The sequence below is a fragment of the Sceloporus occidentalis genome, unplaced genomic scaffold, assembly GCF_023333645.1.
Source record: "Sceloporus occidentalis isolate IW3139 unplaced genomic scaffold, rSceOcc1.0.p SCAF_5, whole genome shotgun sequence".
NCBI lineage: Eukaryota > Metazoa > Chordata > Lepidosauria > Squamata > Phrynosomatidae > Sceloporus > Sceloporus occidentalis.
The window spans coordinates 144,055,216-144,127,304 of NW_028316985.1; the positions used below are offsets into that span (position 1 = coordinate 144,055,216).

Below are 72,089 nucleotides of genomic sequence, written 5' to 3' on the forward strand. Positions count from 1 at the left end.
AAGTGGGTTATTTTGATGCCAGAAAATGACAGAAAATATGATGGGGGCAAATGTAGTGTAAACCACAATCCGATGTTGAATAGATCCATCGATTTGGATTGCACACCAATTTATCTGTAAGTGGGAATGGGGCCCAAATTTGGGAGATATGTGGTGTAGATTTCAGATTTTACAATGCAAATGTATTTTACAGGTTGATCACCCAGTATAAAACACAGCAATTCCTTTTAAGAGCCATGGCAAATCATACATAGGTAGGTAGGTAGGTAGGTAGGTAGATAGGTAGATGATACTAATAGCATGGGATTTTTCTTCTGCATACAAACACTTCACAGAAACACTCAAAAACTAGTTTCTATGTAGTACTTTCTCACGTGTACCAAAAATCAGTAATTTAGTTAACTTGGAAACTGTCATATTCACAAAACCCAATAGGAAATAGTAAATCTATGTAATCAACAATTAAAGCCACTTAATATAGCCTTATTGTATTTGTTCTCATAAAGTAGTGGAATTTTTATGTATGTATAAGCTTAATGTTGAAAAGAAGAATTCAAAGGCTTGAGACTTGTTTCACATCTTTAACTGTGTTGTTAGCTCTGCTGTATTGTACTTAGATTGCTTTTATCATGCTACTGTCCTTAAAAAAAAGAATTCAGAATGATCTGGGGATGCATCTGAACTGAGAAATTGTACAGCATTGTCACATAAAATATCTGAGATTCTGCAGGAGAGAGAGGAAGAAAACCCACCAAAACACTTTGCTACCCCATGGGTTGTTGCTGTTGGGACCAGAGGACTAGTCTTGCTAATTCTTAGCTTCAGGGGGTTATTATCTCATGTACAAAGTGTTTGCTCAGAACTTGGAAAGTGCCATTTCACACCCTGAAGGTAAACAAGATTTTATAATTGACATTAATTCCTTTGGATGTTGTGACGAGCAGAAACAAACCAAAGATTCCTTTGTAAAACTGAAAATTAGTTCATTCATTTGGAATGTCTTAAGAACACAGAAACGCTCAGTGACCAACATCTGTCTCGTCCCCTGTGTCAAACACAGCAACCGCTTGCTAGTTCACATTTCCCTGGGTATTGTTTTGAGTGATGCACAAGGGAAAATGCAGTTTTTAGAGGGCCTCCGTTAGCATTTTTAAGATTCCAGCCCTGGTGGCGATGAAGGTAGACTTGACTCTGGAGACTTTTCAGCTTGTAGTTTTACATTTTTAGTCCTTGCGATGACAAAGGTAAATTTGACACTGTATAGCCAACTCCTGGTAAATGTCAGGAACCTGACAACTGGCTGAATAAGATATCCAGTACAAAGTAAGTTTGGCTTCCTCTAGAAACAAAATCAGGTATTCCACACTGTGCACACATGCATTATTTACAATTGTCACAAAATTCAGACTGAACCTAGCAGAGAATAGAATGTCTTGGCTACAGAATTTTAATTTTTAGCTGTGAGAATTTGAAGGGTGGGGGAATGTTTCATGTGCCAGTGTTTCAGCAGTAAGAGTAGTTGTGGCTAAAGACATAACAGTCCTCATCCAGTTCTAGCCACATGGGCTTATATACAAATAGCAGCCTTGGATGGGGATAAATATTGCCATCAGGAGATGCAGCTATCAGATTTAACATGGCCATTGAACATTGCGATGTGGGCACACACTGCACTAGCTTCACACATAAATATGGATTTTCTTTGAGTTGAAATGAATTGATGTGCTGGTTAACCCTGCCTGTAACTTCAGTTGCTTTATTTCTACATGTGATGACTGGCTGTCCTGTTTAAAGCTGGCAAGTGCCCATGTGAGCACATCTATAAACCACAAGCACTGGCAGGGGAAAGCCAGTCCAGTGCAAAGGTTTACATGAGGTGACAAGCAGAGACATGGTCCAGGCAGTCCAAAGTTCAAAGGAGGAAAGCAGTCCAGGGGACAGCCCAAAGCCAAGAAGGGAATTGCCAGAAAGATTAGTCTAGAAGTACTTACTAGCAAGAAGACTAAACAGTCAGACAGTCTGGAAACCAGAGATGTCAGACAGGGTTGCGTGAAGGTTTGGAAGCTGATGTTCTACAGCAACAGACTGGCCTGGGCTGAGCTAATTTATAAGCAGCAGTTAATGGGCTTGGCTGGCCTCATTAGCTCAGTGTCTTCTATCTAAAAGTGGAGCAGGGCAGTGTTTGATCTTTTGTTCCCTGTACTTTAACTTATATAGCTTGAAAGGGTGAAGGGCTTCTATCTCCTCCCTCTGATCTGTAGCTGCTGTGCATGTATTTTTATGATCAGGGCAGATGGTGAAATTCAGTCCTATCACCTGTTTTTATTCATGTGTCCTTACCTCATGCTGAAATGCCACTACCTCACAACTACTCAGTGGTCAGGGACAACAGGATGTGGCCAAGCAGTGACTGGCTTATGCTTCAACAGCCAGATGCAGGAAGATGGCACCATCCTCTTGGTCCTCCAGATGATCCCAGGAAACACAGTGGGATGCTTTTGTCTTCCTGCAGTCATCTGGTGAAGGAGAGCAGGACACTGCTTGACTATTTCCCTTCACTGAATGGCCATGGGGACATCCTAAGAGAGTAAGTAAGGTCACAGAGGTGAGGGATGACTTCACGTTCCACCAGTGCAATCCAGGAATCTTGGGCTATATCTTTGCCACTGGCCACTAGAACTTTTTTCTCCGTGTTGAATTTCGTTTTGTTAGTTTTGGCCCAGCTTTCTAGTCTATTCAGGTTATTTTGAATTTTGATCCTGTCCTCCTGAGTATTAGCTATTCCTCCTAATTTGGTGTCATCTGCAAATTTGATAAGTATGCTCCCAATTCTGTCATCCAGGACATTGATAAAGATGTTGAATAGCACTGGGCCCAGGACAGAGCCCTGTGGGACCCCACTGGTCACTTCCCTCCAGGATGAAAAGGAGCCATTGTTGAGCACCCTTTGAATTCAGCCGGTCAACTAGTTACAAATCCATGTAACAGTTACCTTGTCTAGCACACATTTCACTAGCTTGTTTGCAAGAATGTCGTGGTGGTGTTTTTTTTTAAAAAAATTATGGCCCTGAGGCAATGGCTTTGCCCCATTTGGACTCTTTTCAAAAGAGAGAATCAATACAAGCCCATTATGTCCATAGATGAAGACTATCAATTAAGGAGAGAGTAGCTAGAGGTGATAAGGCAATCGAAGAGGATTTCACGGGTTTTATCAAAGGACTGGCCACACTTTACAATAGATTTTACATAGCTAAAGCCCTAGATGGGAATGTTTAAAAAACAGTATGGACAAATAAGAAAAAAGATAAAGATAACATATCTTTATGCGAACCAGCAGATTAATCTAAGCTGTCTTGGTCATTCTTTTGAACCATCAACAACACAGGGGATGTATTCAGTAACAGTCATGAGCATTATGCACTCTGTAGACAAGGGACATAAATACAGGACTGCTAAATTATTTCAAATCTGATGCATTTCACTCTACTCGGTGATTCAGTGAAGCTTCAGATAGTAGAAAATCAGTTTTGAAAACTATTGTAAGATAGAGGTGAAAACATTTTGTGTGTGTGTGTGAAAGAGAGGGATTCTATGTAGATAAACCAAATTCCAGAGTTCAGCACCTTTAAAAACTTTTCACTGAAAACATTAAACTATATAAAAATGTGCCATATAAGCCACTATAGATACTCTGTCAATACAGAAATCTAATACCGTGAAAATATAAGACATTAGGTGGTGCTGACTGAAGACCCTGCTGCCTTCAATAAAACTTTATGAAACAAACAAACAACGCAGAAAACTGGAAGTATTCCTCCCTTTATGTTTTTAGGAATATACATTTATGGTTACATTTAGTTTTTAATAGAGACATGTATGCATTGAACTATGCTATCTTTTTCTTGAAAGAAGTGCATAAGTAGGATAATAAATTTACCAATGGCACCCTCTAGTGGGAGCGATACAGCCTGCAGCAAAACAAGAGCAAAGGGCTGAGGACTGGAGCACACTGTGAAGCTGGTCTCCCAAGTACAAATCCTGTATTTTAGAGGCAACAGAAGCTTAGCCCTGTTGAAGTTTAACTCCTAGTGGAAATCTTTAATGACAGTTTGTAGCCATGGCAATTGGAATGGAGCCTTATTTCCTTTAGCAGTGGTTGCTAGGTGCCTTTAAATCATTTCCAAATTACAGCAACCCTAAACCAACCTTGCAAACAAGCTTGTAAAATGTGGGCTAGACAAGGCAACTGTTACATGGATTTGTAATTGGTTGGCTGGCCGAACCCAAAGGTTGCTCAGTCCCTAAGTCCCTCTAGAAGTCATCCCTCCAGATGAACACGGCTTGAACTCCCTAAATCATCCCTCCAAATGCACGCCCTGCTTGTGTAACCTTTCCTCTCCAAAGCAGCGACAGATGAAAACCACTTGGATCAAGCTTCCATTGGTACAGCTGAAGGAACATAGTGCCTGCAACACGTGATCATGTATATAGGCCAGTCAGTTATTTTATTTATATCCCACCTTTCCCCCAAGAGTGGGACTCGAGGTGGCTTACAGAATAAAAAGAAATACAAACAAAAGATGAGTCAACAAATCGGGAGAGTTCCAAACGGGTGTCACTAGAATGTGCGAGGACTGGGGATTGTATCAGATGACACCTCAGAGATGAGATGAACAGTTAGTGGGGTGGTCATTCCCATCCATCCCATGACATACACTTCAGTTGCCACTTCTGCCAGTCAGGCACCTCTGCTACTCATTGGCTGAAGCTGCTGGTGGGGGTGAGGTGCTGTTGTCATCCCACAGCCACTTCTGAGACTGGAATAGCTGCTAGATAAACAAGAAAGGGTGTTGACTCCCTTTATCTCTTGCCCAGCAGTTGCACTGGACCAGGAACAGGCTTCTGGTGGTAAAAGCACCGCCCCCCCATCAGCAGTGGCTGCTGCAGGGGCTACAGTGCAGAAGGAGCAACCACACCAGACCTGAATGGAAAGGTCTGCTGGAAAGCAATTGTTCCTCCCCACCGCCATGGCTGGGGAATGTAAACCACTTAGTGAGTGCTTAAGTGCACTGGTAAGCGATACAGAAATGTACTTGCTATTGCTATTGCTATTGGAGGAGTGACAGCATGAGTTACTGCACTGGGGTGACATCAAACCTAGTGATGCCACTGGTACCAAATTTGTTCAGTTAATCTGGACACACATCCATGGCTATCCCCACTCTTCCCCCAGCGTACAAGCTCAGAACTGTGACCCCAGTTAGTGAGTAGGTACAAAGCCAGAAGCCAAAGTGAGATACTAAATCAAGTGTGCACAACTTCCAGGAGTTGGGGGAGTGACATTGGATTCCTTTAAAACTCACCAGCGGCTGCCACACCATCACTGAAATTTATCAGTAACCCCCAATTTGGCTTCAGTTGCAACAACAGTGGCAGCAACTGCTATGGTTCTCTCTGGTGCAGGAAACTATTGGATAGCTTTCCTGCAGGACAAAACATTAACAGTATACAGGACACAGTGTTTCCAGAGGATGAGGGGAGAGGAGGATCTGCAGTGTTTATTAGGTTTATTAGCAATGGCATGGGCAAATGAGGAGGGATGGGCAATGATGACCATAAAAAAAAATCTGAGGAGTGGGGAATATGGACCTGTAGGCCTTGTGCTGCCCACCTGTATACAATAGGCATGGATAAACAAGACTTGGGCCTGGATTCCCACACTGGCACGAAATTCACTGATTAATATGATCTAGCTATTCCTTCTCAGCCTGAACTATCTCAAAGGATTGTTGAGGGAACTGGGGAAGATCATGAACTTACTCTCAGTCAGGAAAAACAGAAAGTTGTTTCTTACTTTTCAAAATGCTAAGCAGTCACTCCAGAGCTCTAGGAAACACCTAGGTACCAGATCTACTGGTAATTTGACATATAGCTTTGTTCTGAGTGATTTGTAATGGCAGCATGAGCTTTCGTAGACTTTACGACTCCCAATTATTTAACATTAGTAGCAAAAAAATGATTCTTCCCCCATATATTACATTGCTAAGATAGCATAATGTTTGCAGTTAACAGGAATTAGTCGTGTGTGGAAGTTCTATCGTCTTAATTCAATTCTAGTAATTAAAACACATTCACATTTAGGGTACAGCATAGAATAATATTTCCACATGCAGAACTATGCTATGAATTTCCTCTCAACATCGCCAGGACATACCATTTACCCACAGTAGCTCCTTCCACAATGGCCATTCCAAAGCTGGTGCAAGCATGGACCAGACACAAAATGATTACTTCAGCCACTGAGATCTACCAGAGATCTTCAAGAGATCTTACTGGGTGGTGTAATTTTTCTGCCTCTCACTGCAAGAACATAGCCAGATGCTTCTCTGATCCCCCTGGTCCCCACCAACCATGGAACTGCCATGCAGGGGGTGCAGTGGCAGAAATATCAGTCTGTGAAGGGGCACTGGCCATTGCAAAGGGCAGAAGACATTACCAATCTCCGTAACTTCCAAAGAATGACATACACAAGTGTAAGGGGGATTTATGCCTGCCTATCTCACTAGCTGGATGCTAGCTGCAGACTCATAAGTCTCCCATTTTAAATGTGAGCCTTTGTGTACTCTTGCATGGCAAGGGAATGGACTGGATGGCCCTTGTTGTCTCTTCCTGCTCTATGCTTCTATGTACCAGGTTTCCTTTGGTGGATCCCAAGTTCATAGTTCAAATATAAAAACAAAGCAAAATAAATCCTGAAAGCTGGAATACTGCCCATTCTTGTTTTGGGATATGGGAGGGTGTATAAGTCTTCACCTTAAAACAATGGAAGGTATACATCTACCCTCCATACAAGGAGATGTGGTAGTTCTGTTTGCAAGCAAGGCATTAACTTACATGGAAATATATGCCATTGAACTCAATTGGGCTTACTTCTGAGAAGACATGTGCAGAGTTACACAGCACTCACATCAGTGGGTTTCATGCCTGCACAATAAATGCCAACATTTACATTTTTCTCTACACTGGCAATTAACTAACCTCAGCACCTATACCCCCAGTACCTAATGTACATCAACACAGACTAATAAACACTGATGCTGATCTTTGACTTGCCTGCAAAACAGCAACTGTTTATAAAGAATCAATTATGTGTTGACATGAACAGGAGCTGAGCTGTAATGGGTATTACAGTTCCCAGAGTCAAAGAGGCCATCTGGGATCTTTGACCTTCACCTAGGGAGTGGAAGTCCTTCCCCTTGCTATCCTATTAGTTGTTAGCAGTGCACCACCTTGAGAGCCCATTTTCCGACTGAAGTTGTTACACTTCCACTGCAAAATAATAATTATCATAATAAAATGTCATTAAAAAGGGCAGATGGAGAGGAGAGGAGAGTACTGACATGGGAGCATATGTGGTGCATTAGTCCTGTGATACTCAGGCCTGATGATGAACTACAACAACTATTCCCAACCTGATGCCCTTGAAATGCATTAGACTACAACCGCCATTATGCTACAGCCAACATAGGAATTTATAGCCCAACACATCTACAGGGCACCAGAATGGGGAAGACTGAATATCATTTAGCTACTAGAGCACAAGAAGGTGCCCAGAGGAGCACAAATAGAAGCTTGATCTAGCTTCAAAATGTTCCTTTTTGGAACTACAAATCAAAGGCTGGTCTACTATGCAAGTTATTTCTCTTTTTCCAGAATCGCACAGCAGTGTCAAAGAAAAGCAGACAAGAATTGAATTTTTTAAAGCACCCTGTTTCTCCAGTGCCTTTACTTCCTTATAGGTGCTGTGCCAAAGCCTTTTTCTTCTTACTTCCATCGTATCCAATGGCCAGTGTGATGCACCAAACAGATTTGAGCCCCAGAATCCCCCAGTCAGCACAACAGAAACTTTTCCAAGATCTTTTCCAAAATAGCTGGGATGCAATGTGAAGATAAATTATTTCTTTAGTTTTCTCCCTACTGGAGGAGAAAACAAATATTTCTGTCAGTTTTTTTCAGGTATCTGTGCATCCCTAATTATTTTTAGAAACGGATGCAGTTTTTTGGTGCAAAATTATTTGTGTGTTTGTCTTAAAAACCCTTTACAGAAATACACAAGGGCTTTTTTGCGCAAAAAAAAATGTGTTGGGGGTTGTAAAAATAAATTTTGAACTGGATGTGTATTTCTGTTTGTTTTTTTCAGCAAAAATTTTGTTTTGCCCCCCAAAAGTTTTGTACACACATCATACTCTCTTCCCAAAACCCCACATGTATTCTTGCATAAAATAATATTTCCAAACACTTTGAGATGTGCCGATACATGTGTAAAATGCTCACGTTGCATCATTTCCCCCAGTTTTTGGCAAGGAAATTAATAAGAGCAAATATTCTTTCCATCCCTATGAAGTGGTGAACTTTTTTGTTTCTGAACTGCAACGTTTTAAATATAAATTTGGATTTTCCAAAAAAATGACATCATCAGGTGAACAAGTGACTATTATGTGACTCCTCCAGCAGTCAGCTGATGTACATAAGTCTTGAGTGATCTAGCGGAAAGGTCAGTGAACTGCTGAAGAGTCAAGTGTTAGGACAGGGGTGAATAGAACTAGAGGTGTGACTGAATAAAGAGTTTAAAAAGAAGACACTGGATAATGCCAGCTCCCTTGGATCATGGACAAGCTACTGGATTTAAGCCAGATTTGGAGATAGGCCCCAGAACAGGGGGGGAAATGGAAAGAAAAGACCCCTTTGAAGCTGTTTAAAGCATAACATTCAAATGTGAGACCCAGACATGCTCTCCTGGGCAATTATCAGCACTAGTAAGGCTGAACGTACATCAAATCCAGTTTCATTCAGTGGGCTGTATGAAAAAAGAGGAACACATCAGAGTGACAAAAAGGTAGTCCTTTTGTTATCGAGTTTGGTTTTATATAAATTTTATATAAACTTTCATTAAAGATAGATATAGATCTTTAGATACTGGGGCTGCAGAAATAATGCAGTTGGACACAACTTTAACTGCCATGGATCAATGCTATGGAATCCTGGGGTTTTTAGTTTGTTGCTCTGACAGAGAAAGATAAATATCTCACAAAATTCCCAGAATTCCATCGCACTGAACCATGGCAGTTAAAGTGGTGTCAAACTGCTTTATTTCTGCAGTGCAGATGCCTCCTGTGTCTCTTCATCTGTAGAGTTCCCTTTAACAATTCTCTTCTTATCAGTCACTTATCAGACTATTTTACACCTGAATATGCTTCCATCTTCATCCTCCTTTTAATGAGCTTTATGTCATCGTATCGAGTTTCTCAGTGATTTTCTTCCTCCAGATTTCCATGTCCACTGTGACCTGGCCAAATACAAACTGTGCCACTTTATCCCTCATCTTTGTACTTGCAATCAGCCTTCCTCTCTCTCCAGTCCTATGTAGTATTTCATTTATATTTCCCTCCTCTGTCCAGCACACTTTAAACATTCCTCTATAACACCACATTTAAAATGTTTTTCTTCCATTTTACTTATCGGTCATGCTTCAAATCCAGGTAAAATTCCTTTCTAAAGGTAAACTAATTCCTTCTGTCTACAGATGTTTTCTCTTAATGGTTTCTCCATATCTGTTCTGCTTTAAATTCTTCTCTAGATTTTCCAACTTTTTTTGTCTTGTTTCTCTAATATATCAATTTCAGGTATTTTATCTATGTTCTCTGTTTCTTTCTCTCAGTCTCTCTGTGTGTGCACAAACAGGCTTATGTACGAGGGGGTATCGTAAAGTAATAATTATCACCCGAACATTATTATGGTATATGGTTGAAATTTTGTCAGTGCCATCACTGATCCCTAAGTGCACAATGTTGAGAAAATCAGCTCATTGTATTCTTTATTTTTGTTAGGGGTTATGCCAAGATAGAGAAGACTGAGGTTCGTAGCATGATAAAGTTCCTGCATTTGAAGGGTAATAGTGCCTGGCAAATTCATGATGAGATTATGGTAGTTTATGGAAACATTTGCCCATTTTATGACCCTATTGTGAGGTGGAAAAGGAATTTCCAAACTCGTCACATGTCCCTCACAGACGAGCCAAGGCCTGGAAGACCATCACTGATGGACAATGTAGCCACAGTGAAGAAAGTGGAGTGTTTAATGCTAGAAGACAGATGAACAACCATCCAAATCATCATGAATGATCAGTTATGGGAGCATGTGGAAAATTATTCATGACGAACTGCATATGTCTAAGTTGTCTGCACACTGGGTTCCACATTTGCTAACCCCTTTCCAAACATAGCATGACCTTTCAAGACAGATGTTGATGCTGTTAGAACAGGATGAAGAGGATTTTTATTTGGTTGTCTGGTAACCATGGATAAATCTTGGATCTATAGGCCAAAACCATGAGCATGAAGTGGAAGCATGCCAATTCCCCTACCCCGCAAAAGGCAAAGGTGCAAAGTCAGCAAGGAAGGTCATGCTCTCAGTTTTTTGGGACTGTTGTGGACTCATTCTCACAGATTACCTTGCAAAGGGACAAACCATCACTGGCACATACTAAAGCAATCTTCTGAACAAGTTGCAAGATGCTCTGAAAAAGAAACGCTGTGGTATGCTCTCCAGAGGCATTCGTCTCCTAGTTGACCATGCACCAGCTCACTCATCTCAAGTTGCAGTTAACAAAGCAAGGGCCTTTGATATTTTGCAGCATCCGCCTTATTTTACCAACCTTGTACCAACTTACTTTTTCTTGTTCCCAGAAATGAAAGTCAGTTGTGGAACTGCTAGTTTTAGAACACAAATGATGTCATTCATGAAGTGGAAGAGTAGTTTAAGGCGCAATCTGCAGACTTCTACAATAACGGTGTTTGGAGGGTCAAAAAATGCTGGGGGAAATGTGTAAATCAGGATGGTGACTACAGAGAGAAAATTTAACAACTACAAATCAAAACAAACTTTCTGACAAATTTTTTAAAAGGTGATAATTAAAACTTTACAAATAAAGGTGAGTCTGGGGTGAAATGTCCCAACTATTCTAATGTATTGCCCTACACCTCACTTTTTCTGAGACCCCTCATACACTTTTTAGATTAGAAGTGGTTTTGATGCAATTAATAGAGATATGATTTCCACTTCTTGCTGTTTATGGGATTCAGTCCAGCCAATTAAGGTTCATATATCTAACATGATGATGTTTTTATGCCACATAGCCAATCAGATGTACAAACATATTGCTATGTTTAGCTTGCAAAACAGGGAACAAGAAGATGCTCAGTTGGTGACTGAGTAGTTCTATTAAAATGGGAAACAATTTTTACTACCTGGGCAAGCACTAATCTTGCCCCATCTTTGCTAAACTCGGTTGTCACCGAATAGTCCTCAGAGGTGTCTAGGTTAGCACAGTACGGCTGTTACATGACAAGCCAGAGAAAACTATAAGAAAATCAGTCTGATCAAGTCTCTCGGTTCTGCAGGTTGCATGCTTTTCCTTCTCTGTTTAAGATGGGAACAAGCAGTGGTAATGGTTTCTTTTTAAAAAAAGAGAAAAATGAATCCCAAGTGATAACAATCTAGTACTATTAAATGTAGACAGACAGAGAAATAGTGTAGGAGGACATAAGAATTTGTAATTTATTCATAAACTGCTATGCCATCATAGCAAACTTTTTAAATGAAATGTGATAGTTGTTTAAATATTTACCAGCTTGTTGACCTATTTTCTCAGTTAATTAGGGATTCCATTAACAATGTATTGAATATAGGCAGCTTTTAAAATTAAGCAACAAAACTATTGTGGGTTCCACAAAGTTTTTATTTTGTTCCATGAAGCTAGAGGAGGAAAGCTCAAGTGAAACCAGGTCTCCTTCCACCCCACTTTCACCCAGCACCATATTAAATATTTGTCTATCTACCTACCTACCTCTCTATTTGGATTCATCACTTTTTAAACGAATCAATAGTCAGATCCAAATCATCTCACTAAACTTGCATAATAAGAACATTTATTCATCAGCCCTTTCTATTTTTGTCAGATTTTTACTGACTTCTACTACACAATACTACCAGCAGTTCATTAGCAGCTTGAATTGTTTTCTAATGAAAGGTTTTGAAATACTCAGTAGTCGGCTTCTAATGAAAAAGCATGTGTAATTTATGATGCATTTTCAAATTTGTCTGGTTCACTTCTAAAATGAATCCCTTATTGGGACCTAAATCTATATTTCTGCTACTAAAATAATTTAGGCATGATGCAGTTTCACAGACTGTACAACCAACCTTGTCAGGCATTTGTGTTATGTAGTTCCTGAAGTACTCTATACTTTCTCCTCATTGTTATCCTGTTGATTTGTGTATAAATTCTTCATACAGTTTTACTTCATTTAGTTTTAAAAAGTAGCTCTACTGAATGACTCACACTGAGAGTCCTCCACATTTGCTGAGGTTAGGGGCACAGAACCGCTGTGAAAATGAAAAATCCATATATAACTCTAGGCTCCCCAAACCATATTTAACACACACAAACAGTATGACTTGCAGATCCAACCCATTGCAGATGCCTTCGTGGTGGTGGTGCTTCTTTGCAAGGCACTTGCTGCCACCTCCACTATGCCATTTTTAATAAGGACTTACAAACCTTGTTTGCAGTCTCAGTCTCGCGAGTCTTGCAGTCCCTATTAAAAATAGCACAGAGCAGTAGCAGAGTCGGCAGCAAATAATCTGTGAATAATCAAATCAGCAAATGTGGAGGGCCGACTGTAAATGTTTTTAATAAATTGAACCTGTGGGAAAACCAGTGTGAGTGGTGCACTCTGTACTGTAACACATCCATAGTCCTCTCTCAATTGAACTCTGCTTTGCATTAGGTAAACAAAAGATATTGGCCAGTATTTTATTATATTTATTAGTTTTTAATACAAAGTTTACTAAAACACATTGATCTACTCATCTTTTTTGTGGTATAGAGACCTATACCTTCCTTCTCTTCCCCCTCCCCACATTGAACATATTCAGGGAGAGCCATGTTTGCTATACAGTTAAGTACAATAACATCCAAAATCCACAAAACCTTTATTGGGCCAACCAAAATGCACAAAATACATGATGCAAGCTTTTAAAGCTCCACTAGCTTCTTCATCAGGCAAAAGTGTTAAAAATCAAACAGGAGAAAGAAAGAAAAAAAAAATGATGATGTTGGAGTCACAGGCCTACATTTTGTCAAGATGTTGTTATAGTTCTACAATAATAGCTATAGTTATAACAATAGTTGTTATAGTTGGGTTCCATGTTATTCTGCTTCTGGTTCCAAATTTTCTGTTAAAGAAGTAATGCTCAGGAACATATGTACTCCATTAACTGAGGTGTACCTGTTCTTAACTAAACAGCTGACAGAGCATTCTAGCCAATATATGATATTCTATCAAATGGTGTTCCTTTTCAGGCTTCCAACCAACCAACCAGCTGTTCCTTCTTCCAGGATACTCCATTTCATTCTACTTCCCCTTGGTATCTCCATCCAAGAAGTAGCCATCCTACATTCCACAGCCACTGTTAATGCACATTCCTCTACTTTCAGGTGTATGCTTTAAGAGTTTATATCCCCAACTGATGTTATACTAGAATGGGGTAATCCAAAAGCCTGTCTTTGCCACACTGGACTTGCCTGACTGAAGTCAACTGTAGCTGCCTTGGCTACAGTTGATATGAATGGAGCTATCATGACAAAGTTGAACATAATCGGTCTGGAAACCACCTTTCATTTGATTAGTGAGGGGTCAATAAAAGTGATTAGCAGTTAGAAGTTTTAAAGTAACATGGCTGGTAAGAGGTTTGGGGTAGAAGATTTTCAGGAGAGGTGGGAGTCCGTTAGAAATGTTTCAAGGACAGCTGCTGAGAACTAATAGTGGTTGGCCAAGGAAGGGATACTCAGAGCTGGAAGGAGAAAGCACTGCCTCAGAGAAACTAAGCTCTGAAGACTGAGGCCAGTTGCTAAGGCAGGGTGGGGAGTTGAGGAGAAAGTCATGCTTTGAAATTGTGTTCAAGCAGACTGCCAAATTCAGAAGGTTTCAAGCACTAATCTGACCAAAGAGGGCTTCAATAAGAAGTCCTAATCTGGGAACAGAACTTTCATAGAAGCCAGAGACAACAGGAAGAAATGGATGGAGCATCCAGATGGAGATTCAGATTGTGTATTCCCTTCTATGATTCTATGAAAAGATGATCTAAGTTGAAAGCTACTGAAGGCTTATGTGACAGGGAAGTCTTTCTGACTTGTTAGAAATGGTAACCAGAAAGATTTAATCTAAATAAATGTAATCAGTCTCAAAATGTTCAAAAGTAACATTTTATTCCCTTGTGCAAGTAATTACTTTAATTGACCTCTTAGTTTTGTACATCTTGGCTGTAGTGATAGTGTCGGTCCTATGCTATAGAAACCAGGCTCCTGTATTTCTAAAAGGTGCAGAGAGTTGATTTCTGGTGACAATAGTTAAAGGTTTTATAATTGGAAAAAAAAATTGTGGCAAGACGTTCCAGAGACCCAAGTCTTAAATGTTTTTAAAAGGGAACACAAATGAGATAAGCCATAATGATGGTCTAACACAGGCTGTTTCCCCCCCACCTCACCTTAGGGTTCTCTTATTCCCTTAAATCCCCCAAATCTGTGGTCACTTCCCTATTTGAGTGTTGACAGGGCTATTTTGGCAACATCAGGACCATGACACAGATAAGCATGTTTGCTGATAGTGTATATGGTGTTTATTCAATGCAGAAAGGTAAATAACCTGCCATGACCAAACCTGGATGAAGCCATTGAACTGGCTTCCTTTAACATGGCATCAACTTGTGCCAGAAGAAGAAAGTTTCTTTGTGACATTGCAGAGTGCTAAAATGCTTCAAAGTTGTGACAGGGCCATTGCTGGCCTTTCCTGAACTGACAGTAGGTCTTTCTGCTTTTCAATAAACATTTTTTTCTTCCAATAGCTTTATCGAAGTAACCCAAAGTAGAAAACAAAGCAAATACCAGCTGTGAGTCTTAAACAAGCCAACTTACCAAGGTGCAAATGGCTAGAGAAGCTTTCTCTCCATTTACACCTGATGAGGAACCATGTTCCTCTTCCAAAAGGTGGCATTTGCTGTGTCTTTGTTACCTTCCTCCAAATGAAATCACAATACAGTCAGCCAGTGTCTGAATCCTATGGATCAATTTTTCTTAACTTGCCAGTGTTGTTCTATTCTGTTTTTCAAACAGGAAAGTTAGCTCAAGTGGCAAACATTTGACCGATATGAGAAATATCACACACCAAACCTAAGGCTTTGTGACCTAAGTGAGAAGTTGGGTGGAGGATTTTTTTCAGCTGAAAAGAAGAACAAGAGAAGCAGAAACTTTGTTTTGCTGAGACTAAATAGGAGATGACACACAATTGCAGAAGAAGAAATTCTGTTTCTGATGGTACCTTAAGGCAACAAAGGAAGTGTAATGGCTACAACAACCCCATTTAATGAGCAGGTATGCAATATTAATTGCACTAAGTGTAACACATTGAACAAAATGTCTATTCATATTTTCATGATATCTGAAACTAAGAACATCTACATTTCAAAACATCTGTAGAGTAGTTAAGATGCATCTGTACTGCAACCAAAACATGTATACATTGAGTATATTTGTTCAGATGGTTATATGCAACTATTCTGTCTCCTGTGTTCTTATTAATTTCTACCACAGATGAAGCAATCTGACCTATAAGAGGCAGGGAGGGGAAAGCTGACAAATACTTTAGAATCTAAATAACAGCTTTTTTCCCACTGCCTGACGGGCTGATCCAGTTGTACTCAGCCTGTACCAAGACAAAGCTGTTTTCTCGTATCTTTCTGAAATGCATCATCTCCCCACTCTCTTGGAGTGCAATGACATTGCTGTCTGGTTCACTAAATGAGACTTCAGTTCGCTTGTGACAATACTGGGAATGGAGGCAGCGTAAAGTGATAGCCACTACCATACCAAGGACAGCTGAACATCCAAGGAGAACACCAAGCTGAGCTGCAACAAGCTGTGACTTTTTGTCTGGTCCTCCTCCTCCTCTTCCTCTTCCTTCTCCTGAAACAGCGGCTTCAGGAGTTTTTGTTACCTTCAGGAGCCTGTTCCCAGAAATACCCTTTTTGCCCCTTTTCTCCTGCCCAGATGTTGTAACTTCTGCCTGAGGTAGGAATTTTGCTGATGCTTTCAGAGTCGTTGGCTGCTTCTCTGCCACCTGCATCAAAGCAGCTGACAAGGTTTGGTAGACATCTGCATCCTCTTCACTAGATAAATCCTTTGGTATTTTCTCCATGTCTGACAGCAATGCAGAATCCCAAAGCTGGATCAACACTGAAGCTGTAATGGGTGGAGTAGACTTGCTTATACTTTCCTTAGATCTTCCAGGAGGCACCTTCTAAACAAAAAGAAAAATGCATATTGAGAACAGAAGCCATATCTTGCATGAGATTTACAGGTGTCTTTTAGTTGGACATCACTAGGCCAAAGCTATTCTCAGTAGTGGGTATGGAACACTTCATCATCCATGGAAGATAATCACTAGCCAGCTGGAATTTATTATTTCCATGAAGCAATTATTTTTCATCACAACTGCATACCACTCCTTGAGAGCTACTAAAAGTGAACTCACAGAACAATACTGAATGCTATGGAGGAAAAAGCATAGGAGAACTAATTTTCTTGTGACACCAGCCAAGTAACCAGAGATCAGCACCTGGAATTGTCATTAACTCACAGGGATAATGGAAAGGTAATGCTACATCCCCATATCTGTTGCCTTCCTAGCCAAGTATTACAGTCCACGGGAAGGGATGTCACAGAAGAATTCAGTTTATCTTGACTTCTTCAAATTCATGCAATAAAAACCTACACACACATCTTATACCATCACACCCAAAATGTAAACACCACGTCCACAATTACTTCACAATCTCTCCCCCCCCCCCCCCATTTGTTGTTGTTATGTGCCTTCAAGTAGTTTCTGACTTACATGTCCCTATGACTTGTTCAGAAGGGGGTTGCTTTTGTCTGCCTCTGAGACTGAGAGAGTGTGACTTGCCCAAGGTCACTCAGTAGGTTTCCATGGCTGAGCCAAGATTCAAATCCTGGTCTCTAGAGGCATCGTGCAATGCTCAAATCACTACACTATGCTGGATCTTCGCATGCTTTTTATCATCTATCTTTGGCCTAATGAGAAAGCCAGTAAAGTTTTGAAAGCTAGCCTGATGTATTTTGTACATTTTGGTTGGCCCAGTAAAGGTACAGAAAGGATTTGTTGTTTCTTGTTATATAGTCAACATAGCTACCCTGACACAAGACTCTCTAGTTTAGTTCTGTGAAGAGCCTTCCCTACCATTATGAGTTATGAGAAAGAAAATTAAAGATCCAATGTAGTGTACTGGTTAACTGGTGAGGCTGGATGAACCCAGTTGTAGTCCTCACTCAGCCAAGAAATTCACCAGGTAAGTACTGGCCAGCCAATGAGTTTCTTTGTTGAGTCAGCCATTCCAGATTCATACCTAGAAAGGATTTTCATATTATTTCTAATTGGCTTTGTCTTTCAAACTCCCACTGTCATTCAAAATTCAGCAGTAACATATCATAAAATGGAAGGGCATGCTACTGTGGACAGCATGCTGTGATTTATCACTTATGTTGACTCTAGGTTGACGTTGAGAATATAAAATAACACTAGTATGCGAGAGGGAAACTAATTCATATAATTGGCAGCATCCAATAAATGTCTTTAGCCCTCATACAGTCATCCTCCACACAGCAATTGCAATAGTCCTATAGTATCTGGAAAAGAATACTATTTCACCAGGTTATAGATCCATTTGCATTAAGATATGCAATGTTGAAGTTATAAATATGCAACATCTAAATTCTAGGCATGTAATAACTACAGTACATTGTTGCTGTTAGCTGCCATTGCATCAACCTCAACTCATGGCAACCCTGTGGATGAGACATCTCCAAGAGCCCCTGTCCTCCTCTTCTCTGCTCTGGGCTTGTAGGCTCAGGCTCATGTCCTCTCTCATTCAGTCCATCCTCCTAGCATGCAGTCTTCCTCTCTTTCTGCTGCCTTCCACCTTTTATTGTCTTTTCTAATGAGTCATTTTTCCTCATGATGTGGTCAAAATACAACCTTGATTTAATCATCTTTGCTTCCAGAGAGAGTTTAGGCTTGATCTGTTCTTCAACCCATTTGTTTGACTTCTTGGCTGTCCATGATATTTTCAGTGCTCTTCTCCAGCACATCTCAAATGAATTGATTTTTTTTTGTTCAGCTTTTTTTTTTTTTTTGGTACTGTCTGTCTCTTGCATCTGTACATGATGATGGGGAATGCAATGGCTTGGATGATTGTCACTTTAGTGTTCAGTTATGTCTTTACATTTTATTAACTTGTCCAGTTCTTTCATAAGTGATCCTTCCAGTGCTAGTTTTCTTCTGATTTCTTGGCTGTAGTCTCTTTCTGATCAATATTTGAACCAAAGTATGGGAATTCTTTGACTATTTAAATTTTTCCACCATCAATGATGAGTTCATGGAAACCCACCGAGTAACTTTGGGTGAGTCACTGTCTCTCATTCCAAGAAAACTCTGTGATAGGTTCGCCTTAGGGTATATAAAAATGTATATAAAAATGAAACAGTTCTAGATTTTAACAATAAAATAAATTAAAATAAATTAAACAGAATAAAACATATTAAAGTAACAATTAGGATGTTAAAAACCCATAAAATGTTAAAAGAGATGAAACCGGCCTCGATTACGAAACAGAGCCCCCCCTCCAGTCCATCTGCCTTGGTCCAGGCCTCAGAGGGAGAGAAGAATGCTGGACCTGATCCCCTCTCCTCCTCACCATTCCCTTCTCCTTTTGTGTCATGTCTTTTTAGATTGTAAGCCTGAGGGCAGGGAACCGTCTATTATCTCCTCTGTTGTAAGCCGCCCGGATTCCCAGTGATTGGGCGGCATATAAATAAATCCTATTATTATTACTACTACTACTACTACTACTGTATATCTGAAAAATAAATTAGATCCCATGTTTTGACTTGGCATTCGAAAGAAACCAATGGTTTCAGCACCAATTGGACTGCCAAAGGTTTATAATGGGCTCTGGTCCTACTATTAGGTAGATGGGACAAGTGCTCCAGGTAGCAATGCTCAAAGGCAGCAGTAATCCCAGTAATCTGCACTCAGATATGTCATCACTAGTACCTGTAATGAAGTATGGTACAGTCTGCATGTATATATGGAAAATATATCTTGGGATAGCACTGTTATAAAAATACTAAACAACATTCTCTTTTCTATAAAATACCTCTGGAAAATTAAATGCCAACAAATTTTTAAGTCTCTTCATAATAAAGTACCACAAACTCTATGCAAAGATTCACTTTAGTTTTAACTAGAATTTCAGAGCATCTACTGCCCTCTAACTGCAGTAAGTGAGAACAGTATTCATGCCTCAAGATACTGAAAAAGGCACATATAAAATGACTGGCCTCAAAATCACTACTTGAAAATCAAGTGTGGATTAGCTTGCCTTCTACCTATCCAACTGACCATCAAGAATGCTACAGTTCTGTGCCTATATAGCTTTGCTCAGAGCTCGTGAAGTTTTCTTGAGATCACTTCAGTGTTTTAGCTTTACTCTGTATTATGAGTGGGACTCATTTTGCCTTCCAGGTGGTGCAGAACAGCAAATCCCAGCCACTCTTTTTGAACACAGCCAGTAGTGAGAAATGCTAGGAGTTGTAGTCCAGCATTATCTTCAAAGCTGCATGATTTACACCACTGCATGGCATTCAGAAGTTTTAGAAGGAGAAAGTCAACATATATTCTTCTTTCTGATCTGTCACTTGGATCATGACTATGTTTGAAAGCCACTATAATGGGGAGAGAATTCTTTGCTTCAGAGTCTAACTAATTTTAAAGCTAGCCAGGTTGTAGCTAATTAAACACAGCAATTTTTTGCATGCCATGCTTTCCAAGAGATATTAAATTACCTTGGGTGCAGTCTACATGTGTCAAAATATATCCAACAGGTTCCCAAAATGATATAACAAAACAAACTAAAATAATATGCTTGGTTGGCCTGAGGGGGGTCAAATTTTCAAGTAGCAAAGAATTGTGTTTTCATCAAGTAGAAGCATGAATTCTCTTTAACGCAAAAGATTTCTATCCTGGGGCCAACAGCCATAACATTCATTTAAACCAAGGCTGGGAAAAGTATAGCCCACTCTCTTGGGAACTTCAAGAGCAGCAATGCACCTTTTAAATAGATTGCAGCCCCCTCCTACAGTTAACATAAAAAATAATTGATTTTTCAAAAACTGTAGTGGACTACCATCCATATCAAAGGTTGTCTTCTTTATAAATTTTGGGCAGTCCTTGTGGCCCGCACGGTTGCCCATTCCTGCTTTAACCAAGTGTTCCACATAAAAAGCTGTATATTCTCTACATAGACCATCCAGCATGTATGAAATTTGAGGCCAAGTCTGTGTATGTCTCCCAATCGGCAAGAGAAGAAAATGAAGTTCTATATTGTTTTAAAGCCCACACCATTGCATTGTTATAGTTCAAATACAAATTAAAGATGAACTCAATTAGTTCAGTGACGTTTGTATTGCAGTGGTTACTTGTGATTCTTTCATTACTCTCTTACAGAGCTAGTCATTACCAGTCATTACTCTCATAATAAGCAGTAAAACAGCTTATAGGTCACTGGAATTTGATCTTGATAAGAGGTTGTATTTATAGCTATATGATGTTATATGTGCAGTTTACCTATGGCCCTTTCACACTATACAATTATAGCACTATGGTACCACTTTAATTGCCTTGGTTCCATCCTAAGGAATCCTAGGATTTGCAGTTTTGGGCAGGTTTAGAATTCTCATCCAAGGAGCTCTAGTGCCTTGTTGTTGTTGTTGTTCACTGCCTTCATGCTAACTCTGACCATGGTGACCCAATGAATAAGAGACCTCCAAGTAACCCTATCCTCAACTGCCCTGCTCATCCCTCATAAATTCATGGCTATGGCTTCTCTGATTCAGTCTATCAATCTGGTATGCAGGCTTTCTCTTTTCCTATTGATCTCAACTTTGCCAAGCATTATTATCTTCTGTAGTGAGCCCTTTCTTCTCACAATATGATCAAAGTACAACAACTGCAGTTTAGTCATATTTGCTTCTAGGCCTGATTTGCTCTAGGGCCCATTTATTGGTTTGTTTGTTTGTTTTTCAGCAGTCCACAGTAAGCTCAGAACTCTTCTCTAGCTCCACATCCCAAATGTGTTAATGTTTCACCAAACAACAAACCCTGGCAGTTAAAGTGGAATCATAGTGCTATAATTATATAGTGTGAAACAACAAACAAACCCAGGCAGTTAAAGTAGAATCATGGTGCTATAATTATACAGTATAGTGTGAAATGAGCCTATGTATTGGGTCACTGTAGCTATTCTTATTGCACTTTAAAATGTGCCAAATGTGATGATGCTAAAGCATGGTATCACTTCAAATACCATAAATATTTTTCATCTTTATCATATTAGGCATCTAGCATGATCTAAAATGCATGATGGCATTCCAGAGAAGTTACTTTTATGTTGTAAAACAAAACAAACATGCTCCTCTATTGCTTACCTCCATGCCTTCCTTACATGTCAAGCACAGTAGTGACATGGAAACAGCTGAAATATTTTCTGTCCTAAAATGTTGAGAAAAATATAAGTTAACTCTCTGCCATAAAAATACATTCATTTTGAATTCAGCATAGCCATTCCTAGCTGCCACTGGAAATTTCTACAAGGTTTACTCAAGTTCCATCACAAGTGAATGTAGGAGGAAAGTTCCCACTGCAAGACAGTCCAAAATGTGCATTTGTACACTTGTTCGCTGTATTATGACAATTGTAAATACTGTATGCTACTCTTTCAGCCTTTTCTAGTAATTGTGAGCTATGTGTAGGGCCAAATTTACCATTAGGAAGAGTGAGGCAGCTGAATCCAGGAGAAAATTTTGAGTGTCATAAAAAGAAAACACATTTGTTACTTAATCTTTGTTTAGAGTTTTTAATACATTTTAAAATTTAATGCATAATTGTTTAAACTTTGAAAATTGTTTGTTTTTAAATTGTTATATTTATACCTTTTAATGCTTTTGTATTGTTTTAAATTGTTTTGCTTTAAATTTGCTGTGCATGACCTTGAGTCCCTATATTGGGAGAAAGGCAGGATATAAGTTAATAAAATAATTAAAAAATAATCTGTGGATAAACTATTTTATTGTTAGGGAAAAGAGAGATGTACTTGTGGGATTTTCTGTCTCATGTGCCAGAGTAATTTGACTGGATTTGGGTATAATGCATCTTCAACTGAATATGTGGCAGCCTTATTTGCTACTCTGCTTCAGGCAGCAAAACGGCTAAGGCCAGTCCTAAGTATGCTAATACAGATTTTTAAAAAAACATTAAAATCTGATTTTAAAATCAGAATAATGTGAAAATACCTTAAGTATTAGAAGGCAATGCCCTTTTAATGCCTCATTGTTATATTTTGAGATGGACAAATATCCTTCTTTTCTTTTGATAAGATATCTTGGCTACGCTTGTTCTAAATTTGAGGTTATGAGTGATGTACAATTTCCTTAATTATCAGGAGTTATCTGAGAATTTCAAACCACTTTGAGGACAGATGCAGACTTTTTGCAGTAATCAAGATGTCTCTTAGTACTAACCTTCAGTTCTTTCAGTCACAATTTTGACACCTTCATGAATCAGTGAGTGAACGAGGCCTTCACAGCTCACCCACACATCTTTATAAATATAATGTATTCACAACATTTTAAAAAGGAGATTTTTATCATTCCCAAAGAACACTGCTACTCAGCAAGTAGCTTTTCAGAACACCTAAGCAAAACATGATTTTATGTCAAATGCAGGGATCTTAATGAGACTATTAGTTATCTGAAGAGTACTTTCACAAGCCACAGGTACTTCTTGTTTTGGGTCTAATTATACACAATGCTAATTATGTAATTAGCAATCCCATTCTTGCTTTTAAAAATTTGACTACCAGGTATAGGAGATGTTGGAAGGGGTGTTTGGTCTTTTTTCTCCAGCCCCAATCTCAAATTTAAAAAGACATTGCCACCTTCAGCATCAGATGTAATTGCCACCTCATGGTAGCCATTTTAAATTAACTGGATGTAATGAGTTCTGAAGGCACCAGCTATTGACAGGAATGTCTCAGAATCATATGAAGATAAAGCACATGGCTGACTTGTTCAGGGATCTGCTATTTTGCTGTCAAACAGAAGCCATTTCAGGTAACTTTGAGGTGGCATCGATTTTGTTTTTAGCATAGAAACTGGAGTAATGGAGTTCTTAAGATTGTTTTATTGCAGCACCCAGCATTATTCATCACTTGCTAGGGTTGCTGGGACTTGTGGTTCAAGAACTGGAGGGCCACATAATTTCCACCCCTACTTTTGCCAATAGCCCTATGCTTGGACAGTATCCTAGATATTTGAAAGTGCTGTGCTACAACTAATCTGATATTAAAACTGACAACACATCCCTATACATCTACTCAAATCCCAACTGAGTTCCATGGGTATACATGTATAGTATGATACACATGAAATATTTATACACTTAAAACACAAACAGGTATAAGAGAGAAACCTCAGGATATAGCACATGGACTCCCATAGGACCCTGTCATGTTTGGCAAATCCAATATTCCTAAATCTTTGTGAAAGTACGGTATGTACAACATGACATTCCATGCCAACTCAGTACCCATTATGTGAGCTGTGGCTGGAGGAATAATCTTGTGCAATGAAACTAAGATCCTGGAACTGAAGTGATGACTCCAGCATGAGATCACCATCTGTGCCACTTCCATTAGCCTGTCTTTCTCCACTGTGACTGATAGCTTCTGAAGTGGCTGGGTCTGCAAGGAACTCAGATAGAAACTTTTCATTGTCAGAGGGCTCAGAGACTTGTCGTCTGTTGTAAGCTGAATCCAAAATCAATGTTGCTGCAATCCAAATGGGGCTGCTAGGTGTAAATGTTGACAACTGAGTGTCAAGTATAACACTTTCTAGAAGAGAAAAAACAAATGTTAAAAGCCTAACACTGGGGTATATTTAAAAACACAAAACATGTATATTTTACATAAAACTTGTACTGTATTGTGCAAATCATTATTGTATGTATTAGGAGTATATATAAATGGGCTTACTGGATCAGACAAAAAAAAAAAATAAAGTCCTAAGTCAGCCAAATGTCTCTACAGAAGCTCACAACCAGAGGAAGACCATAATAATATTCAAATCATGCCATCGCTCTAAGGAATTTGATTCCACATTTCATTGGACCAAGTTACATTTTAGGAGTATGGCATCAAGTCTTATACCATCAGCAGACTTGTCCATCTGGATCAGTACTGTCTAACATCAGCCTTCCTCAACCTGGAATCTTTCAGATTTGTTGGACTACAACGACTCAACATCTTCATGTTGACTAGGGCTAATGTGTTAGTCCAAACAAATCTAGAGGACAGCTAATCTCCCTGATGGGCAGTAACTCTGCAGAACTTCAGTCAGAAGTCCTTCCCAGGTCTACCAGGAAATGTTGAAATCCTTCAGCCTTCTACAAAAACAAACAAACCATACTCTCTCATTGACATGGGACCACTCCATACTGTAACCTTTAAAGGTAAACAGATTGGTTGCCAATGAAACAGTCAAGACCTGGTTCAGATATTTATTTAAAGTAGGGGCAGGCAGCTTCTAGTATCAGGAAATAGACTAGCATGTCTTGACTCCATCCTATTTACCTCTGTCATATGACCAAATTTATGGTAGCCATAGCAGCAACCAAACACTCTCCCCTCCAATTTGTTAAATTACATTTCCAGGGGAAAACTAGGAGTACAATTCATTTATAAAATATAGCATATACTTCTCTCACATCTTGTTCTAAAGAGGAATTTGTGTAGTTTTGCTCACAACACTAGCTAGGATTCAGTCTCAATGTTTTGGTCCCCATCTAGCCTATTACTGGGTCCAGCAACTAGTTTAGAACTTGTGTTGCTGCACCTGATTCACCAGTATCTTCTCTGCACCTGTAGCAGAGAAGTAAGAGCTGGGTACCATAAGAACATCAGATCAGAACTAATTCAGTACTACAAGAAAGAAAGCATTTCTATTTCCCCGCTTCTGCCCAAACAGCTGGAAGAAGACTCATATAAATTTCATCTATAAGGACATCTGACAAGTCCAGAAGTTGTTTCAAGCATATGTGTCTCAAGAGTAGGTGATCTAAGGCAAAGCTGCAAGCTACCCAAAATTAATGAGTAAAAACAAAGGGCATGATCTAGTAATGTTACAATCTTTCACTCTAAAATAGAGTGTGAATGGAATCCTAAGGCAGCAGTATCAAGTATATTTATTAGGGACTAATGTGGAAGTCTTGCAGCTAATTTAAGTCAGAGCTTGGGAAAATTACTTTTTGGATTACATCTTCCAGAATCCCGCTGCCAGCATGGTCACTTGTTTTTGGATGGTTATCTAACTCTCTTCTATCAGAGTTCAGGCATGGATTTAGGATTTGGCCCTGCTGGATTACCATTTTCAAGAGAAAGACTGGCCATGCTGGCTGTGAGACTCTGAAAAGTGTAGTCCATCAAAGCAAGTTTTCCAGGTTCTATTATATACACATCTGATGGGGACAAATAGGTTTAGGAAGGAGCCCTACCTTTGACTGTAGTAAATGGTGCTTTTAGATCACTAGGCTCTTGAGGAGACACAGACTTTATAGCAGTAGAGGTTGTCCTATTTCCAGTAGTAGTTTTGTTTTGTGTTTGTTGTGATACAGTGGAAGATTCAATCCGTGCCCAGTAAACAAAGTACGACTGGACGACTGATAAACTATTTTTTAAAATAATAAAAAAGGATATGCAGCAAGGGTTTAGTCATTCTGTACCATTAATAAATCATCAGAACATTTGGTTAAATCAAAGGGAATTTTTAAAAATCTACAAACAGAATTAGTGCAAAGGACATTAAAGGATTAGCCCATAACATTTTTTTTAAATTTTGAAATTGCAACCAATAAACAGCAGAAGCCTTAGCAAAAGGACTGTAAGTAAAGTCACAGTTGGAGCTAAACAAAACACAATTTGGAGTGTGCTCTTTTAATTTAATCAGCTTTTTAAAAATTAATTTTTTACATTTGACAAAAACAGTTGTATTTAAAAAGCTCTGGGTAGGACTATAAGCCATAGTTAAAAACAAAAAGCAAACAGAATCTGTATCTAATTTGTGATTGAGAACAAGTATACATGCTTTCACTTAATGTAATTTGTCTGACCAGCTTTAAGTACAACTACGGTATTTAAGGCTTCTTTTTTTTAAAAAAATTAACCATTATGTTAGATCCCAGGTTTTTATCCCATCATCCATGGGCCCTTTGGGAATCCATGGACAAATTTCTGAGAGTCTGAGAGTAGAGTACAAAACTTTAATTTTTCCCATTTTTTTCATGTTACATTTTTTTCAGTCACACTGAATTTTAAAGTGAAATTGTAGTCTTTTCAAGTATTCATTGACATTCTTTTGTTCAAGTCTAGGCTCTATGAAGGAAATACACTTCTGATGCAATAAAACAAATTCTATAAGAAAGTTTGCATGTATATTTCCCTGGGTACTTTTCTGTGCAAAGTGATTCATAGATTTCATCATGTTCTCAAAGCTATCAGCAACATATGCCCAAAGATAAGAACAACTGTGTTAGACAGTGCTTTCTCCAAACAACATGCATTTATTCTGTTCTTTTCAGTAGTTGCTGGCTTACGGCAACCCTAAGCCAATCCTATCATAGGGTTTTCTTTGCAAGATTTGTCCAGAGGGGGTTTGCCTTTGCCTTCTTCTGAGGCTCAGAGGATGTGACTTGCCTAAGGCTGGTGGATTTCCATGACTGAGCAGGGAAGAACCCTTGTCTACCAGAGTCCTAGTCCAATATTCAAACCACTACTCCACACCGGCTCTTAAAAGGCAATCACTTCCAAGCGTGTGTTCTCATCCTAGGCAACTCTCCAAGAAATACAGAACACAGAACAATTGCTGTTGTTATGTGCCTTCAGGTCAACTCTGACTTATGGCAAACTTTTTCTTGGCAAGATTTATTCAGAGGACATTTGCCATTCCCTTTCTCTGAGGCTGAGGGAGAGGTTTCCATGGCTGAGTGAGAACTCGAATCCTATTCCACACTGGCTCTAATGAGATTTTAAAAATCTAATTATATACAATATGTAAGTAACACTAACCAAATTCTTGTTCCTGGCCACTTAAGACACCGAATGTCCATAGTAGTATCTTACATGTGTATACTTTAGAGTTCGGCCAAGATTATAAAATATTCCATATACCAGGGGTGACTATTTAGTACAAGGAGTACCAATTCAGGAAGGAGATGAATACACATGGAAATAACCTCTCTCACTGGCCACAGCACCATCAATTGAAACATTCTCTCAGCGATAGATATAAATCGATAATGCTGCTTTGTAGAACAGTAGCTTGTTATAATTCTGCCTCCTGAGATAACAATAGGCATTTCCCGACTCTGGCATGGCTTCTGTGTTTTTAACTACTGCATGAAGAGTTACATTGAAACAATAAAGCTACTCATGTCATTTGATTAACATGCTAGGAAACAAAGAAAAAACTGAACTAAAACTTCAGGGGGAGGTTTCATGACAGCCTGTTAGTTTCTTTCAAAACTCGAGCTTACTCAGTGCTTTCTGGTGGCTTCTATGTCAATGAAGCAGTGAATCCATGCCAGGTTTTAGTTGACATCTAAAGGCGCTATTCAGGGTGATGAACTCCATTCCTCCAAATAGATTTGGGCACTCCTTCAAGCATATTCAAAATCTGGAGTGAATTCAACGCCCCACTGACAAGAGATCCACAGGCCACGACTTGGCTTACAATATAGGCTGAATGCAAAAGTATCATAGGCTGCTTGCTAAACTATGTAGCACAATCCTATATAAAAATCAGTCTTAGTATCCCATGGGCTTAATGGTTTAGGATGTGTTTTTAAGACTAAAGCTTACCATGTTTACACAGTCAAAACAGAATTCTGTCACAGATTTTGAGGTACCACTTTATCAAGTACTTTTACCAAAAACAGTGTTGGACCAATGCCACAATCCAAGTTTCGTCTCAGTTTGTTTTCCCCAAATGCTTACTTAATTTACAGGTTTGAAATAAATCATTACAATAACAGTTTCATACTCTGCCTGAGTGAACCAAAAACCCACCCAAACAAAACTTTAGTCTGCACGAGTTTGATTTCAGTTCTGAAAGAAAATAAAATAAAAATAAAATAAAATAATTAAATGTCAGGCTTTGGGCATTTGAAATGGGACACTGTGGGAGTGCTGTTTAGCCACGGTAAAATAGCTCCTGGAAACAAATTTCCATCACCTTACTTGACTGATTTATTTATTATTTAAAGTTCATTCAACTGCTAGCACATGGGATTTTAATCACTTATACAAACTTTCCCACTATTGTGTAATCCCCATCATTTTCTTTTTTCTTTGAAGAATTGTGTTCCTGCAGGAAATTTTAAAAACAAAACAAATTAAATTGTTTTGCATAGGGAAATCAATCAGGTGTAATAATAATGAGGAATTATTATTATTATTATTTCGAACAAATAAGTATGTTAGTCTATTTCTTTATAAAAAAGAAAGGAAAAGATAAACATATTCTGGTGACTCTTTTAAGCCTGGAGTGTGGCTGTAGTCCATGAAAGGGTACGCTGAAATAAATTTGTGTCAAAGGTGCTGTAAGACTACATTTCATAATCAGTTTCTTTTCAGTGACTTGTCCGAATGGGTGACAGTGCTGAGATCTTCAAAACAAGTCAGCAGCTTGGAGCCGGGAGGAATGTACATCATCGTCACCATCAACAACAACAACAGCTACTACTATGTGACAGCACATGCATATAATCAGCTATCCAGAACTGATACTGGAAGATAAGCAAATCTCAAGAGCTATTGGAACAATAGAACAATAATTGGACAGAACTTTAAGAAGCATCTCACCCATAATTTGCAATGACACAGGCCCACAGCTTGCTAATTAGGAATTAATTTCAGACATGTGAAAGTTTCCTAGACTGCATCTGCACTGCAGAAATGATCCCATTTGACACCACTGTAAATGCCATGGTTCAATGCTATGGAATTCTGGGAACTGTGAGACATTTAGCCTTCTCTGTCAGAGATCTTTAGCGCTACAATTACAGTTCCTAGAATTTCATAGCATGGAGCCATAGCAGTTAATGTGGTGTCAAACTGGATTGTTGGAGGTTTTTTTGCAGTGAGGATGCAGCCCTAATGGATCACTATGTTGAAGCCTGTGTCCAATCTGTATAAAGAAAAATTTTCCAAATTATGTTTTCTGTGTTAAGAATTCAAAGAAACTCACAACCTGTTTCAGACTGAATACTACAAAGAAAAAGTTAATTAATTTCCATGGGTTGCCCCTCTGAAAGACTTCTTTCAAAGGAAATTTGATTACTTGATTAGTAATCAAAAACATCTTACAAGAATCTGATATCTCCAATAGGCTGATCGGGTGCTTTCCACACAAACGATAAATTTCTTTTCAGTGACTTGTCCGAATGAGTGACAGTGTCGCCATCTTCAAAGCAAGTCAGCAACTTGGAGCCAGGAGGAATGTACACAAAAGTGCCAGCAATTTGATCATTCAGTACTCTGCGAGCCTGAAGCATAAAGCCCATAAAATCACGCGTGCTCCTAACTGTGACTGGAGACAAAGAGGAAATCACAAAAGAAATTTTAGCATTTGCATTTGGGAACTAAGCATGTACATTCTGCCATGGGATACGGTTTTCATATATTTATATACTGGGGTAGGAACTGTGTGGCCCTCCAGGTATTGTTGAACTGCAGTTCCCATCATGCCTTACCATTGGCTGTACTCACAAAGAAAGCTGGTAGTTGTAATTCAATAACACCTGGAGGGCCACAGAATTCCCTCCTGTTAAATACATGCAATTGCCATTGGTCAACATTTTATGCGGAACCTGAGTTAAGATGACGGGAAAGGGAATCATCAAAAGATTCTTAAGCCCTTGGATTCTGGACCTGTTTTGAGCTATCCTCCTCCTAATTTTTAGCCAATATTTTCTTTCTCTTTTACTTGTCCACCATTTCCAGTAGTTAGCCATTGTTTTAACTGTATTTGCCTTTAACTTATATTGTCAGCTGCCTTGGATCCCATACTGGGAGAAAGGTGGGATATAAGTTAAAGCCAATCAATCAGTCTTCAATATATATGCATCAACACCATCTATAATGTTCTTAATGGAGAGTCCTAGTCCCATTTTACCTCTTACAAGATACTCATTTTGGTTATTCTATGGGGTTAGATATTGTTAATACAAAACACCTTTGCTATTTGTAGAATTTTAACTCAAGAGAAAGGAATCCCTACAGATGATATGAGGCCAATAATACCAATCCACAACTAGTACAATAGGTCAAAAGCCCAAAACAAAAACTGAAAATATATATGCAAGTCCACGATCTCATCCACAGACTGTGCATCATGCTAGAAATCTTGTATTTATGTAGCATGTTATCAAATAATTCAGCATTTATGAAACAGGCAACTTTTCCTACAGTTTTAGAAGAGAGAGTGGAGAAAATGGTTGAGTATCCCTTATCTGGAATCCCAAAATCTGAAATATTCCAAAATCCATAATTATCCATATTGGTGCTTTGTGATGGTTCAGTGTACACAAACTTTGCTTGATGGACAAAATTATTTAAAATATTGTTTATAAAATTTACCTTCAGGCTATGTGTATAAGGTATATATGAAACATATATGAACTTCGTGTATAGGCTTGGGTCCCATCTCCAAAGTATCTCATTATGTACATGCAAACATTTCAAAATTTAAGAAATAATAATAATAAAAAATATCCAAAATTGTACTGGTCCCAAACATTTCAGATAAGGGATACTCAACCTATAGTCATTTTTTCTCATTACTTCTATTGATTTTAGTCAAACTAGGATGAGCCAGAGATTACTGTGATGTCATGGACTTTTTATGGAGCATGTTGTATTATGCATTATCCATTATGTATGGTAATAAGGAAAGGACCTGGCAGAAGGAAAGTGAGAAAATGAATGTTGGCAGTGAGAGGTGACTGGTGATGTCTGTGAGGATTTGAATATGGTTAGGAAATGACAGCTAGTATAGTTAAACAGAGAGCTGTGGTGTGGTGAATGGGTAAGAATTAGGGTTGAGAATGTCAGTTAGTCAGGATAAAGAATTAATGAGTGGGGCTTAAGGCTATGAATTAGCTAGGAGATGAGTGTGAGAGACACGTTTTAAATACACTGAATATTCTTTTTTATTATGTTCAACTTTTATAAATGCAACAGTGTGTGTGTGTGTGGGGGGGGAGCCCTAACTGTTAGCAAATGTAGTGACATTTGTGGAAGTCCTCATGTTTGGTGGCAGTGGATGTTCAGAAATTCACATCCGGTGGGAGAGTAGTGGGATAAAGGGGCAAACACCTCTCAATTACATACTGGGATCCAAAGACAGTAACAGCTGGGTAGGCTGGGTCAACCTTTTGAAATAACTAAATACGCTGGGGCTGCCTGCTCCATGCCCCATGGAGATAATTTATCTCTTTGTCTGAAAAGAAGTTTAAAGAATGCAGAGCTCTTGGTAACATTTAAAGATAATGGCAACGTTTTCCCTATAGTATGTCAAAAAGTACTTGAGAATGAGAGGTCGTCCCATTTACCATCTCCGTAATCCATACTATCATGCTATAAAGTAGGGTAAGACCGCTATCCTCACACTCAGAGCATAGAAAAGTTACAGCTCCCAGAATGCCCAGCCCCATGCTGAAGTAGTTCTTACAAATATGACTGTCAGAACAGTCAATGGCAGATAAACATTTGTTTCTGCAGAATAGCAGGAAACACCTCTACTATATTTTGCAACAGGATTAGTGCTTTTAAAAAAAATCCCACAAGCAACTCAGGGTGGCAAAGTACCAAGTTCAAGATCATGCCAGGCTAATCCTACACAGCGCTGGTGTTGGGGACTTGAAGAAGAGGTTGCTGCATAAATACTCTCACACAGGCACACACCATTTGCAGCTCCTATTCTTGTTTAAGAAAAAAATAATCTAACTAGATAATAAAAGGAGCATATGTAGGGCCCTCATCCACTCTTTTCACCACAAGCATAGTGAATGAGGTGGAAGTGAGACTTGCACTCACTGTGCCTGTCTCCAATGTCTCCATGCAAAGTGGACCTGTTTCCTACATCCATAGATCAGCACACCTGGAAATGACAAAGATGTTCTCCATATGTTCAGCAATGCTGCACAAATGGAGTCCCTGATTACATGGAAAGTATATGTGCCTAGGGCTCTTTATATTTGGGTTTCCTCTGTGAGATGTGGCCATCAGAAGGAGGCAGAGACATAATTCGGTTTCCCCCTGCATGTGTTCCCTACCAGCATGGAGAGGAAATGAGTCACTAGGCCTGCTGCTTTTGTTGAGCAGGAAACATGAAATTCAAGCCTCACTGGTTAGAAGAGAAAACAGTTGACTGTGCCACCTCATCAAAAACTGTGGGCCCTGGCTTCTAACTTTAAAGAAAGAAAACACTTGTATTAGTACCTTCCAGTCTTTGTTCATCCAGGGAACTAACCATTCAATAAAGCTAACAGTCACGCTTCTTATAAATTTGCTTATAAAGTCTCTAAAAATGGAAAATAAAATGCAGTCTTAAGTGTGTTACAGGAGGAACTAGCTAGCATATAGTATTGCTTTGTGTAAAATAAAGGTTTTTCGCACACAGCAGATGGACTGATGCCAATTACCTTTATGTAATCCTGTATGAAACTGGCCTAAATACCCTAAGGGCACCAGATCCTCTCTCATCTTGGAAGCTAAGCAGGGTCACCCCGATCAGAACTTGGATGGGAGACTGCCAATAAATACCAGGTGCTGTAGGCTATATTTCAGAGGAAGGAACTGACGAAACCACCTTTGAGAATTCCTTGCCTAAGAAAACCCTATAAAATTCATGGGCCATCATAAGTCGACAGGCGATTTCAAAGCACATAAACCCACAACCCTGTATGGAGCTGTATCTGAGAAATCTAGGGAAGATTAACTATCACATGAATTTTATAGAGGAAAATGTATTTTAAATTAGGGAAGGCAAAATGCAGGACACCCAGAGAATCTCCCAAGCTCCTCAAGACCCCATCCCCACTCCTCAAGGCTCACTTCTGCTTTTAAGAAATCCTAATACAGGTCTAGCATAGGCTTCTGGGATCCTGAAATAAACTTTATATGGACAGTCAATACCACTGGAGGCATCTGGGGGTAAAATTCACTATATTTAGGCCTCCCAATTTTCTTCCCAATGTATGTATTGGGGGACAGGACAAATTCCAGGTCTGAGGGAGGGCATAACTCTGGGGACTCAGAGATTGTCCACCCAATCATAAATAGCACATTTTTACAACCTGAAAACTCAGAATTTTAAGGCATCTTTCCTGTAAGAATTACCCCAACCAATTTCAATTAGCATTACAAATTTCCTCTTGCTGGTACAGCCTTTTACTTCTCTCTCTCTCTCTCTCTTTCTTTCTTTCTTTCTTTTTAGATTTCATTCTTCTGTAAATTCCATTAATTTTGTCCTCCAACATTTAGAAAGTAAGGAAACTTTGAGAAACAAAGGCTATTCTCCACAGCCAAAAGCATCTGAGAAATGTGTTCCTGATAAAGTAAGAGCATTAAAAAAAAACTGGAAAGAATTTGATGCACTGTAGTTTTTTGTGGGTTTTTTGGGCTATGTGGCCATGTTCTAGAAGAGTTTCTTCCTGATGTTTCACCAGCATCTGTGGCTGGCATCTTTAGAGAATGCTTGCCTGGAAAGGAGTTGGGTATATATATATTGTGTGACCTAGAAAGGCAGGAGTGATTTGCATGTGTCACAGGTCACCCAATATATATACACAACTCCTTTCCAGGCAAGCATTCTCTAAAGATGCCAGCCACAGATGCTGGCGAAACATCAGGAAGAAACTCTTCTAAAACATGGCCACATAGCTCAAAAAACCCACAAAAAACTATGGAAAGCCTTCGACTTCAAATTTGATGCACTGTATACAATAGCTTTAAGGTAGACAGGTCTTAAAGTACATATATACATCCTTCTGATTTTTTCCCCTAAAAATATAACAATTGGCTGTTATTTCTTACCTGGTACTTTATCACCTGGAAAAAAAGACATATTGGTATGGATGGTAATATAGTTATTTTTTGGATTCTGAAGGTGAGCTCTGATATGTTTGGGCCTCATGTCTGTACATGCTGAAAGACTGGCACCATGGGAAAATCCTGCAGTGTATGAAACCAAGCACAGGATCGTAAATGCCCACACAAGAAGAAGTGCCTGGACTTTCATCTCATCCTCTGTCTGTCGCAGGAGAAAAAAGACATTTAGACTGGAAGTACACTAATAATCTCTGTAAAAATATAACATCAGTGACATCAGTGACACTTTTGAATTCCAGATTTAGTTGAAGCCATGGTTTTCAAATAGCTTGGACTTCTAAAAAAGTAAGCTTAATCATGCATGGAGCTCTGCCTTGGTTTGTCCATAAAATAAAACATTTTGAGAACAATGCAGGCTTTGACTTATCCTGGATTTTTTTTAAACCAGCCAACCTGGCAGGGCTGTGACCTAAAATGCTGTGCCAATAGACTTCTGGCTCACAACAATCAGGCCGTTGCTGACATTACAGCTGTGCTGCAAAATGCAACCCAGCAGTGGGCAACATCAGTATTGTCTAGGGACCTTTTCCAGATAATGTTTAAAATACGGAGATGAACAGGGACAATTTTGGTTTTTTGTACATAGCTCAGAAAATGTTGCAATGGCTAACAGGTCCTTTGTAAGGAAAACATATTCCTTATTCCAGTATTCATGCTATTCCTCCTTGTCCCCCTTACAATTACAGTTTGCCATAGGAGGATAGCCATGACCATAGTCTTTTACAGCCACCACACCATCATATGTCTTTAAACCAGTGCTTCTCAAACTTCCTAATGCCGTGACCCTTTAATACAGTTCCTCATGTTGTGGTGACCCCCAACGATACCTCGGTTCCTAAGACCATCGGAAATATGTGTTTTCCGATGGTCTTAGGTGACCCCTGTGAAAAGGTCATTCGACCCCCAAAAGGGTCATGACCCACAGGTTGAGAACCGCTACTCTAGATAATCACAGCCATTTGCAGCATGAATTATACCATCTTACAGCTCCTTAAATTCATACACAAGAATGCTGCGGTGGACCCAATGAAGTCCTGCTGATACTGATGTTGTTAGTACTTGTAAAGCTGCTTGGTCAAATGCCACTAAACAGTGAGGTCTCCCTTCTCAGCTTTAAGCAGAAAGTAGATGGACAAGGGTTGATGTTTAATTCAAATGATTCCTGCAGATATTTACTATTAAAGAGAAAATTAAAGCAATATAAAAGCCCATTGTCCAAAGCCAAGGCCTTAAATTAGCAGAAATTGAAAACGTTATTTTTTTTAAATACATTCCTCAGAATCCTTTAGTCAACATGATCTTTGGTTATGCTGGCTGGGGATTCTGAGGGCTGTAGGGGTGAAACAGACCTGCATACAGACAATGCATGCCCCAAGACACCCAGAAGCCAGCTTCAAGTTGCCTGGCCACAGTGTGCGGTTGCCACAGCCCCAATCCAGCTTCAGGAGGGGCAGCCTGTTTTGCCCCATAGTCCAAAAAAGTAACTTTTCCAAGCTCTGGTTTGAACAATGGAGTCACCAGCACCTTCCATTATTATTCCTGCCAGCCATTTCCTCCAAGAAGTGAAATATGTACAAATACCAAAATTATTTATATATTATTATTAACCTTTATTTATAAAGCGCTGTAAATTTGAATATATGAAGTGTATTAGGTTACATTCTTCCACCTCATCTAGTTCTCAAATTAATTATTACCTTATACAGTCCCTTCCTGCTATCTGACACCTCAGTTTCATTATATTTCCAGGTACTCACCTTGGAACACATATTTCTTCAGATGCTCAGCAGCTTTCCCTTTCAGCTTTTCAAGAAAACATCCTTGAAAGAAAAAAAAGTCCTTTGCTTTTTCCACTAATGGGAAGCACAGCAGCTGTTACGTTAATACTTAAAACCTACAGGAACTCTGTCACTGCTCAAATCCAGTTTTAATCATGTTAAGATTTCTTCACACAAAAACTCATCCTTTCACACAACAGCAACAAGTTTGTACAATGAGATCAAAAAGTGGGCTACAATGTTACATACATTTACATGGGAGGAAATCCTCCTGGTGCTTCTTTAAGTGAACACAGAATTGGAGCCATAACATTGCAATAGAGGAATGCAAGGTTTCTGTCTGTAAAGCTCAGGTAGGTCTTTTTCCTGATTCCCATGACATCTAGAATTAAGACAGAATGGTTTTCTTTGCACACAGTTGGAGATTTCTGGATGAGTTCATGCCTCTGGTTTCTATGGGAATCATTAGAGAAAAAGAAATAATCCATGAGCAGAGAAGAAACTAGATAAAAGTCTATAAAAAAACATAAATATTTGACTTCAACATGACATCAATACAAGGGGCAATGGCCGCTGCCACCTCAACTTTACATTTCTCCGTCCTCTGTCATATCTATATGGTCTGATGTCATTGAGTCTAGCCAACAAGATAGGTCATGACCACAAAACCCCATTCTTAGCATGAGGGAAGGCTGCAAGTAATAACTGAATTTTCTGAACAGGGCAGTGGAGTGTGGGTAAGGTTTTATACCACGTTCCTAAATATAGCTCACTAAAGTAGAAATCAACCATGAGAACAAAGTCTAAGAACAATTTTTCTTAGCTGTTTATGTTTCATGCCATATTAATTGAAATATTTGCAATTTGTCTCACAAATAAGCATCACCAAGGTGGCTAACAAGAACACTTTGTAAAAATAACACATTTTAAAAACAGGGTGAAGATACTGGTTAGTAAGACCAAAACAACAGAAACAAGCAGTCCTAGTGAAACACTCAAAAGTCCTCTGGAAAAAGGCCATCTTGACCTAGCATTTAAAAGCCAGTAAGGAAAAAAACAAGACAGTCTTCTCTAGAGACTTACATGGCTTTGGTGCCATCATAGAAAAGGCTGTGTCCTGCTGTACTAGTCGCTATACTTCAGCCAGCAGAGGATGTAAGAAGCAGGTCCTCCAATTCATAATTTTAACATTCTAGTTTGAAGACATTTAACAATGGTTTAAAAATGCTTTTCTATGGTTAGTAATGCTTCAAGTGAATAAAAACAGAATTATTGCTCAGGGGAAATACTATTAGGGGTTGACAAGAAAGAATAGAGCTAACGTTCCTCTAGACGTCTGACAGGTGATGCAATGCTAAAGCTACATTATGTTAACTGGTAACTTAGAATTTAAAAAAGGTCCAAGTATCTGTTTCAGTAGACTAATCCTAATTGAAATAAGATGCATCTTTGTAACTAGGAACAGCAGTGCTTTGAACATTTAAAGTGTATTACAAAACAGCAGCATATACAGATTCAATTATCTCCTTATTTTTTTATTTGGGAGTATTAAAAATGCAGATCATTTTGGTGAGTTCATTTCCTAGAGTCAGTTTCCCCCACTCTAGTTCAGTATGCAAAGAGCCGTAAGGCAAACAGTGAACATCCAGAGCACAAAGAGACTTAGTGCAAACATTGAATATGCAGCTCAGTATATGGATAGGAACGCCAAGTCTATTTCATCCAGTTTTTAATACCAGATAATGATCAAAAACTCGTATCCCTGATACTTTAGCTTTCCTTGAACAGGAACTGTGCACAAATAGGGTGTGAAATATATAGCTACTTCAGTCTCTTGCAGCACATCTGTTGCTAGCCACAGTCACACTACATATTATGTCTGACACTGTGTTTTTCTATTAGTCACATTGCAATGCAGCTGGAAATGTGACTCCCCAACTGCCATCTTGAGGTATGTATGCAATGCAGTGCATGTGTGTATCTGGGTCATAGCTCTTGAAACTAGCTCTTCTTTATATTTGTGACAGGATTAAACAACTTTGGTTAAGATATTGTGAAGCGAAGGAGGGACTGTACTTAGGAGAAATATTTTACTAATATACAGTTATAGACAATGGAAAGCAGAACAAATTAATTATCTCCAGTAGCCATTTGAGGAGATGCAGGGATGAATCTTGCCAGCTATGCCTTTTTCAAAATTAGTTAAATATTAGACTTGTTTTAAAAGGGACATTCATTTTCTTCTTTTTAAAAACAGACAGGCAGACCGAACATGTGATTTATATTTATATAGACATCTGTCAAGCCCTTGCCAAAAAGTTAAAATTATTGAAACATACTATATAATGTATCATGAAAAGACATATGAAATATTTAATGTGAATAAATTAACAATTATTAATTTGTTCTCTTCAAATGTTACTGTTCCCTGCATGTATTAGACTTTAAAAATTTTGGGATGATGGGACAATGTTATATTCACACAATTGTTAATGTTCATTCATGCATAACACAAAGGTATGTGCTGCTTATAAAGGAGTAGTAAATGATTCCAAGAATACCACAATGGACAAAATACCCCTTACTGAGTATTTTTGAAATTGTAAAACTTTGTGTTATGGTGCTCTTCTGCTTTACTTTAGTTTCCCTAGCAGCAAAAATCTACTCAGAAGTGAGTCCCACCGAGTGTAAGGGGAATTATAGCCAGGTATATTGCTATAACATTGTACCCTTAAAATATCTGAAAAAGGAGTAAGATGCTCTTGTAAATAATTCATTAGTACCATGTTTTTATTCTCCTCCACTTTTTAAAAATATAACTTTCAAGAAGTATCAAAAAATAAAAGAGATTTCAATGGTTTAAGTATATAATCTGCAGTGACTGAGTTTTCTAAATGTATATTGCTAGACATAAAATAATTTCAGACTTCATGTTCCTCTTCATCCACTCTCCATTTTTTTCTGATTATTTCTGCCCACAAATGTTTGAAAGCAAAAAGGAGTTTGTGGTCTACTCTAAACCATCACTAAGAGGTGAAACCTTGACTACTGCAGTCCTACAGAGACCACCTCTGTTTTTATTATAATAAAAACTGCCAATTTGTTTTGTTCGTACTTGATGTGACTCCCAACTGTTTAAAACTGTTTAAAACACAGTCTTAAAAAATAAAAGGAAAACAGATTCATGGTCTTAAGCAACTACATTTTTAAAATTATTATTATGAAGTCTCCCAGTTCACTGATGAGAAGGGAGAAAGACGATACAGTTAAAAGCAATCAGGAAAGTAAAGTGCTGCCAGGATATGGAATGCTACACACAAACAGAAAAATTGTTCACTCACTTGTAGGGCTTACTACCCCTGGCACCGTGTTAACCTCAGGCTTTTCTTTTCAACCCCTTATTATTGTAGAATTGTCACTACTACACCACACAGCCAAGATTTTTGTGGGTTAATGTCAATCAGCAACTGAACATTTTACGCAGTTAGCATTACTTAAAAAATTAGCATGTGTGTTCTTAAAATTTAAAATGTAGTTTGCCTTACTTGTCAGTCATCCAAAAACTTGAAAGACAGCTCTTCACACCTTGGCAGCCCAAGAAAAGTTCCACTGTAGTGTTATTTTCCCAACTTGGAACCGTTCATGAGAGTACCAGATGTTGCTTAAAATTAGCTTTACAGAATAAACAGATCATAGTATTTTCCATTTTTATTTCATTTCAAATTATAACACAAAACTGTTTCAAAATGAGAAAAAGTTCCATTTTGTTTTTACATATTAAAAAATATCCACCCTTTTATACAGACCATGTATCTTTACAGGATAATGTAACAATTTTGTTCACTGAAGGATTGCAGGCAACAAAACAACATTTAAGAAACAAAAGTTGCAATAGAAAATATTTCATCTTCTGGTATGCTCACATTCTCCTCTTCTGTGTACTTATATACAACACTGTTTGAAAGGAAGAGGAAAGAAAATTAAAACACTTTAAAAAAAACACAGCACACATATGTTAGATCAAAGATTGATATAGCAACTTCGTTTCACTAACTCTTTACTATTACTACCAGAAGTACCAGTTAGAGTTGGAAAAGCTATTTAAATTTTACACTTGAGTACTATGTGAGAAAACTAAAATTAGATACAAAGATGATCTGTTAGCACATCTTCTTATATAGAACTGCTATTGGTGTTATGTGCCTTCAAGTCATTTTTTATTTATGGTGAGCCAAAGGTGAATCTAACACAAGGGTTTTCTTGTCAGAATTTGTTTGCCATCCTCTCAGGCACAGAGTGTGACTTGCCCATGGTAGGTTACCATGGCTGAGCAGGGATTCAAATCCCGGTCTTCTTGTCCTAGTCCAACACTCAAACCACTATGCAACACTTACTCTAGAACTGCTATAGAGCCTCCATATTATAGCATGATATAGTTGACCCTCCGTTTTTGTGGGGGATCTGTTCTGGACACAACCCCCCTGCGAAAACAGAGGCTTGCACATATCCAAGCCCCACGGAGGTCGCCCCTCCATGAGTATTCAAGGTCGCATATCCCAGATCCGCGAGTTGGGGTGGGTGGGTGACTGTGCTAGCTTTTCAGGATTTGCACTGCACCCAATGTCAATTTTCTTCATGGTTCTAAGATATTTTTGTCTGAAAGTTCAGGAAAATGGAAAATCTCAGCAGTAGGGAACAGTCCATCTTCTGAACAAAAAGCAAGATCAAGAAAAAACTATGCAATTTTAAGACCTACTGGTTAAAATGTAAGAGATTTAAACAGGCACTTAACTCTTCCATTTAAACCAACAGAAAGAGCACATAAATTTGGCCAACAACATTTTGCTTTCCTTTCTTACTAAATGTGTGATATTTTACTTCTAATATGAATACCAAAGAGAAAATCCTTTCTGCTGGAATTCTCCAGCAGTTGTATGTATTCTGGATTTTATTTACTTATATTTTCCTAGAAGGTATTTTATTTTTTATTTACAGTATTTATATGTAAATGTATAAACATTGTCATTGTCCCATCTTTCATTTATCTTCTCTTACAGTTTCCCTACTCCCCATTAAATGAAGAGACTTGAGTGTGTATAATATTAAATTGGGCTTTCACAGACATCTGACATTTGTGGATGCCTGCTTACATCTATTCCACCATGAGATGTGCAGTTAACTAACTGTATTCTTCACACACATGCTGTTCTTCAAAACATTTGAAATAAATATACCCAAATCCACTATCTCTTAGTAAAGCATAAGTACCATTGTTTCCTCTGATGAAAGCATCCCCATATTTATTCTTCAGTTGTCCATTTACATATTCTTCTGTCTGTTCCAGGGCTATATTCATGTATCCATCCAAACAAGCCAGCACTCCTAGAACAATTAAATACAGGACAAGTCAGATTTGAGAACTACAGCTGCTTTGAGTCTCATTCCGGAAAAAAGCAGGATAAAAATCAAATATTTTTTTCTTACATAAATATTGCATTAAAAACTGAATATCAATACAGCATCATCACAAAAATGGCTAATAAGACAGCACACTTTCATCTACCCAATAAAGCAATTAAGTTATTATCTGTCATTTGGCATGTGAAATACAAAGTCTCTATAGAGAACTTTTGTCACATAGTTAATCTTTGCAAGCTAGAAATGATATTCTTTCATATATGGATTATGTTATGACTACTTTATCTTACCATTCTACAATAAACAGTTATAGATTTGAATGGACACAGCTGCAGTAGAAGGCAAGCCTGTACACAAAGCCAAGTTTTCTATTTCATTAATAAGTGGAGTAGAACCCAAAGTGGCTCACAGATAAAACTGGTTAAAAACTTACCAACACAATTTTAAAAACAATAACAATCATTTGATTTAAACACTATAAAATTATGTTTTAAAAATACTAAAGTTAAAAACATAAACAAACACAGCACACACGCTAATAGGAATCCTCCAAGAGAGTGATTACATATTAAAAGCCTGCTTAAATAAAAACATTTTTTACTTCAGGTGAAAGGAAAGCAGGGAGGGGACCTGCCTAGCCTCTTGTGGAAGAGCATTAGAGTATGGGAGCTGCTATTAAGAAGGCTCTCCAGCCTATGATGGGGGCAGGACCAAGAGAAAGCCTTTCCCTGATTATAAAACTCTGGCAAGTTCTGGCATGGAGATACAGTCTTTCAAATAGTCTGGATCCAAGTTACATGGGGCTTTATAAGTCATGGCCAGCACTTTGAATTGTGCCTGGAAACAAATCAGTAGTAGCCAGCAAAGATGTTTTAACATGGGAGTTGCATGTTTTTGCTGTTGAACCATTTTAAGACTGATGTAAACAGCACATATCGTTATATACTCGACTATAAGTTGACATCATGTATACGTCAAGGGCAGGTTTGGGGGGCAAAATTAAGGATTTTGATATGACCTGTGGATAAGCTGAAGGTAAAACCTCAGGGCAAGTAACAAAGCATATAAAAGATGAAGCAAAGGAAAACAATGCTTCAAACTTCCAGCAGGCATAACTGTTTGAGGTCACACTAATGTCTGGACTGATGAGAGAGTAAAGGGCTTCCAGAACAGATTACAATCTTCCCTTTCAACAAGGAATGGTTCCTTTATTTATGAGTTAAACTACAGTACTTACATTGACCTATAGATAATTCTGTTTTTGGGTCAACTTTTGACTAAAATTTCTAGACTTATACATGATCATATACAGTAATATTAGAATTTAAGTTAATCAGTGGTGTCATTTCAGAGGCCATGTATACCAAAATGAACCTGCCCAGGCACATATGCCCCAAACAGACTGGCAGTAAGTGCTGGCTTGGGAGTGGAGTGAGAGCATGGCATTTAGATGATGCCCGCCCCAATGACAATGCCTAGCCGACATCATACCGCCTGCCCATCCAGATACCAGGCAGCGTTGTGGCGCTCTGGCAGCACGGCCTTTATACAGCACAGGAGCGCTACAAAGCTGCAGCGGTAGCTGAAGGGGCACTCTTTTGCCGGCTCAAAAAGGAGCAGCATTTTGCTGCCTCTTTTTGAGCTGGCAAATAGATTAGGGCTGGGCATGCCGTTGCCACAGTCCCAATCCAGTGCTCAAAGGGACGGTGTCACACCACCCCTTTAGGGCCATCTGTTTTAGCTCTAAAATAAGCTACAGATTCCTTAGAGCCATCCTTATCAAATTCCCTTCTTTGAGACTTACATTTGATTCCCTTTTCATTTGGCAATCCTTAAAGACTTCTAAAAAACTGAATTCAGCTTTAGTTAAAAGGGTAGGCTGGATTGTAAAACTGTTTTAAAATTTGTTGTTGGCCTACAGAACTGAATTGATTTATGTTCTTTTAATATTTTATACATTGATGTTATTTTAAAATATTTTTACCATAAGTGTTCGTTGTTAACTGCCCTTGAATCGACCCCAACTGATGGTGAACCAGTAGATGAGACATCTCCAATATTCCCTCTCCTCCACTGCTCTGCTTAGTTCCTGCAAATTCATGTCCATGACCTCCCAGATTTAGACTATCCATCTGGCGTGCAGTCTTCTTCTCTTTCTACTACACTCTACCTTTCCTAGCATTATTGTCTTTTCTAATGATCCATGCCTTCTCATTATGTGGCCAAAGTACGACAGCCTCAATTTGATCATCTTGGCTTTCAAGGAGATTTCAGGCTTGACCCATTTGTTTGTCTTTTTGGCTGACCACGGTATCCTGAGAACTCTTCTCCAGCACCACATCTCAAAATGAGTTGATTTTCCCCCTTTCTGCTTTCTTTACTGTCCAGCTCTCACATCTGTACATGGTGATGGGGAATACAATGGCTTGGACAAGTCTAACCTTAGTGCTTAGACGTACATCTTTTCTCTTTAGGATCTTTTTTAGTTCCTTCATAGCTGCCCTTCCCATTCCTAGTCTTCTTATTTCTTGACCGCAGTCACCATTCTGATCAATGTTTGATCCTAGGTTTGGGAACTCCTTAACTATGCCGATTTCCTTCTTGTATGCCTGTTACCTGGGCTCATGGGTACCTAAACAAGGATAGGAGTACTAAGTAGGAACCTTTAATCACCCTAGCCGAGTTTCTCAGACTGAGGGTCATTTGTCCTTTTTGACAAATAAAACCAAATTCTGAGATGAATAGATTTTCCTAACTAATTCTGTCTTTCTGTTTGACTTTATGTTCAGTAACACACAGTCATTGCATCTCTATTGATAAACAGATATACAAATAGGGTGATTAAAGGTTCCTACTTAGTACTCCTATCTTTATTTAAGTACCCATGAGCCCAAGCAGTTGACTCTAATAGAAAAATTTCTACAAAGAATCCCTGATTTACCATCAGAATGTATGGTTCCTTGCACTCCAACTAAAATATCACTTAAATATGTCAAGACCATTCAAAGAGGAGATAGCAAGAACTTACCTCGATAATCAACTCCAGAATTTAGCTTGACAACAACTGGTCTTCCTATGATTTGTTTCAAGAAATCACTTGGAGTTTGTTTCCGTAGGCTCATTTTGCCAGATCTCAACCTACAGATAAGAACCAGGAAAATGCTTTAACTTGAAAAACTCAAAACAGAGAACAAACAAATGTTCGACAGTGACGTTGTGGTGAAATGAAACAAAATGAAATGTATTATTACGGTCGATGACCAGCATGACATTGTGGTGGCACACAGAAGAGTTTGATAGGGTAATAAATATTAAGAAAATATATATTTTCAATATATATATATATATATAAGTTACTTTAAAGTTTAAGAGATACTACAGTCAGCATAAAATTATCTTCAGCTACACAGTTTGATATTCTAATTAGGAAGGTTTGTACATGCTTATATAAGATCAGCCACCCATGTGGACAATTTTGGTGCTTTTTTCCACGTTCGCTGAGGTTAGGGGCACAGGACCCCCGTGAATGCGGAAACACTGCAAATAACAAAAATACAATGTTTTTACCTGAGAGAACACCTCCCTAGGTCCTCCAGTGCAACTCTGGTCAACATCTGCCAGACATTGACCACAGAATTGCACTGGAAGAGCTATAACTGCCTAGTGGAGTGTTCTCTCTAGGGGTCTCTAGGTCTTTCAGTGCGACTTTGGTTAAAGTTGACCACAGAGTTGCGCTGGAGGACCCAGATATTCCTAGAGAGAACATAGTAATAAAACCCGTGAATAACCAAAGCCGCAAAAGTCAATGCCTCAGATGTGGAGGGCTGAGTGTATTTTAGAACTGTACATAAGGAAGACTCGTCCTGCTTTAATTGCCATGATGACCCAGTGCTATGGAATTCTGGGAATTGTAGTTTGTTGTGGCACCAGAGCTCTCTCTCTCAGAGAAGGCTGAATGTCTCACAGAACCACGAACCCCAGAATTCCATAGCATTCAGCCAGGGCAGTTAAAGCGGTCTCAAACTGGATTATTTCTGCAGTGTGTCTTGGACTTTGGTTGTAGCAACAGTGCAAGAAATAGCCCGGTTTGGCACCGCTTTAAAGGTGTCTTGGCACAAGGCTGTGGAATTCTGGGAGCCTTGAGCCAAGACACCTTTAAAGCGGTGCCAAACCGGGTTATTTACCCAGTCTGGACGCAGCCTATCCGTGTTTAATGTTTTATCTGCTAAGGGACGCCATTCCTGAGGCGAGAAACAGCTCATGGAGAGGGTTTTTTTATGGATTTGTTTAAGCCAATAATGACGGCTTTGTGCGCATGCGCGCGCGGAAGGAGGCGAGGTCAGGGGAAAAGAAGAGCGGCTCTTCCAGCGACCCACCCCGCCCTCCGCGAACAAGAAAAAGGCAGCGCGCGCCACCGCCCTTTAGAACGTTCAGTCCGCTAAAACAAAGTCGGGGGCGCGCGCGCACCCCTTCTCCCTGAACACCAACTGCAGCCCTCAACTACGACTCGCCTTCAAGTCACTCACCCTAGCTAGCCTAGTAGTTCACTGTCTCGAGCCGCTTCCCCGGGCGAAGAAATGATGGGCTGTTCTCTTCGCCAATCAGCGCCTTTTTTTCCGGCTTCACGTGCCCCTCCCCCTCAGCTACGGTGGCCAGCCCGAGCCAAAATAACACTATGGTGGTTTTTCTTTTTGCTTCTTTTTTTTTTTTTTTTTGAGGCGGCTGCTGTGTGAAGATGACCTCACTGCACTCTTATATAGTGCTGCTGTTCCATTTTAACCCCCTCCTGTTGCATTCTGGGACTTGCAGTTTTAAGGGGGTCGTTTAGAATGCTCAGCCAGAGAGCTCTTAAGCCTCGCTGAACTACAAACCCCAAAATGCAACAGGAGGCAGCCAGAGCAATTAAAGTGGAATAGCATCGCTATAAGAGTTTGGTGTGGTAATCTCCTGCGCTTGAAAGGGAGAGTCCTCGCCTTAGACTCACTGCTGTCCAAGTGGAAGTTAATAAACTAAACTGGATAACATTCTGAAGAAACAATGAAAGAAAAAAATAAGCCTGTAATAATGATTAAGGCTGCATCCACACTGCAGAAATAATCCAGTTTGAGACCGCTTCAACTGCCCTGGCTCAATGCTACAGAATCCTGGGAACTGTAGTTTTGTGAGACATTTAGCCTTCTCTGTCAGAGAGCTCTGGTGCCACAACAAACTACAATTCCCAAAATGCCATAGCATTGGGTCATGGCAGTTAAAGCGGCGTCAAGCTGGATTGTTTCTGCTGTGGTTTTTGGAACCAAAGGCTGCATCCACACTGCAGGAATAATCCAGTTTGACACCACTTTAATTGCCATGGCTCAATTGCTATCAAATTGTGGGAATTGTAGTTTGTTGTGGCATTAGAGCTCTCTGGCAGAGAAGGCTAAATGTCTCACAAAACTACAATACCCAAAATCCCATAGCCTTGAGCCAGGAATGTTAAAGTGGTCTCAAACTGGATTAGCTCCATCCTATGGAATCCTGGGATTTGTAGTTTTACAAAGTAGCCTTTGTGTCAGACTGCTGGTGCCTCACAAAATTAGAAATTCCAGGATTCTGTAGATTGGGGCCATGGCATTAAAGTGGTGTCAAACAGCATTATTTCTACAGTGCAGATGCACCATTGATTGTCTTCCAACACAGAATGTTGTCAACGTTTGATGACTGACCTTAACAAAATCAGTGAAATAATAGTTGACCTGAGCTACTTTAATAAAACATCTTTTGTTTGAGTTGCCAAGAGGTGTGTTGCGCTGGGAGATGCGCTGGCATTTTCTTCAGCTGCTATTGAGAAACTTAATATATATTTTTTTAACTTTCACACTTAGTGGTCTATAACTGTTTGTCCAGAATAATATCCTTTAACAGCTTGTCCCTAAACATGTCAGAAATACCATACTGATTTCAATAGAATTTCTTTTATAAATAAATGCATTCCTGTAGCACATTCCTATGTATATTTATTCACAAGCAGAACCATGAGGTGCTCTGAAAGGACAATATTTACTTAACTTACTGTTTTCATATTTCAAGGGACAAAGTGCTTGAGGAATTTGTTTCCCCCCCCTCAATAGTCAAAATAGTATGTGGCCTTGAGTACTCTTCACCTTGATTTCAGCCAGCCTTTTCCACTATTATGTGTGATTATTATTATTATTATTATTATTACTTTCTTATATCCCTCTTTTCTCCCAACATAGAGACTCAAAGTGGCTAACAGCAAATTTAAAAACAACACAGTTTAAAAACAGCACAACATTAACATGTATAAATATAATACTTTAAATGTTAAAACACTTATGTGTTAAAATGTGACATGTTAAAAATGCAAACCTTAAAATATAAAACACACAACATTTAAACCCCAGCCCTTATCTGCTTCTTTAGGAACTGCATACTCAAGAAGCATTATACCTGAATGAATAACTTGTGAACTGATGAGACAGCTAACAGTTAAAATAAATCATCCTGGTGTTGATCTGGGCCTAAGGGTAGATCTAAATGTAAAAGCACAGGAAATCAAATAGTTGTGCACAATTCTACAGAAAGAAGTGTCAGAAACAACAGGTAAATGCTATGAGATTGGAAGAGCTGTTCAGCGAAAAATCTTGCTGTGCATCATAATAATTTCAACGTTATGGCAAATAATACATTAGAAATATTTTTATTTTAGTTTTTCTTCCCCTTTTAGGTTCGAGACACTGTTTGGAAAATACTGTCTGTTTCTATCTTCAGATCTGGAAATCGCAGAGAAGGGCTTTGATAAAAAAATTCTCTTACGCACACAGAGAGAGAAACACAGAGAGAAGGAGAATGACTTGAAAATACAGAGAAACTCTTATACTTGAATGGTATAACTCCAATATCTAGGGCTGCATCCACACTTCAGAAATAATCCAGTTTGACACCATTTTAATTGACATGGTTCAATGCTATGGAATTTTAGTTTGTTGTGGCCCCAAAGCTCTTTGACAGATGTCAGACAAATGTCTCACAGAACTATAATTCCCACAGTTCCTCAGCATTGAACCATTGCAGTTAAGGTGGTGTCAAACTGGATTATTTCTGCAGTTGGATGCAGCCTAGGGCACGGTAGCTCTGTTCCCTCATGGACCTTGTCTCTTAGCAGTAGTAGTGTGCCCATTTCTATTTGAGGAGCAAAATGAAGGAGAGCACTGTCATTTATTTAATGAAAAATGGATGTGGCATGGTGGTTTGAGTGTTGGACTACGACCCTGGAGACCAGGGTTCGAATCCCGGCTCAGCCATGGAAACCCATTGGGGTGACCTTGGGCAGGTCATATGCTCTGAGCCTCAGATGAAGGCAATGGCAAATCCCCACAGAAAAAATCTTGCCAAGAAAACCCTATGATAGATTCGCCTTAGGGTCACCATAAGTTGGAAACAACTTGAAGGCACAAAACAACACCAACAAACAGTTTAAGTCAGTGCTGTTAGCACAATGCAGGAGACAGTAGCATGGTGGAGAATGGCTAAAGTCATGATTCAACCAATGGGAGAGTATTTGTTTCCGCTGCCTGGGAAAGTTGCATCTTTAAAAAGTTTTTTTTTAGAACAAAATAGTTCACACACAATGAAAAACACTGCAACACTAACTATAAGTCACTCTGATAGCCATTAGGGCTGAAGGGCAGAGTATAAATGCCATAAATAAAAAAATAATATAGCTTTTAATTTTTAAAATGTAGTTACGTTAGTCTGTAGAATCAGTATGTAGAGAGATCTTGTAGCTCCTTTGAGACTAACTGAAAGAAAGAAATTGGCAGCATGAGCTTTCCTAGACTAAAGTCTACTTCCTCAGATGCATTATACTTAGGGTTGCCATATCCCGCTGGGGGGCGGGACAATCCCGGTTTGGGCGGTGCCGTCCCGGTCTGGTTTGGCGCCCAAACCGGGACGGCCCCGCCCACCGCGGCCACCTCAGCCCCCGCGGCGGCTCCAAGGCCTTGCTGAGGCCTGGGAAGGCTCTCCGCGGTTGGAGCTCCAGCCGCGGAGACACTCCCTCCCGGGCCCCAGCAAGGCCTTGGAGGCGGCTCCGCGGTCGGAGCTCCGGCCGCGGGGTCCTCAAGGCCTCCGCGAGGCCAAGGAGGAGGAGGAGGCAGCTTCCCACCGGCGGCGATCGCCGCGATGAGGGGCGGCCCCCACCTCCTTCCTGGCCTGGGAGCCGGCCGAGGCTTCCTCCCAAACCGGGAGGAGGAGGAGGCTGCTTCCCACCGCGGCGATCGCCACGATGAGGAGCAGCCTCCGCCTCTTTCCCGGCCTGGGAGCAGGCCTAGGCTTCCTCCCAGGCCGGGAGAAGGAGAAGGAAGCCTGGCACCGCGGCGATCGCTGCGATGCCAAGCTTCCCCCCGCCCTTCCCGGCCTGCGAGCCGGCCTAGGCTCCCTCCCAGGCCGGGAGGAAGAGGAGGAGGAGAAGGTTTAAAAATCTAGGACTGTTTTTTTTAAAATTTCCCAGCCAGGAAATTAAAAAAAAAATGTCCTACATTTTCAAACCTTGTCCTACATTTGTCCCGGTTTGGAGGTCCTCCATTATGGCAACCCTAATTATACAGCTTAGGCCCAGGCTATCTGACAGATCGTATCTCCCAGTATGAGCCCGCCTGGCCCCTGAAATTGACATAAGAGACTCTTCTCTCAGTTCAATCATCTTCAGAGGCATGGCTGGTGGGAACACAAGAGAAGGCCTTCTCAGTGGCTGCCCCTCTTCATTGAAAGTTTAGTTAGAAGACCCTCTCCTTACTGTCCTCCCAGCTGCAAGCAAATGCTTTTTTTTAATTCAGAAAACTTTCAACAAAGGGCTGTAAGTGCTGCAAAAGGGTCCTAAACCAAATCAATCCTGAACTCTTTCTGGAAGCCAAGGGGTGAAACAGACAGGCAAAATAAAGTGGCTTCCAGCTGCTTTGAAGGCAAGGCATTTGTATGATGCATGCGTCCAAAGCAGCTAGAAACAATAAAGAAGCTGTGCTCCAGGGCTAAAAACTGGACCAAAAAGAAGCCGGGATACTCTGTTATGGTACAGATCACCCTAAAGGGGCTGCTGCACCCGCCCCTTTTCGCAGTGGATTGGGGCCAGGGCAGCCTCACCGGCAGCCCTGCAGCGCCAATCTGCCATTTTTCCAGCCAAAATGCCGCTTCTGTTTGGCCTAGAAAAGGGGTGCCCTTGGGGCTTCATGCCCCCGGACACCCCCGGTGCTAAAGAGGAGAAAGAGGCGGCCGCTGCAGCCCCTTTCTCCTCTGCATCACTGGCACAACCGTTTGATTGCCGTGCCAACGATGCAGAGGCCCTTCCCATGCCTCTGCCAGGCTGCTGGAAGCAGCTTGGGGCAGCGCGGAGATGTCACACACACATTGTGCCGTTTGGACACAACGCATGTATGACATCATTGTTCCACACACCATTTGGACAGCGCCGCGTAATGATTGCGCTGGGCACACGTACTAGGGTTAGGGAGCATGCGGTTGGTGCATGCTCCCTAACCCTAGTATCAGCGGGAGTATGCCGCTTTATGGTGGTCTGTACCATGCCAAAGTCTTAGCCCAGAAAATGTACATCTTTGCACCTGCATATAAACGCAACAGTGTGAGTGCTGGGCTGTGGCTAAGCAAAGAAATGAAAGTGTGACAACTCCAATGGATGCAATTGCAACATACACAAAACAGACAGTATAATGGGGGGGGGGGCTTTAGGTGAAGGGGAGTGAAGGGGGGGCCACCATGATTGTGCTTTGCCAAAGTTATCACTCGCACACTGATGCACTGATGCTCTGTACCAGTGGAGCATTGCATGTGTGAATGTGTGGCCGATCAAAGGGGGCAGCCATGCAATGGGATCACATCAGGATGGACCTGGGAGGTCGCAGTGATTTGTTTGTAAAATGGTGCACATGTATGGTGGGGAGACAACCAAAAAATTACCCAATGGTGTGGCTTGACCATGCCCCATGCGCTTAGGCTGTGTGTATTTGGACGTCTTGGGAGCAGCCTGTGCAGGTAGCAGGGTTTCAACCCACTTTTGGAAAAAGCAGAATCAGGCCACTTTCTCTTACCCATCTGCTCCAGCCCCAAGAGGACTAAATTGAAGCTGTCATAGTTCAGCCACATCATGAGAAGCCAGGTGTCATTAGAAAAGACAACAATGTAGAAAGGTAGAGGAGGATAGTAGAGCAGAAGAGTCATTAGAAAAGACAACAATATAGAAAGATAGAGGGTAGGAGAGCAGTAGAGTAATTTGAAAAGACAACAATGCAGAAAGGTAGAGGCTAGTGGAGTCCTTAGAAAAGACAGTGATGTAGGAATCTAGAGGGTCCTAGATAGATAGGAAGACCGCATGCCAGATGGATAGACTCAGTCAGGGAGATCACGGGCTTGAGCCTAAAGGACCTGAGCAGAAAGGTAAAGGATAGTGAGGCTTGGAGACATTTCATTCACAGAGCTGTCATGAAGGCAGCTAAAAACAACAAGTGCTATGTTGTTTTAAACAGTACTGTATAACATTAAAAAAAATAGGGTATATAGTTGTATACCCTATATGGTTATAGTTTTATTTTGGTTGTATGTTGACTTTTTACATGTTTTTAACTGTAATTTTTTTGTAAGCTGCCTTGAATCCCAATTCTAGGGGAACATCAGGACATAAATAAAGATGATGATGATGATGATGATGATGATGATGATGATGATGATGATGATGATGATGATGATGATGATAATGGTGAGCCATTTAATGAAATAAAACTATTAAAGTTGCAAGAAGAGGATTAATATACATTTATTTTCTTGTAACATCTATGCCAATCTTGGCCACCAGCTGTGTTTCATACCTTAATAAGAATACCCAGATACAATTTTTTTTTCATATTGAGTTGTTGTTTTTGTCTGATCCAGATTGTACTTATTTTGGCAAGGGACCCATGAGAGCAACTGGAGGAGAGAAACTACAGGTAACCAGTTTACCCACATCCACGGATGCAGAAGGAAATGTGGCTAGGCAGCCTGTATTTAATTCTCCCTCATCTACATAGCCTTTGTTCTCTGTTACATAACTAGCTATCTCTTGATTCATCTGAAAATATTTCTTGTTTAGTATGCAATTTCCATTAATTTATTTTTATTTTTTAGTTCCTCTGCCAAGCAAAGCAGGAAGTACACTCTGAGCGCTGGGATGGCTGTAGCTATTCTCTCCAGAGGACTGATGTCAAGGGAAGATGAGAGTAAACAGTCCAAAAAGACCAGCAGTTTTATGTCTGGCCAGAAGAGGAAGCAAAGACAATAGCTCTAGTATTGTTAAAAAAAAATTTTTTTTTAAAGAAAATTGATCTTCAAACAAAAGGCATAAATGACTAGGAAAGTCTTCTGTATAACCTCCACTTAAAGGTTTTTGCGTTGTTTCACACATTTCAGGCTGTATCCGCACTGCAGAAATAATCCAGTTTGACACTTCTTTAACTGCCATAGCTCAGTGCTATGGAATTCTGGGATTTGTAGTTTGTTGTGGCACCAGAGGTCTCTAACAGAAAGCTAGATGTCTCCCAAAACTACAATTCCCAGTATACCATAGCACTGAGCCATGGCAGTTAAAGTGGTGTCAAACTGGATTATTTCTGCAGGGTGTGGAAGGAGTGCCCCTAAATGTTGAAAAAAGGGATAGGCAGAGTATGGCCAAATGTACTATTGTCAATGGGCAAAGGAGCTAAGGATGATAGTCAATTCAGTTTCTTTTGGTTCAGTATCAGTAGTCACTGACAAAGTCAATATCATATCAATTAAAACCCATTTAAGTACATTTAAGGTTCATTTATGAAGACAATAATCAGCTATGAGTGAGGATATTTTATTTGTTAATGAGTTTAAAATGCAGTTTGTCTCTAGCCATTTTGTGTATTTCAACTTAAAAACATGAATTCTCATCCTAGCCTCTCTAAAACAAAAATGTATGCCTCTTGACCACTTGGTCAGCCTGAAAAATGCCCCATGGCAGTTGTTCACACTTGGACTACTAAGCACATGTTTGTTTGGCAGCAGACAGAGCTGAGCAAGACCAATACATCTGGTCTGTGCAAGCTACCCAATGTGCTTACTGCAATATTTTGTTATGCATACAAGGATATTTCAAAATGTTTTGTGACTACTGCTTGAGACATGTTGGGCTGTACTAAACCCTTTATGGAGACATGCCCCAAGAAATGCCAGACCCTGATTTAGAGAAGACTCCTGTTCTGCCCCTCTGTAAGTAAGAGGAGGAAGTAGATCATATCAAGCTTTTCCCATCTTGAAGGCAAATGCTAGAAAAAACTAACACTGCTGAACAGCTTCCTGACAGATCACTGTTTAGAAACTCTAAATGATGAAAAGGTCAGAAACTCATTTCAGTCTTATACATGAAAGACAGGTGTGAGAGCTGCATGTGGCTCCCATTATATAGTGAACAGGGCAGCACTTAACATTTTTTTATTTGATAATGTAATTTAATCATTCTTGTGGTGTTCTAGCCCAATCTATCTCATTCTTTTGAATCACTTATTCTGTAATTTACATTTTATGAGGAAAAAATATATCCATATGAAATATTGCTTAGGTCCTATCATCACTTCTAAAATATTTCTGTGAAAGTGAATGAAACCTATTTTCAAATAAACAAATTCTGCCCCCCCCCCCCATCTCACTGAGACACAGTATCACTGGAATAGTTGAGGCGAGCATAAGGCACAAAATAAAAAAAAATCTTTATCTGTTTGTTTACTTGTTAATAAATGATAGAACCACCTTAAATTTGGGCAATTTTAAAATAAAACAGATATCATTTTGTGTGTGAGTGTGAAAAGAAAATATAGTTGCCCCTCTGTTTTTGGGGGGGTCGTTCCAGACCCCCCCCTGTCAAAACGGAAAATCACCTCTATTCAAGCCCCATTGGCTTGAATGGCAGCAAGAGCCCCATTTTGTCCCCTTCATTTGCCGCCCGCAAATGGGCGAGGGATGCGGACTTCAAGTCCATGAAAACAGTGGGGCAACAGTCAGCCCTCCATATCCATGGATTTTTTTTATCCATGGATTTGAGTATCCATGGTTTGAAAATATTTTGAAAATATAGAAATTCTCAAAAGCAAACCTTGATTTTGCCATTTTATGCAAGGGGCACCATCTTACTGTGCCATTATATTTAATGGGATTTGAGTATCCATGGACTTTGGTATCCACGGGGGATACCAAGGGCCCACTATAGTTCAAATGTATAGGAGTGGCAAATGTAATAAAACCATGTCAATTAAAAGCCAGTAAAACAAGTCTATTTTTAAAAGTAGCCACAAAGGGAACCATATCCCTTATCGCAGCAAGACAGTCACTTCCATAGTAATACCAATCACCATGGAAGAAGAGGAGAGGAGAATTCAACAGAGTTGGGGAGAGCCAGCATGGCATTGTGGTTTGAGTGTTGGGACCATGACTCTGGAGACCAGGGTTCAATTCCCATCTCAGCCATAAAACCCACTCTCAGCCTCAGGGGAAGGCAATGGCAAACCTCCCCTGAACAATTGTTGGGGGGGGGGGACACACACCATAATAGGGCCACCAAATGACTTGAAGGCACACAACAACAAATAAAAGGGGCAATGACTGAGAAATTCCTCATTCTAGTGCCCATCAACCATGCTCATCTCACTGTTGTGTTAGTCAGTGGAACCTCTGATGCCTATCTCAATTCATCAACAGGTTAATTTTGGAATAAACAATTTGCACCAAGATAATATAGGGTGGGAATGGTTTTAGATTGTTTATTATGGGGACTTTTTATTGTTTTTAAAATGTTTAGTGTTTAGGATTTTTTTAACTGATTCTTTTTTGGAAGCTGCTTTGGGTCCCAGTCTGGGAGAAAAATGGTATATAAATGAAATAAACAAGCTAATAATAATAAACCGCACAGCCCCCATTGACACTCCCCAAATTTCAGATAATTTTTAGAGGGGAAAAACATTCTTTAAAAGCTTGAAGATTTTTTGACCAGGCAATAGGCATGATCATGATGAACCACAAATATAATTTTATTTACTACAACTTTATGTGGACATTGTTTCACTCTTTACTCTCAAACACACAGACACTTGTAGTTGTCATTCCTTTTTTAATTCTTGTTGTTGTGTGCCTTCAAGTAATCTCCAACTGATGGCCACCTAAGGCCAACGTATCATGGGTTATTCTTGGAAAGATTGGTTCAGAGGAGGTTTGCCATTGTCATCCTCTCAGATCGAGAGCTTGTGACTTGCCCAAGTTTAACCCAAGGATTTTATGGCCCAGCTGGGAATGGAACCCTGGTTTCCAAAGTCATAGTCCAACACTCAAACTACGCCACACTGGCTTTCATATACTAATTTATTCTATTATTATATACACCCCTTAAATATATAATAGTAGCATCTCTCACACTCTGTATCTCCTTCCTCGGAACTCAGATCTGCAATATCTTATTCCCAAATTCTAGTCCTATCTGTCCTATCTGTCTCTCTCATCATCATGCTCACGTGATTTCAACAGCATCTGTCCTCTTTCTTCCTCTACCATTTGCATTTGCAAATTCACTTCACCCAACTTTCTACACCTGTCACTTAGTCTTCATACACCCTTCTACCCATACTCTCCCCCTTATATTATGAGTGGGCAAGGTGTGACCCATAGCCATTCTTGGCCCCAGGTCTATATTAAGCAGGCTCTTCACCTCTTCTGGCTGGCAGGTACACTGCCATCTTCATGACAAAATATGCCCAGAGATGGCCTCTCACCTTATTCACCACATGTTTTCCAGCACTTTCCCTCTGGTTATTGACCTATTCATTTTATAGTCTCCAGTTCATCAGAGTATCAAGGATTTGATTCTTGATTTGCGTCAAGGACAATGGGGAGAGATTGTGTTGATGGACCTGGTCTCCCCCTAATTCCAAGCAGTAACCCAAGCCTCTATAAGACACTTGCTTAGCCTGCCCTCTATCTACAGTCTGAGTGTACACACCACTTTGGCAAGGCCAAAATTAAAATTTGTCAGACATGTCCACTCCTAGGTAGAATGTACTTTCTTGATGGTGGGTAGTGTATAAAATGAAATTTAGATACTACCAGGCATATATGTCCAGATTCTGATAAGCACTTACATATAAAAAAGGGTTTCTTTGACATGTTCACAGAAAAAGGCAAACTAGCAATAGATTCCTTTTCATAATGCCTCCAACTTAATGCCTCCAACAGGAACGACTGTAATCTCCAACAGGAATGACTGTAACCTTCTACATCCGTTTAGCTTTTTATTTGGAAAGAAGGATTTTTTTTAAAAGAATAAATAAATTCTGTTTGGTAATATTTCTGATGATGCTTATAGTGGTGACATTTGTAAATAACAGATCCTTTCATAATGCTTTGCTGAGATTGAATGTTTAGCACTGGAAAGGGCAAATGAATATCATGTTCTGAATTGTATCTTCACTCAGCAAGCTTCTTTCCAACAATTGTATCAAAACTACTTGATCAAAACTGTGTATCAGTGCCAACTAAACAGGAAAGATTCTATTAATGATTGTATAGCAAACCACAACTCACTGACATTTGCAGAACATGACAAACCATCATGTAGTTTCTTGAAATCTGACTTGTGAATGTGAACCCACTTTTGGTTTGTTAACCAGCCACAGACCAAAATCAAAATCCATATTTCATTGTTGATTCAAACTCTGGTTTGATGTATTTTACTGTTGTAACCCGCCTGGATTCTTCGTGATTGGGCGGGCTAGAAATAACTCTATTATTATTACTATTATTATTATTATTATTATTATTATTATGGCTTGTCATGCTATCAGAAACCACAACCATGACATGTTCCTGGCTTGTTTTCCCAGGTTTCCACCCTAAAAAGGATTGATGGAAACTATATAGATCAGAAACAAAAAATAGAATATAGCAAACCACAGTTAATTCATTCAGCTGCCACTGAATTTCAGGCTTAAGCAATATAGTTGACATAAATCATGATTTACCTTGATGTGCAAACATGCCCTTGAGCTTATTTTCCTGCTTTAGTTTAAAACTAGATGTGCAGATTTCCTTTATCCCTAAATATGCTAAAGCCCCAGATCCCATCTAACATTGGAAACTAAACAGGATCAGCCCTGGTTTGTACTTAGATAGGGGACCACTAAAGAATACCAGGTGCTATATCCTATATTTCAGTGGAAGGAAATGGCAAACCACCTTGAAGTATTCCTTGACTAAGAAAACCCTATGAAAATTCATGAGGGCACCCACAAGTCAACAGGTGATTTGAAGACACACAAATACACACACAGCCAAAATTGTCACGTAGCAAGATTAATTCTTGTAGGAGGAAAGTGTACAATATTTTGAGATTTTTAGATTAGAAAAATGAGCAAGTAAGGATGGATATGAGAAAGTTATATAAAATTATACATGGTAAAAAGAAAGCATTTGTAGACAGGGAGAAGTACTCCCTTATAATACCAGAAGCTGGGATCATTCAACAGATCTAAATGTTAGGCGATTCAGAACAAATAAAAAGAAATACATCTTCCCTACAAGATGTAATGATGGCTGTCAACTTACATGGTTTTAAAAGGGGAACTAGACACAGTCACAGTGGATAAGGCTTATAAGTACCGGAGACAGTATACCTCTTAATACTAGTGGCTGGGAACATATGTGGGAGGGTGCTATTGTACCCATGCCCTTTCTTGTGAATTTCCCATAGGCGCTTGGCCATCTGGGAACAGAAGGCTGAACTTGATAGTCTATTGGTGTGATCTGTCACAGAGAACTTTTTTGTCCTTATTATAATTAGATCATTTTACAGAGTTCTTCAAACATCCATGCACTCTAGATACTGGGTCAACTTGACAAGTTCTCTTATCAACCATAGTTTCTGCTCTTCACACACACATATTTCTGTGTCTCTGGGATAAATGAGGTTATATATCAAGTGAGACTGGTTTCTGTCTTGCTCTGTACTGTCTATTCTGACTGACACACCTTTTTAGGGTCTCAGGAAGAACACTTTTTGTATCATTTTCTACCTAATCCTTTGAAGGATTGAAACTTATGCATGCTCATTCTTAATGGGGTACAAACTCTTTGTATAATATAACATTCAACTATTATTCCTCCCTAGGTTTTAGTATAGATGTTGCAATATAGGTAGTTTGCTTTTAAAGAGCAGAGGGTGTATGGGGCATATTGAAGACAACATTTGACCCCTCCTGGGAAGCCACACATTTGACCCCTGAGAGGGCTCCAGGGTCTACAAAATGGTCCTGGGACTGCATTTTGGTTTGTACTTGGATGGTAGACCACCAGCGAATACCAGATGCTGTAGGCTATCTTTCAGAGGAAGGAACTGGCAAAACAACCCCTGATTATTCCTTGCCAAAGAAAATTCAATGAAGTTCATGGGGTTGTTGTAAGTCAGCCGGTGACCTAAAGGTACACACACACATGCACACACACTTCACCACTAATCTGGAGTAAACTTACAAAGAAGACAATTACTGCATTTAAATCAGAAATCTACATTTGTTCCCTTCTTCCTTGTAGACTTTTCTAATACTTGTATTTGGAGAATGTATATTAATTTCAAGCAATTGCTAAGACACTGAATTACATTGCAGACAATTTATCTGTAGTTCAAGGGTGGGCATTTGAAACAAGGCTTTTTATTGCAATTCCCTTTGGTGAAAAGAAATAATAGTTTGGAAGTTAAAATGTAATTCTATGCATATTTACTTCAAAGTGAATTCCACTGAATTCAATGAAGCTAACTTTTTAGAATGGCAGGCAAAAATTAAATCCCCTCTCATTTATCTCAATGGTTAGGTTAGAAGAATCAGAAGCATCCAGATAATACACAATTGATGCTTTAGGGACACAGAATAAATCTGAACTCTTCAAATTCTTCATAGGTGAAGTTTCCATTACCAGGGCTTCACTGTATTTACAAAGCAATGCATGACCTAGATCTTTTGCACTTCTTTAGAATACTACAACTACAGTGAAGTAAAATGAATCATCTTGGAAAACATTGGGTCAGCAAGCAAACTTGGTGTATGCCTTATCTCCCTTACCGGTCAAGTGGAGTGGTTATTAATTATTAACAAATGGAGGATGGGAATAGCAGATGAAAATTAAAACCGCTAAGATGGTTGAATTCCATCTTAACATATCCACAAAGATCATGTAATCACATCTGTTAATGGGCAACTTAAGAATGCTACACTTCCTGAGTGACAAAATCTAAATGACCTCAAAGATATGGTCTTCAAAGAGCTTACGTAATCCATAATTAATGGACTTGTTTAAAAGTTCAAAACTCTGGAGGAGAAATAAAGCCTGGTCTTTATGTTGGCTTACACAAGTGTGACCGCAGCAGCACTGAAGCAACTTAGACAGAAATAGTATTGCATAAATTTGTCAGGAAATGTTTTGAGGATTATAACCTCATCTGTTTTCTGTGTGTTTAACCCATGAAGGCAGATTTAGATTAGATCAGATAAATTCCATTTAGCATTGTATCATTTCATTGCTTCACAGTCTAATATGGTGATGCTTTGTCGGTCTTATTATTCACTGGAAACAGGCAGAAGCTGTCCTTGTCTTTTAATCAAGATGAACTTCAAAGGTGAAGATTGTAAGTGGCAGAAATTATTTATAATTTGGCAATAAAAGTTTATGTCCAACATTCCAAATTTCATACATCTGCTCTGGCGCAGGCCTTGAGATATAAAACTGTGGAAGTTTCCTTTAGACTGGGCATTAGTTGAAAGGTCATAAATCAGAATGGGAGAGTTCACAGTCATTCCTAGCTCACTAAATTTCCATATTAACATCTTCACCTCAAACATAAATGGATACAAAGTTACAATGAGAAGAGTTGTGTTGGCCTTTGTCAATTGAGCTTAATGATGGAAAGCCAGACAATGGAACATTTACCTACTGCAGAGTGCTAAAAATGGGAACAATTTCAAAATCCTTGCACAGAGGACCCAATTAAAAATTTATGGTGAATTGTAAAGCATAAAGTGATATTTGACAGTCTTTCTCTTGTTCTCCTTTTACTGAAGTACAAAACAATGAAACATAAGAAGCTCTTTTACCCCCAGCTACTTATAACAAAACCTTTCTACAGATCAACAGGAGCTACATAGTGGATGAAAAGAAAAGGATTATATTTATTTTATTTTATCTGCAGCTGGTCTAATGACAAAAAAGACTGGAGAGGGTAGCCAACAAGATGGTAAAAGCATCACTTTGTTACCTATGTAAAAACTTGATCGCACAAAACCTTATACTCCTCCATTCCTTTTGAAAGATTCCCCAGGGTTTAGCAAATATCTTGGGGACAAGTATACAACAGTTGAAGGACAGCCACATTTCTACAGGCTTCTAGAGACTTAGTCAGACTATAAATGGTAACCTTGATAAGATACTATCTCTTAGAGGTAGTCAGGAAATAAATAAATAAGGTAGGCACTCCATGGCTCGCCACATTTCTCCTAACCTGATCCCCATTCGGCCTCTCCTGGTCTCCCTGCTTCCCTTCCTCTGTTCCCTCTGGAATTGCCGCTCTGCTGCCCCTAAAGCAACAGCAATTCATGACCTCTTTCTCTCTAAATCCTTTAACCTCCTCGCTCTCACAGAAACCTGGCTCCCAGCCCATGATACTGCAACCTCCGCTGCCCTTTCTTTTGGTGGTCTCTCCTTCACCCACACAAGCCGTCCTGAGGGTCGAGGAGGAGGGGTTGGTATCTTGCTATCTAACTCCTGCCAGTTTCAAGTTCTATCTTTTCCCCCCAGCTATTGTTTCTCTTCCTTTGAGTTTCATCCTATTAGACTCTTTTCTCCTCTACAGCTCCGGGTTGCAGTCATCTATCGCCCTCCTGGTTCTGCCACCCAGTTCCTATCTGACTTTGAATCATGGCTGACATTCTTCCTTTCAGATTCAGTCCCCACTTTGATCCTAGGTGACTTTAATATCCACGTTGATGATTCCAATAACCCTACAACATCTCGCTTTAACTCTCTGCTAGCTTCTTTTGGCCTCCAACCACACTCCAACTCTTCAACTCATTCTCTTGGTCACTGTCTTGACCTAGTTCTTGCTGCAAACTGCGCCATTTCTGACTACCTGGCACTTGACTTTCCACTATCTGACCATCATTTAATCTCCTTTGCTCTCACTTATACTCCTCCTCCTCGCCATACTATTCAACGCCTTTTTCGTGATCTTCAATCTGTTGACTCTAACCATCTTGGTCTGACCCTGGATTCATCTCTCTCTTCCCTAAATCTCGGGGATTCTGCTGATTCAGCAATGTCTTTATTTAACTCCACTCTTTCCTCGACTCTTGACCATCTTGCCCCTGTCTCTGTTCGCACTTCTTCCTCCAAGACTAGACCTCAGCCCTGGCTTACCCCCAACATTAAGTTTCTCCAGTCCTGCTCTAGAGCGGCCGAACGTCTTTGGAGAAAGTCCAAAGAGTGGGCTGATTTTATCCATTTCAAATTTGTTCTTTCGTCCTTCTCACGCGCCCTATCTATGGCTAAACAGAATTATTACAAATCATTGATCTCTGCCAATGAGAGGTGCCCGCAGCGTTTGTTCTCCACCTTCAACTCTTTGCTCAAACCTCCCTCTCCTCCTGTCTCTTCATCTTTCTCTCCTAATGACTTTGCTAACTATTTCATCTCTAAGATTACCACTATTCGCTCTGAGATAGTCCCTCCTGATTCTTCTTCTGCTCTTAATCTTCTATCGCCTTCGCCTAACAAATTTAATCTTCTATCGCCTTCGCCTAACAAATTTTCTGTCTTTCCTCCTTGGATGAACTCTCTACACTTCTGAACTCTTCCAAACCTGCTACCTGTCCTCTTGATCCTATTCCTACTCGTCTTCTAATCTCTATAGCTCCCTCCTTTCTGCCCTCTCTTCTCCATATCTTCAATCTCTCTCTCTCTACAGGCTCCTTCCCTTCGGACTTCAAACATGCTCTCATTTCCCCAATTCTGAAAAAACCTTCTCTTGACCCCTCCTCTTTGTCTAGCTATCATCCGATTTCTCTTCTCCCCTTTCTTTCTAAGGTTTTGGAACGGGTTGTTTATTCGCGCTGTCTCAAGTTTCTTGAAACCAACTCCATCCTTGATCCCTATCAGTCTGGTTTCCGCCCAAGGCATTCCACAGAGACAGCTCTCACAAAGATCTCGAATGACCTTTTACAGGCCAAGGCTAATGGCCTTTACTCTGTTCTCATTCTTCTCGATTTGTCTGCAGCCTTCGACACTGTTGATCACTGTCTCCTAATTGACATACTCTCTGACCTTGGGTTCTCAGACTCTGTTCTCGACTGGTTTCGATCTTACTTGTCTGGCAGATCTTTTGCAGTAGTTGCAGGGGGTCAGACTTCTTCTCCTGTTCCCTTATCTGTTGGAGTTCCCCAGGGCTCTGTTCTGGGTCCCCTTCTGTTTTCTCTCTACACACTGTCCTTTGGAAAACTCATCAGCTCTTTTGGTTTTTCCTACCATCTGTATGCTGATGACACCCAGCTGTATCTTTCTGCCCCTGACCTTTCTCCAAGGCTTGAACAGCAAGTCTCGTCTTGCCTTACAGCTGTCTCACAGTGGATGCGCCATCGGCGTTTGAAGCTCAACATGTCCAAGACGGAGCTTCTTGTCTTTCCTCCTAAGCCCAACCTTCAACACTCCTTTTCTGTCTCTGTGGACAACATTTCCATTCAACCAGTCCAGCAAGCCCGCAGTCTTGGCTTTATCTTTGACTCTTCTCTGTCGTGTATTCCTCAGATCCAGACCACAGCCAAGGCTTGTAGATTCTTTTTGTACAATATTGCCAAAATCCGACCATATCTCTCCGCCTCTACTGCCAAGATCCTGGTCCATGCCCTAGTGATCTCACGACTTGATTACTGTAATGTCCTCCTGGCTGGACTTCCTCTTTCTCACCTCCGTCCGTTAATCTCTGCCCAGCATTCAGCTGCACGCATTATCACTTCCACCCACCGCTCTGACCACATCTCTCCTGTGTTGGCATCCCTTCACTGGCTCCCTCTCCCTTTCCGCATTCAGTATAAGCTCCTGCTGTCGACATTCAAAGCCCTCCATGGACTGGCCCCTCACCTTCCCACTCGGGCCCTCCGTTCTGGTAGTCAAGGGTTCCTGTCTCAGCCCAGGATTTCCTCTGCCCCATCCCGGATTCGCCCCTTTTCACTTGCTGCCCCTCACTCCTGGAACCTTCTTCCTCCACAAGCAAGAGTCATCACTTCTTTAACCAGCTTCAAAATGGAGTTGAAAACCATCCTGTTCAGAGAAGCCTTCCCAGACATCGCATAATTGTCGCTTACTATCTGATGTTCTGTTGTTGACTGTTTATTGATCCATTTCCTGTATTGCTATGTACTGTATATGTATTATCCTACTTGTGAGTATGTATTTTCCCTGGATAATGATTAACCTTCCATTTTGAAGCCAAGCCCTCCCTCCTGTCCATCTGCCTTGGTCCAGGCCTCGGAGGTTGAGAGGAACTGCTGGACCTCTTACCCTTTCCCGTCACCACTCCCTTCTCCTTCTGTGTCATGTCTTTTTAGATTGTAAGCCTGAGGGCAGGGAACCGTCTAACTAAAAAGATTGCATGTACAGCGCTGTGTAAATTTACAGCGCTTCATAAATAAAGGTTAATAATAATAATAATAATAATAATAATAATAATAATAATAGTTCAAGACAGATACAGCTCTATCCAGGAATAACTTCTGGTTTCTGCTTAAGTTTCTCTGTCCACCCATGATGACCTGAGCAGTGTACGACCCTATGGGATCAGTTGTTGGATCAAAGAGAAGAAAGTAATCAAAGGCATCCATAACCAAAAGCTTTAAGAGTCTTAAGATGACTTCCTCCACCTTTATCCGAATTCAGGATCTGCATAAGAAATTGACCCCAGGCAATCACATGTGTATGACATGGGTGGGCAACTGTGGAAGGCTAGGTGACCATGTTTTCTGACCAGGAAACCCTGAATGGTCGCCCCCTCTTCCTGCGTCCACTGCAAAAACATTCACCCCAATGCCCTCAAATGCTCCCTAGGAGCATGGGGCAGTTTACCATGTTTTTAGGCACAGGAGAAATCTTTTTAACAACAGAAAACGAGTTGAAACCACTTCCTGTTTCAAAAAAGGTCTAGATTGGTGGAAATGCCCTTCATATCTCCTAGAGGATGTTTGGAGGCATTTGGGGGCCAAAATTTGATCCTTTCCCTGCTCCCCCCCCCCCCAGGTCCACAAAAATAGCCCTTGGGCTGCATGTGACCTGCAGTCAGCACTTGTTCACCCCAGTATAATAGGAGGGGATTCTATGGGTTGCCAGATGTTGCATCCTCCAACAATTCACAGATGAAAATGGGGATATCTGGCCAGGAAACACTAGTGTGATGAAGATGGCAAGAGTTATTAAAGAGGAAGAATACACAAGCTAGAAAAGGCAAAAACAGTTTGCTTTTGCCTTTGTCTACAGGGAAAGGTGGGCCTAAATACCATGAAAGTGCTAGACCCTATCTGATTTTAGAAACTAAGCTGGGGTCAGTCCTAGTTAATACATGGATGGGAGACCACCAACGGATATCAGGTGCTATAGGCTACTGTTCAGAGGAAGGTACTGGCCAAACCACCTCTGAATATCCCTTGCCTAAGATAATCCTATGAAACAAGTGCTATATAGAAGTTCTGTTGTTGTCCCCCCCTCTCCCCCACTATCTCTCTCACACACTGTTCTTATAAAGATACAGTCCATCTCCCTCAGACAAATACCTGCAAATGCTTTCACACTCACACATGGATAAACAACCATCTCAGCTGTTCCTTGCCTCCTGCTAGTCTGCTCCTGCCTTTCCTTTCCTTCTTATTCAGTCAACCTCTACCCCCCCCCCCACACACACTTCTGATCATTGTTAGAGCAGTCCTCTCCCCAAGACTTTTTGATTGATTGATGGCTTTTTGATTGATTGATGGCTTGACAAGGGGAAAAAATCAAGTAGTTTTAATGCTGATCATGCCAAGAGCTCATGTTGGAGTTCTGAATCCAGGATTCTGCTAGGACAGAGAATTTACTAGAACAGTAAATTCCTGTGATGTTTGAGATGCAGGGTATGGTTAATACAGAAACATTTTTATGTAGGAACTGTATGCAAACAGAACACGACCATAATTTGATAACTAAATAGGTTGGCATCGTTCAACTTTCCCAGATGTTAGGAGTAACTAATAGCTTTAATGGTGGGAGTAACTAGCCTTGTTACTTCGGTATCCTTTTTCAAGTTATGTTTAGATACTTGTATCATCGCAGTGATGTTCTCAGAGGGAAAAAGGAATATCACATGGCTCAAACTCATTCTCTGAGCCTCACACTCTGTATGTTCTCTGGAGGGTATCCAGAGGATGGTGACCAAGATGGCGAAAGATCTGGAAACCATGAAGGAGAGACTTAGGGAGCTGGGTATGTTTAGCCTAGGGAAGCAAAGGTTAAGAGGTGTTTAAATATTTGAATGGGTGTCATATTGAGGATGGAGCAAACTTGTTTTTCCAGAGATTAGGACACAGAGCAATGTCGTCAGCTACAGGAAAAGAGATTCCACCTTTATTTATTTATTTATTTATTTATTTATTGTATTTATACCCTGCTCTTCAGCCACAAAGGCTCTCAGAGCAGTTTATAGGTAGTTAATTAGACAGTTTCCTGCCCTTGGGCTTACAATCTAAAAAGACATGACACAAAAGGAGAAGGGAATGGCGGTGGGAAAGGGGAATAAGTCCAGCAGTTCTTCTCTTCCTCTGAGGCTTGGATCATGGCAGATGAACTGGAAGAAGGGGCCTTCTTCTTACTCTAGGCTAGGCTTGATGGAGTTGGGCCTGCCTTTCACTCCCTCTGAGGCAGGATGAAGTAGAGGCAGAACTCTCTTTCCTGAAGGTTTCAGAGGTAGCCTGGGGTGAAGAACATGGAAAGAGCTGAATTCAGCACCAGGCAGTCTTCTTTTACCGAGAGAGGCCGCCTTACCAACATACTCCATCTTTCCTTTCTTGATCTGGATTCAAGACAGCACTCTTCCCTAGATGAAGACACAGTTCCTCCTCAAAGGGTCCAGGAGCTGCAAGCCATTTCCCAGTCTCTTCAGTGTGATGGAGGGAAAAAAGGAGAAGCTGAGCATTATTCCAATATGCAGCTGGACAGCTTTTGTGCAGCAGGAAACAGGTTTCTGTGCAACCTTGATCAGGAACAAGGTTCTTTCTTACAGCAAGTAGATGAGGGGGAAAACATGTTAAGTGATAGAAAATTTAAATGTTTGCTGTTACCTTTCTGTTTTCATAGCCTATATCAATACAGGCAATGTCTCAGTTAACAAAGCCCCTGACACCTAAACATTAGGAACAAATTTCTGACAGTAAAAGTTGTTTGACAGTGGAATATGCTGCTTCAGAGTGTGGTGGAGTCCCCTCCTTTGGAGGTTTTTGAACAGAGGCTTTATGGCCATCTGCTGGGAGTGCTTTGATTGCATATTCCTGCATGGCAGGGAGTCGCACTGGATGGCCCTTGTGGTCTCTTCCAACTCCATGATTCCTCTACCATGAGCCAGAAGCTTGTAGTATCCATATGATGTTATTTTTATCCAGAAACAGTAAAGCAAGGAGTGACTTTTCAGTAACTGCACCTGTAAAGACAACTACAACAGTAACACATTAGTTAAAAAGGAACTTCCCAGGTTCTGTTTTCCAACCTCAGTTGGAAAGACAGAATAAGCCATGAGGAGACACAAGCAGTGAAGAGACAATAGCTGTCAATGAGATGTTTGGTCTGAAGCCACCTGAAATGGTCTTGGCTTTATACTTGACCATACATTTCAGTGCACCCTTGGTGTTCACTGGGGTTTGGTTCCAGGACTCCTCATGAATAACAAAATCCATGGATGCTCAAGTCCCATTAGATAGAATGGCATAGTAAAATGGTGTCTCTTATAAAACTGAAAATGAAGGTTTGCTTTTGGGAATTTATAAATTTTAAACATCTTTTCAAACCATGGATGCTTGAATTCATGCTTTAAAAAATCCGTGGATATGGAGGGCTGACAGTACATTGCTGAACAGAAAAGTCACAGTCCTGAACTTTGAAAAGTTAACTACTTTGAAATATATTTGAATTCAATGGAATTATATACCTTGCATTAAAATGCATGTGATATAAAAGTGCTTTGACTTTGGTGAACATGCTTTAAATTCTTATTGAGGGATAGCTTTTGCCTCTTGAATGTTTGGGTATGTGTTTTACCCTGAAAGGCTATTGCTTTATTGTCACTGTCATTCTCTCCTACTTTACTCACTTTTATTCCCATTATATAGGTAGGGAACTGAGGGTGGAAGAATGGAATTGTGTAAAGAAAATACCTGAGGCAGTGCTTTGAATCTTTTATGTTTCATTTTGCCTTTCTAAATCCATTTCTAATCAATTTATTGGAAGCATGAAAGCAGGTGAGCTGTACTAGAAGTTTGATCATTCCATGAGACAAGAATGGGTACATTATTTATATTTTTATTACTGTTCAGAAGAAATTTTGCTAGCAGACTCCTTAACAGCATGTGTAATGGCTGAATATTCCTACAGCCATTCCTTAGATGCCACACAAGGGTTTTTGTTTTTTTTTTGCATTGTTTTGTTTTATATGTGGCTTTAAAATGGGGGAAATAGGTTAAATTATTCTATGCCATTTCTTTTGAAGCTAGAGGCCTAAAATGAATGAGAAAAGCTAATGATTTACTGCATGGGCAAGCTTAAAATGTATGCGCTAGTACATTTTACTGCCCTGTATATTCATGCTTTGTTCCCTTGGCTTTTAAAACCTGAATAGAGAGAGAGATAACTTTCTGCATTCAGTGATATCTTATGAAAAATTGCCCTAACAGATAATAGCAGCGTTAAGAAAACACATACCTATAAATACATAATTTTAGAGTAACCTCATTGCAGCTGGGCATCTTTCTGCTGAGTTCTTATCTTCATATTTTCATAATGAAAGCTCCCCAAGCACAGGCTACTGAGGCAGATTTACAGCATTTGAACAAGAGAACTGACAGACAGTTTAATATGAAAGGAGATATGATGTCTTTAATGTACTGTGGTGTTATATCTAGTGAGCTAAAAAGTATACCTATATATTTGTGGCAGGAGGGAGGTTGGCTTTGTTTGTTCCTTCCACTACAATTACCAAAGCAAGCCAAACATGCCCACGGTATGAACAACCTTTAAAAAAAAACAGAGAAAGGTCACCAATTATTGACAGAATAAGGGAAGAGATTCTGCATATCTGGGTGGAAAGGACATTCTGAGATTAGAAAAGCAGGTCTTCCATAGGAAGGTAAAGTTGAGGACAGTCTAGACAGAATAAACCTTGGGGCCATGAAAAGGGAAGACATGATATTGGACTGATAAGGGAATGCTAACATGACCATCTGATTGACGATTGGCAGTCTCCCCCCCTCCCCCTTTTCCTCTTGAATATCCTTGGTGAGACCTAAGAACTTCATTCCTCACATTGTTTTCCTAAATAAAGCCATCAATAAGCATTTCTAATTAAATCTTGGACGTGCCCATTGCAAAACATTTGCCAAAGGTTTACAATTATATCCGATCCTATCCATACAAACTTAAATCCCTTGCCTATATTACAGTATATCCAGTCCTGTGCATATATATTTAGAAATACAATGCAGCCCATTGAATTTGGTGCAACATCCTCTTGGTTAAGTGGGATGGTTGTGAGAATTGTACCAGTAATTGTAGCATGGTATCTGACACGTTATCACACTACACAAGTTTCATGAGGCATTTCTATTTGTCTGCCAGAGAGTTCTACTGCCTCACTAAACTACAAACCCCAATATTCCATAGCATATAGCCATGGCAGTTAAAGCAGGATCAAAGTGCAACGAGAAAGAGACTGAGGAAAAGTTTCATGCTGGGTAGCAGAGATAACAAGAGGAAACAAATTGTCATGGGAAAATGGAGATGATTGGAAAAATGCCAGATGGTTAGACTCAAGGAAACTACCATAAGTGTGCAAAACCTGAGCAGCATGGTAGAAGACAGGGGGTCTTGGAGATGTCTCTTTCACAGGGTTGCCATGAGTTGAGGTTGACTCAAGGGCAGTTAACAACTGTTTATTCTGCTCCCTGCATGGCTGCCCCAAATCTGCTTCTGATGACCACACCCAGAGCAGATTTTTTTGGGGGGGGGGGAGGTGAAGGGAGGTTAGATATTAACAGGCATACCTCACTAGTATGGCAGATTATGTTCCAGACCACTGCATTCAACAAAAAGCACTTTAAAATGAATCACATTTTTTTTCACTTACTAGTGCCTAGAAAAGCATTTAAAATATTTATACTATCACTTATAAAGTGAACAATAACAATAGGCGTAAAAATGCAAATGTAAAAATAAGAAATTTTAAAATAGCCAGAATATGACACTGAAACATGAAGTGCACAAACACTGTAAACAGAATTCAGAGATATAGCCGCGTTAGTCTGTAGAATCAGTATGTAGAGAGATCTTGTAGCACCTTTGAGACTAACTGAAAGAAAGAAGTTGGCAGCATGACCTTTTGGTAGACTTCAGTCTATTTCCACAGATGCTTTTCTGAGGAAGTAGACTAAAGTGTATGAAAGCTCTGGTGCCACAACAAACTTGTTTGAGGGGGCTGCAATTAATTATAAAGTATGAAGGTCATCATAGACAGTTGTGACAGGCATTCACTTTTCAGTGGCTCCACATATTCTTGGAAGAAAAACTCCAAAAATTAATGGGGGAGTGTTTGGTAATAATTTCCTTGGCATTTTCTCAAAGGAGATTACCAAATTTGCATTCCTGCCTCCACAAAGAAATCTTAAGCCGTTTTATCACAATTTTTTTCAAGGTGAACAGTCCACTCTTAGGCATGTTTACTAGCTAAAGATTAAGGATAATACTACTCAAAGCAGTCACACCAGGAAAGAAGTGGCATTAGTTGTACTCATTGCATGACTATGCATCCAACCCATGGCTGCACTGTCCCTGACCTGTCCCTTTTCTTTGATGGGGGAAACCCATCAATGACCTGGTAAGTGTGCAAGTCCCCAGGTGCTAAATGTTTCTCCTGTGTAAGTTTCACAATTGTGAGTCATGTGGCCTCAGTGTCTCCTCCCTGTCCCCCCCCCTCATTTTATTCCTCGTTACCTTTATTTCTTTTATTCAGTTTTTTCCTTTATTACTTTTATTCAATTTTTCTATTTCTTTTCTTTCTTTATTTAGACTTCAGTCACAATAGCAGAGCCCTGTAAGAGTATAATAAGGTGGGGGGGGGGACTAAAAAAAGGCCTAAAGGTAGGGCATAAGGCAGGGAGACAAGGTTAAGGGAGAGTAAAAAGGTAGTACAACGGTGATAGCAGCTCCAGTCATGTGATTGAGAGGAGGGCAACGATGGCTGCCTTGAAAGCGGTATGTTTCCATTTTATTTTTACCCACGTGCTGAGAGACTGGGGTTCATGTGGAAGATTCCTAAGACTGCATAAATATAACAGGCATCATTTTCTGAGTAAAGAAGCATAGGATTGTGTTGTTAATAACTTGTCTCACAGGAGCAACACCTTGCTTTACTAAATAGGAGATAATATTGAAGAGTATGGTATGGAAAAGATACTTTTTTGGAAGCAAAACTCAGAGTCTCCCATCCAGCATGGCCAGAGAGAAAGGAATGGGATTTGCATTACAGGTTACATCTCTCTTATCTGGGTTCTTGGAACCAGAAGTGTTTTCAATTTTGGATTTATTTTTTAATTTTGGATTTTGGAACATTTGCATTATGGAATTCTGGGTAAAGATACTCAACCTGTACTTACTAATGTAGGTTCCACTGATTTAAATGAATCTGCTTGAAGTACAGTCAGCCCTCCATGTTCACGGACATGAAACTCACGGTTTCGATTATTCACAAGGTCAAGGCTGCTAATCTGGGCATTCTTCCTCCCTCTCCCTGCTTGATCTCTCCTTGGGCAGCCCAGGGAAAGATTGGGGAGGCAAAGGCAGGAGGTGCCATGCTACCCATCCCAAGACCCTTTTCCTCCCCAATCCTCTCCCTGGACAGCCCAAGGAGAGAATCGGGGAGGAGAAGAATCTCTAAGGCACCTCTTGCCTTCTCTTCTCCATCCTCCCCTTGGAATGCCCAGGGAAAGGATCAGGGAAGAGAAGGGTCTCAGAGGGGCCAAGGGCCCTCTTGTCTTGCCTTGCCTTGCCTAT

The 72,089-nt window shown here is 39.9% G+C and overlaps 2 protein-coding genes across 4 annotated transcripts; both read right to left on the reverse strand.

The window, feature by feature from the left end:
* Positions 1-15,645: 15,645 nt before the first annotated feature.
* REELD1 (reeler domain containing 1) lies at positions 15,646-36,282 on the reverse strand. The gene is made up of 7 exons (XM_089527038.1): positions 36,228-36,282; positions 34,396-34,612; positions 29,665-29,887; positions 25,797-25,969; positions 23,835-24,138; positions 21,677-21,740; positions 15,646-16,415 (listed from the first exon to the last, which is right to left on the reverse strand). The coding sequence occupies exons 1-7, from the start codon at positions 36,237-36,239 to the stop codon at positions 15,768-15,770; spliced, it is 1,641 nt and encodes a 546-aa protein (XP_089383164.1). The 5' UTR covers positions 36,240-36,282; the 3' UTR covers positions 15,646-15,767.
* A 3,659-nt stretch (positions 36,283-39,941) lies between these two features.
* On the reverse strand, positions 39,942-46,339 carry LSM6 (LSM6 homolog, U6 small nuclear RNA and mRNA degradation associated). 3 transcript variants are annotated; one of them, XM_089525726.1, is made up of 4 exons: positions 46,193-46,339; positions 44,695-44,804; positions 41,517-41,630; positions 39,942-40,202 (listed from the first exon to the last, which is right to left on the reverse strand). In XM_089525726.1, exons 2-4 carry the CDS (start codon positions 44,786-44,788, stop codon positions 40,168-40,170), a joined length of 243 nt encoding a protein of 80 aa, XP_089381852.1. In that variant the 5' UTR covers positions 44,789-44,804; positions 46,193-46,339; the 3' UTR covers positions 39,942-40,167. The 3 variants fall into 3 exon arrangements, with proteins under 3 accessions (XP_089381852.1, XP_089381853.1, XP_089381851.1); XM_089525727.1 differs by lacking the exon at positions 46,193-46,339 and adding an exon at positions 46,043-46,064; XM_089525725.1 differs by lacking the exon at positions 46,193-46,339 and adding an exon at positions 45,851-45,951.
* Positions 46,340-72,089: the final 25,750 nt, after the last annotated feature.

Coding starts and splice junctions, on each gene's coding strand:
- LSM6 (XM_089525726.1), bottom strand. CDS start 44,788: ATGAGCCTACGGAAACAAACTCCAAGTGATTTCTTGAAACAAATCATA. Junction 41,631..44,694: donor TTCTGGAGTTGATTATCGAG/GTAAGTTCTTGC, acceptor TAATTGTTCTAG/GAGTGCTGGCTTGTTTGGAT. Junction 40,203..41,516: donor TTTCATCAGAGGAAACAATG/GTACTTATGCTT, acceptor CCTTTCAAACAG/TGTTGTATATAAGTACACAG.
- REELD1 (XM_089527038.1), bottom strand. Junction 29,888..34,395: donor TCCAGGTGATAAAGTACCAG/GTAAGAAATAAC, acceptor CTTTGTCTCCAG/TCACAGTTAGGAGCACGCGT. Junction 25,970..29,664: donor ATTGGAGATATCAGATTCTT/GTAAGATGTTTT, acceptor TTTAAAAAATAG/TTTATCAGTCGTCCAGTCGT.